We start from the raw sequence: 72089 nt of genomic DNA, 5'->3' as shown, positions 1-72089 counted from the left end.
TTGTTTTCAGTATATGAGAGGTATCCCCCTACATCTGATGTACTGACATCTACTAACAAGGAGTTTAGAAGAATCACAAAAACTTGACTTGCTAAAATGATATTATGTAGTTGCGTTGTTACCCCTAAGAGACACTTACAGAGGTATATTGCTTGAGGCAATCAGATCTACATCCAAATTGCAGCAGAACATCAGCACTGTTAATGTTCACAAATGCATTTATGCTATAGGTTTGCTGGAGGTGTGCCAAATAGCTGCCAAATGGGATAAACTGCCAGATTATGCAATTCCTCCTCAATGTACACTTGATGTACAGAATGATGTACACTTCAGCAAAAGTGCAAATGGGCCACTCTAGTCCTGGTCTTAAGATCTTGTTTCCAATTTGATTGCCATTTCATTTTCTATTCTGCAGCTATTTTTAGGCCAATGTTAAAATGACATCTGTATTCTGCTCTTTTTTCCTATTTCCCTCAGTGAAGTCAGCTCAATTGTTAAAATGTTTTTTTCTATCATAAGTAATATATCCACAACAGACTATATGACTCCTAATTAGGCTACTACATTTTGTGAAAAATCAAACTGCTCTAAAAGTGTGAAGCCAACTTCTTACTATTGTGAGTTGATTTGGATCAGTGGCAAAAAAACAAGAGGCCAGAGGAATTCAGCCTGTCAGGCAGCAACCCAACGGCATAAATATTGCATTTTCCAATGTAAGTTAACCTACTTCCCCTTCTGTTTCTCTCTCTTTCCTTCTGATTTACCCAGTTCCTCTCACATATACCCTTCTTTCAACAACTACCTGCCCCCAGCCTCTATAACCCTGCTTCTTTCTGCTCTGCCCTACAAACTCTATCTGCCCACACACACATTCCACTAAGCACCCCACCTCACTGCTCCATTTGCCCACTATACCTCCCTACTTCGTTCCTCTACATCTTCCTTTCCAATCAAATTCCATAATCTGCAGTGCTTTGATGCCTCCACCTAAAACCTGCCAGCCTTCATCACTCTTGCTACCATTCCCTCCCCTTCCCTCCCCAGTATGATGTCCTTTGCCAGTCATCCCTCCTCAACTGGACCACCAAGACTGATCACCTGTCTGTCTCAGCGCAGAGACAGAGACTGAGGACTACAGCACCAGTGGTGAGAATGGTGAAGGTGTGGTCAAGGGAGGCAAAAGAATGCTTACAAAACTGATTTGAATTGGTGAACTGTGGGATTCAATTTGAATTTGAGTGAATACAGCACAGTCATTAACAACTTCATCACAGACATGTGAAAATCAGTATGCGCCTTTGAGAACATACCAGAAATACCCAAACCAGATGAACCAGGAGATTTGCAATCTGCTCAGGGCTAGATCTATGTTGTTCAAGAGCAGCAGCTCAGAACCCTACATGAAGTCCAGGTATGACCTTAAAGGCCATCATGAAAGTGACAAGGCAATTCCAAGTGAAATAGCATAGACAATTGAATGTATGTCAATTGTGGCAAGATTGCATGACATTACTTCCTATAAGACAAAACCCAACAGCATAAATGGCTGTGATACATCACTCCTGATAAGCTCATCCTCTTTTATACACATTTTCAAAGGGAGAATGAAATTACACCTGTGTAAATCTCCATAGCATCTGTCTAAATATCTTTCAACAGGGTGAATCCTCGCAAGGCATCAGGCCCCAATAGTGTTCCTGGCAGGGTAATGAAAACATATGCTAACCTACTGGTTGGACATCTTCAAACTCTCACTGCTGCTGTCAGGCATTCCCACCTATTTCAAAAGGGCATCAATCATAGCGGTGCCCAAGAGGAGCAGGGTGAGCTGCCTCAATGGCCATTTCCCAATAGGTAATCATATCTACTCTGATGAAGTGCTCAGAGTGGACATGGCTATAATTTACTCCTGCCTGAGCAAAGTCTTGGATCTGCTCCAATTTATCTAACATCACAACAGGTCTAGAATATTCCCTATCTCATTGGCTCTCCTCTCTGATTTGGAGCATCAGGATAACAACAATACATACCTCAGGCTGCTGTTTATCCATTACAGCTTAATGTTGAACACCATCATCGCCTCAGTTTTAATCAACAAACTTCAAAACGTGAGCAAATTGGTAATAACATCCTCTCTTGGCTATCTACATAGGCACAGCTCGAGGATGTGTGCCCCCTTCTTTATTCTCTTTTCACTCTTGACAATGTGACCAGGCACAACTCAAGCACCATCTATAAATTTGCAGATGACACCACTGGTAGAATCCTGATGGCAATGAGGAGAAGTGCAGCAAGATAGATCAGCTGATTAAGTGGTGTCATGACAACAACCTTGCACTCAACATCACCAAGACCAAGGAATTGATTGTGGAGAACATGTACCTGTCCTCATTGAGGGATTAGCAATGGAATGGGTGAACAGTTTCAAATGTTGTAATGTGAGTATTATTAAAAGTAAGTTAATACTAATCGGGAAGCTGTTGGTAGCAAGAGGCAGGATCCGGGGTTGGCGGGGTCTTTACTTCTGCTCTTTTTACTCCCAGTATGCATTGTATGTAGTTCCTCCACCCAGGCCGCACGAGGTACCTGGAAGCCTCTGTATTGTAAATATCATTTGCCGTCCCCGATAAAGATGCTCTTTTGACCATCAAGTTGTCAAGTGGTCTTTTTGTAAAGTAGAAGTTACCACATATTTTTGGCGACGAGGTAAACTAGTTTTGTGGAAGGGTCAGCCCCGTTTTTGATCAGGAGCTGTGAGCAGGTGAGGAGCCTCGTGTTCGGATGGCTACGTTCGGCATGGTCGGTGTGTTCGATGAGCAAATCGAGGAGTGGCCGGAGTACGAGGAAAGGTTGGGCCACTTTTTCTGTGCTAATGGAATTACTGAGGAGGCTAAGAAGCGCTCTATTCTCCTGAGTGTGTGTGGGGGGGCAAAGACATACAAGCTGATACGGAACTTAGCTACACCGTGGAAACCGGGAGAAATTCCGTACGACGAACTGGTCAGGCTCGTGGGGAACCACCACAATCCGAAGCCTTCGGCGATAATTCAATGGTTCCTGTTTCACAGCCGTGTCCAGAAGCCAGGTCAGTCTGTGGGCGATTTTGTGGCCAAGCTTTGGCAGCTATCGGAGCATTGCAATTTCGGAGCCATGTTGAATGACATGCTCCGTAATAGATTAGTATGCTGCATTAATAATGACGTCGTACAACACCACTTGTTGGGGGAAACCCCACCGTTGACTTTCAAGACAGCCCTAGAGATTGCTCAAGGCACGGAGTTGGCTGCTAATAATGCCAAGAATATACAGAAAGGATATGGGGGGTCACAGTCGACGGTAGTGCTCCAAGTCAGGAGGGAGACTGGTAGACAGGAAAAGCAGGTGAAATGTTTTCGGTGTGGAGGAACGCACTATGCAAATGTCTGTAAATTCAAAGATACTGTCTGCCATGCTTGTGGCAAGAAGGGACATTTCGTTAAAAAGTGCAGGAGCATAAAGGGTAAGGTTAAGCCTGGGGAGGGGAAAGCTCAACAGACTCAGGCAGCCACACACCACCTAGGAGAAGCAGACGGAGAGGCAGCATGTGCCTACAACATGTTTGGGGTGGAAACGGATGAGGGACCACCTGAACCATATTATCATATTATGCTACAGTCACTGTCAAGGTAAAGGACAGTAACTTCGAGATTGACTCAGGGGCTACTGCATTGGTCATTAGTGAAGAGACCTACAGGAGGACATGGGGATCCAACTTGCCTCCCATCAGACCATCTAAGCTCCAACTCAGGACCTATACGGGGCCACCTATACCTCATATAGGGGTGTTATATGTGGATATTTTGGCCGGGGGCCAGAAGGCTGAAGCTAGGCTGGTGATAGCTAAGGGGCAGTGGGCCCAGTCTTTTGGCCACGATTGGCTTCGCAAAATCTGGCTCAACTGGCATGAATTTAAAAATGCACACATGACGGAAGAGCATGAGGTGCAGTGTGCAGATGAAGTCGCCGATGCCAATGTGAGTGACAGACATAGTCCGGACACATTTGAGAGTGAGCTCGCAGCGCAGCTTGTGGCTCCTCAGCCTATTATAGGAGCAATTGAAGTTACCCCCTCGGCACTGAAAGCCAGCACACCACTTCTAGTACGGCGAAGCAGTGACCCAGCTCTTGTACCACCTGCCCAGTCACAGCAAGGTGCATCTCAGCCTGATGATCCCGCTAACAGGAACCTGCATGTGAAGCCAATCATAACAGTAGCAAACGGGGCACCCGCAGACGATGTAAGAACAGAGCCTCCAGGACCAGACAAGCATTCAGAAAGCACTCTAATTGATTTGACAAAGAAAGTAGAATTTTCTAGAGGCGGTGGCCCCCTGGGAATCCATGTGGTGCCTTTTAACTCTACACTGAGTGGAAGATTCCTTGGCCTGAGTATTCGTGGTATTGAAGAGAACAGCCATTCAAGAAAAGAGAACCTGCTCTAGGAGAATGAATGTATCATCAAAATCAATGACTGTGATTTAACAGACAAGACCTTTGTTCAAGCACAAGAGGTTTTCAAAAACACATTGCGATTTCCTGCTGTTGAACTCCACATAGTTCCAAGTTATAACAAGGAACTCTATGAAAAATTTGCAACTGGGTCTATTCTGAGCCACGGTCAAAAACCAAAGTTCCTTCTTCAGTGCGTTCCAAGCTAAGTGGCAAACCTGCAGATGTCGTTTATCCCAATAATGCTGAGAATAGCTTGCCACCGATTTCAAAGAAGCTCAGTAGTCCAAAGCAGTTAAGGAGCAATGACCACTTAATGCATACCAGGAAAGCAGGCCCATCAGTGACTTTGCTAGAGGGAGAGACACTGGCAGAGGGGGCAGAATCCCCTGAAGAGGATGGACATTCTCACGCGGACACACGGACCCCTCTCGTGTCCCCAACACTAGATTCACCCAACACATCCTCACCAGCAGTGCCTGCTGGGTCACCAGGGGTAGTGCGTAGATCACAGCGCCCTCACAAACCTCCTGACAGACTGAATCTTTGATTGGATAGTTTCTTTTGTTGTTAGATTGAACGTTGAATTTGCCATTTTTTTTAGGTGCTTTTGTATTGGTAACCTGTTGCTAATGATACCACTGTTTTTATTTCCCAGTTCTTCTATATTTGGGGAATGTTGGATTTTAAAGAGGGTGAAGTGTTGTAATGTAAGTATTATTAAAAGTAAGTTAATACTAATTGGGAAGCTGTAAGTAGCAAGATGTGGGATCCGGGGTCGGCGGGGTCTTTACTTCTGCTCTTTTTACTCCCAGTATGCATTGTATATAGTTCCTCCACCCATGCAGCAAGAGGTACCTGGAAGCCTCTGTATTGTAAATATCATTTGCCGTCCCAGATGAGGATGCTCTTTTGGCCATCAAGTTGTCAAGTGGTCTTTTTGTAAAGTAGAAGTTACCACATCAACATCTCAGAGTATCTATCTAGTGCCCAACATATTGATGCAATCATGAAGAAGGCTTGCCAGTGGCTATGCTTGATTAGGAGTTTGAGGAGATTTGGTGTGTTACCAAAAACTCCTGCAAGTATCATGGAGCCAATTGTGACTGGTGGCATCACTGCCTTGTATGGAAGCTCAGATGAACAGAATCAAAAGAGGTTGTAGACTCAGCCTGTCCATTGCAGGCACAACCTCCCCCCACCCCCCCCCCAATCAAAGACATCTTCAGAAGATGGCATTTGAAGAAGGGCATCAGTTATTATTAAGGACTCTCACAATCTGGGACATACCATCTTATTACTATCATCAGGGAGAAGGAACAGGGGCCTGAAGACCCACATTCAATATTTAAGGAACAGCTTCTTGCCCCCTGTTGTCAGATTTCTGAATAGTCCATGAATACTACTTTTTGCTATTCTTTTTTTCATTGTAACTTATAGTATGTTTTTTATTGTCTTGTACTGTACTGCTGCCAGAAAACAACAGATTTCATGACATATGACAATGATATTAAACCTGGCTCTGATTCGGAATTGTGTCCACCTATTGCTTGCCAACTCTTGCCGTGCTCTCCCTCTCACCTCTTCACATTACTATCTCACTTCTGCACTTCTGGTCCATATGAAGGTCTTGACTCAAAATGTTGACTTTATACTTCCATCCACAGATGCTGCCTGACTTATCCAGTTTCTTCAGCTGTTCATATTCCACTCTAAATTCCAGCATTTGCGGTCTCTGGCACCTCACTGATTTGTTTCAGTCCAAACTGAAATAAAGGTATTGTAAAAGGCAACTGGGGAGATGAATGTCTACAATGTTAACACAAGGATTTCTGGATCATTGTGCCTCCAGCATAGTTCCAGATGTACACTCAGTGGCCACGTCTGCTTGTTCATGCAAATGTCTAATTGGCCAATTGTGTTTCAGCAACTTAATGCAGACATGGTCAGGAGATTCCATTGTTGTTCAGAACCAACATCATAATGGGGAAGAAATGTGATCTAAGTGATGTGGAATGATTGCTGGTGCCAGACAGAGGGGTTTGAATATCTCAGAGATTGGATAATATCCTGGAATTTTCACACACAACAGTCTCTAGAGATTACAGAGAATGGTTCAAATTTTTTTTATATATCTTGCAAGTGGCAGTTCTGTGGTCAAAAATGAGTGAGGTCAGGGAAGAATGGCCAGACTGGTTCAAGCTGACAGGAAAGTGACAGCAACTCAGATAACTACATGTCATAACAGTGGTGTCCATAATAGTATATCTGAATGTACAACAGGTTGAACCTTGAATGGTGAGATAACAGAAGAAGATGATAGAGGTGTATAAGATGATGAGAGGCATTGATCGTGTAGATAGTCAGAGGCTTTTTTCCAGGGCTGAAATGGTTGCCACAAGAGGACACAGGTTTAAGGTGCTGAGGAGTAGGTACAGAGGAGATGTCAGGTGGAATGGGCTGCCAGCAACGGTGGTGGAGGCAAATACGATAAGGTCTTTTAAGAGATTTTTAGATAGGTACATGGAGCTTAAAAAAATAGAGGGCTTTGGGTAGGCCTAGTAATTTCTAAGGTAGGGACATGTTCGGCACAACTTTGTGGGCTGAAGGACCTGTACTGTGCTGTAGGTTTTCTATGTTTCTAAGACCACAAACATACACTCGGTGACCACTTCATTAAGTACAGGAGGTGCCTAATAAAGTGGTCACAGAGGGGAGTTTTTGGGGTACTGGATTAGTGTGAGTGCATTTCAGTGTCAAACTTCACTGAATCCTTGTGCAAAGTGAAGAGTGTAAACCTGAGCAGACCGAAAGGAGAAAGGTTATGTATAGAGGTCCAAAAACCTGATAGAGTAAATCAACAATGGGGAATTTCAGGAAAGAATTGAATAATTTCCATGTGGGTAAAGGAAACTCACTAAAATAACAAACTTTGAGGGGTGTTACAACTGGCAGAGCTGCCAGTTCACCAGTCACATGACCTGGGCTTAGTTCTGACTAGCAGCACTGAACGTGTGGAGTCTTCATGTTGTTTTTGTAGCCTATGGGTGCTCTACCTTCTTCCCATGTGGATCTGTAGGTTAATTGGTCACAGTAAATTGCCCCCAGTGTGTGGTCAAGTGACAGAATTGCGGGGGAATTGATGGGAATATGAACAGAATTCAATGGGTCAGGGGTAACAAACAAGACAGTAAAATCTGGGAAGAGTTGATGGGAATGTGAAGAGAATAACGTTTGACATGATTCCATTATACTGTTCTTTGCTGGTGAAAATCAAGATTTCAGCATCTGCCATCTCTTGTATCTCCATTAATGTCTTTGGGTGCTTGATGGTCAGCACAGACTGAAAGGGATTGTTTCTGTACTGACTATCTCTGTAGGATTCTATCATTTCATTTGCTACAAAAATGAAGGAAAAAGACACAGGAGGATCTCGATGATTAGAGGTTGCAGATTATAACTGAATTTGAAAATAGGATTGAAAGACACTGAATGAAGAGAGTAGTAAGTAAAATAAAAGCGATCCATGAAGTCTTTTTATGAACATATAAAGTCAAAAAAGATAGTCATAAAAGCAGATGGGGTCAATTAAAAACAAAGAAGACCACCTTGTGGAGAAAAAGTGGAAGACTTAGATACTAAATTAACATGTTGCACCTATTCTTCGATGGTGAAGGTTGCAGCCAAATTCACAGTAAAGGATGAGGTATGAGAAATTGGCTAGAATATAAGCACTTTAAGAGCGTACTTAACAAATTGGAAGTACTCGAATTAGAAACATCATCTGTTCCAGATGGAATGCATCCCAGGTTGTAGCATGGAAATAAAATGAGGCTCTGGCCAATCTTTCTTACACATGCTCACCCAACCAAACTATGCATATGCACAATCATTTTATGGTCCTGAGTGTTCCAATTTATGCCAGGAAGTTTCAAGCAAGCATTGCATAGTAATTCATTTCATTATGTAAATCACATCCAGTAGTGCCCAATCTAATTCTGCAATTAATATGGGTTTGCCTGGTAATGATCACTGGCAGATTTGTCTAGACTGCAGGTTCCCATCAAGTTCAGGGAGTAGTAGACTGTACTCATGTGGCATATAGGAATCCAGTCATCAAGCTGGATCTCTGTCAATTGGAAGGGTTGTTACTTCATGTGCCTCCAGGCATGGTGTAACCACCGGCTGTACATTACTACAATTGGTGCATCTGGGAAATGTGCATAGCTCTTTGATCCTGAGGTGAGTTATTGTGCATGCCTTTCTATCCATGGATCCTCACCCCTGTCTGGCCTCCTGGACTATTATTGCCATAGCTGTAGGGTACGTTTCCAAGGCCTGGACCAATTAGGTGCTGCCCTGCATAGTTCTTCAGCAAAACTACAATGTTGTCTTAATCAGCTGCACACTCCATGATTTTGCCATATTATAGAAAACACACTTTGTCCAGAAGGAGGAGAAGGAAAGAGACAACCACAGACAGCAATGGAGAAAGAGAGAGTGAGAGAGAGAATAGCATGCATGGTAACAGACTGTTTGACCCATCTGCTCTACACTGAGCGGTGGGCACCCATTTATGTTATTGTGCCACTACGTCATCTGCGAGCACCTCACTAAGTAAGCACATGTTCCCAGGCTCCTGTGTTTTTCTTTTGATTTGTTTCTGGAGTTACAAAACAGAACAGTGGTCGCAAGGAAGTCTTAAATGCTGAGATGATGACCTACCTGTTGATGTGCAGCACCATTTTTCTTTACAACACTACATTTGAGTTTTTAAAAAGTGCAGCACGTTTCTTTACAAAGGGAGAGAGGCAGTCGAATGAAAAAAAATGCAGAAAATAGTCAAAATTCCCAGGTTCATAAACAGTGAGTACCAGGTGATAATTACAATCTTTTTTAAAAAAGCTGAAATGATTGGCTACATGAAAAGATAGACAAATTTGCTTGGACAACAGATAACTGGGTGATATATACTGAACGATTTGAGTGGTATTTTAAAGCAAATGGAATAGCCAATGCTGAATGCATTTGGTGGAAGAGCATACAGTTTGCTTAGAAGTTTGACTGCTCCAACCAAACCGGCCAAACAATGGATACAGTAGACTGAGATGCAATTGAGTTACAATCAGGAGTGAAAGTGAGTGTTAAACAAGTTTTCAGCATCTAAACAGGAACCTGCCTAGCCAAACAAATTGTGCTACCTTGTGGCCAGGGCTCACATTCACCAGACCAATGCAGATTTAAAGGCAAACCTTGCAGAAAATGCAGCAAAGTACAGCACGTACAAAGAGCATATTGGGCAGACAAAAATAATTAGATGGCACAAGGAAGAGAAAAAGATAAAAAGTCAAGTTGCAGTTTCAAAAAGAGCACTAATGTGTATGCTGTTGATGAAAAACCTGACAGTGATGAGTGACACAGGACTGAGTAGCCTTAAGATTTAAAGCATGAAAATTAACAAGAGACAAGCAAAGTTACTTACACCAGAAGTGAATGGTAAATTAATTAAAATGGAATTGGACACTAGCTTGGCTATTTCAGTCATTCCACAAAATGAGTTTGAACTGCATTTCAAAGATACTGAACTGAAGCCTGCAGATATCCAACTAAGAACTTAGATGGAAGAAGAGTCCAAAGTGCTTCTCTCTATAACCACTCACAAAGGGCTTTATCGTGATAATAGGTTTATTTTTGGAGTAGCATCTGCATCTGCACTCTGACAGAAGGCTGTGGAACTGCAAGACTGTCCGGGCACTCAGTGTTACCTGGATGACATCATTGTTCCCGGTTAGGATGACAAGGAACATCTCCAAAATCTTAAGACAGTGTTAGAAAGATAAGAAGATTATGGGCTCAGAGCAAGATGCAAAAGTACGAATTCTTTAAACAAGCATCTCTTACTGAGGTCGCACCATTGACGCACGAGGAATTGCACAAGTATGCTGAGGAAATTCAAGCAGTGATGAATCTCCCTAGGCCAAAGGATGTGTCACAGTTCTGGTCCTTTTAGGATTTTGGCAATTACTTTAACAAGTTCCTGCCAAACCTGGTTACAGCGCTCTACCACTTCAACTCATTTCTAAATCTAATGAACAATGCACTGTGAGGTGGTTTTCAAGAAGGTAAAGGAAGTAGTGATGTCAGTCACTGTACTCACACATTATCATCCACATCACCCAGTGAAGCTTGCCTGTGATGACTCACCTTATGATATAACCGGCACTCCAATCGTTAGTTGGAGAGCTACGAGACAGGAGGTGGTGTATAGGTCCGGGAGTGAAGTTCAAAAAGGGAAAGTTTCATGGGAACTTGGCTATAACCCGCACACCAATTGTGTGTTGGATAACAGGGAAGCTTCAGGCATAAAAGGGAGACACTGCATAACAGAGCGGTCATCAAAGGAACGGTTTGTCAGAGTGGCTCATTCGGGCTTCGGCGTGGTAAGTGAGTAGGTGGACTTCATTTTTCCCTTGCATTTTTTGAGGAATAGAGAGTACGTCTGAAACATTAGTGCTTTGCTCTGAGTGTCAGATGTGGGAGTCCGGGCAATCTTCCAGTCCCCCAGATGGCCACATCTGTAGCAGGTGCATTGAGATGCAGCTTCTGAGAGACCATGTTAGATATCTGGAGCTGTGGCTTGATGACCTACAACTTATTAGGGAAAGTGAGCAGGAGATACAGTAGAGAAGAGCTATGAGGAGTTAGTCACCCCAAGCCTGCAGGAGTTCGACAAGTGGGGCAAGGTCAGGGAAGGGAAGATAAGAGCTCAGATAGTAGAGAGCACCCCTGTGATCCCCTCAGTAATCGTTATCTTGTTTTGGATGCTGTTGGGGGGGAGTGACCTGGCAGTGGATGACCATGGCGATCGGGTCTCTGGCACTGAGTCTGGTTCCATGGTGTAGAAGGGAGAGAAGAAGATGAGGAATGCGGTAGTCAAAGGGGATTCCATAGTGAGGGGAACAGACAGGAGGTTCTGTCAGCCTGATAGAGATACCCGCATGGTGTGTTGCCTCCCAGGTGCCTGGGTACGGGATGTCTCAGATTGGGTGCAGAGTATTCTGAAGGGAGAGGGTAAACAGCCAAAAGTCTTGGTACACATAGGTACCAATGACATAGGTAGAAAAAGGAAGGAGATCCTGAAGAGAAAATTCAGGGAATTGGGTAGGAAGCTGAAAAGCGGAACCTCCAGGATTGTAATCTCAGGATTTCTGCCTGTGCCACGTTCTAATGAGTGCAAGAATAGCATGATCAGGCATATTAATGTGTGGCTGAGAGACTGGTGTAGGGGGCAGGGATTCAGGTTCCTGGTTCATTGGGGCCTCTTCTGGGGAGGTACGACCTGTACAAAAAGGATGGGTTACACTTGACCCAAAGGGGTCCAATATCCGAGCAGGTCGGTTTAATAAAGGTGTTAGGCAGGGTTTAAACTAATTCGGCAAGGGGATGGGAACCAGAGTGATAGGGCTGAGGATGGGGGAAACAGAAATAAATCAAAGGTAGTGTGCAACAGAGATGATAGAAAGGAAAGGCAGGAGATGAGGCATAATCACAGCCAGTGGGATGATTTATGGGGTAATACAGGCATAGTGCAGTTAAAACAGAAAGCAACAAATACTAGACTGAAAGTGCTATAGTTGAATCCATGCAGCATAAGAAGTAAAATGGACCATCTTGAAATTCTGCTACAGATTAGCAAGTATGATATTGTGCCCATCTCTGAAACTTGGCTAAAGGATGGCTGCCATTGGGAGCTGAACGTCCAAGGATAGATGGTATATCAGAAAGATAGATTCGTAGGCAGAGGGAGGGTGTGGCCCTGTGTATAAGAAATAATATTAAATCATTAGAAAGGGATGACATAGGATTGGAACTTGTATAGTCTCTATGGGCTGAGTTAAGAAATGGCAAGGGTAAATGGGATCCTATGGCAACTGTATACATGCCTCCAAACAACAGCTGGGATGTGGATTACAAATTACAGCAGGAGATAGAAAAAGTGTGTCAGAAGGACAATATCATGATAATCATTGGGGATTTTGGAAAACCAGGCCAGTACTGTACCTCAAGACAGAGAATTTGTAGAAGGTCTAAGGGATGGCTGTTTAGAACAGCTTGTTGTTGAGTCTACTAGGGGATTGGCTGTACTGGATTGGGTGTTGTGCAATGATCCGGAGGTGATAAGAGAGCTTAAGGTTAAGGAACCCTTAGGGAACAGTGATCACAATATGATTGAGTTCACTATGAAATTTGAGAAGGAGAAACTAAATTCCAATGCATCAGTATTTCAGGGGAATAAAGGAAATTCCAATGGCATGAGAGGGGAACTGGCCAAAGTTGACTGGAAAGGAACACTAACAGGAAGGACAGCAGAACAGCAATGGCTGGAGTTGCTGCGAAAAATGAGGAGAGGTCAATTCAGATATATTCCAAGAAGAAATTTTCAAATGCAAGAAGGACACTACCGTGGCTGATAAGTGGAGTCAGAGCCAAAGTAAAAGCAAAAGAGAGGGCATACAAGGAAGTCAAAGCTAGTTGGAAGATAGAGGATTGGAAAGCTTTTAAAAACTTGCAGAAGGAAACTAAGAAGGTCATTAGGAAGGAAAAGATGAATTATGAAAGGAAGATGGCGACTAATATCAAAGAAGAAACTAAAAGCTTTTTTAAGTATATAAAGGGTAAAAGAGCATTGAGGATAGATATAGGACCAATAGAAAATGATGCTGGAGATATTGTAATGAGAGATGCAGAGATGGCAAAGGTACTGAATGCATATTTTGCATCAGTCTTCATAGTGGAAGACATCTGCAGCATACCGGGCATGCAAGAGTATCAGGGAAGTGAAGTATGTGCAGTGAAAATTATGATTGAGAAGGTGCTCAAGAAGCTTAATGGTCTGAGGGTGGATAAATCTCCTGGACCTGATGGAATGCACCCTTGGATTCTGATGGAAGTTGTTGGAGAGATTGCAGAGACATTAACACTGATCTTTCAAGAATCGATAGATTCTGCCATTGTACCGGATGACTATAAAATTGCAAATGTTACTCTGGTATTTAAGGAGGATGGGAGGCAGCAGAAAGGAATCTATAGACTTGTTAACCTGACATTAGTGGTTGAGAAGCTGTTGGAATCAATTGTTAGGGATGAGATTACAGAGTACCTGGAGACACATGACAAGATAGGCCAAAGCAACACACACAAAATGCTGGTGGAACGCAGCAGGTCAGGCAGCACCTATAGGGAGAAGCGCTGTCGATGTTTCGGGCCGAGACCCTTCCGGCTTCCTGAAAGGAAAATCCTGCCTGACTAATATACTACAATTTTTTGAGGAAATTTACACGTAGGGTAGACAAAGGAGATGTAGTAGATATGGTGTACTTGGATTTTCAGTAGGCTGTTGACAAGGTTCAGTACATGAGGCTGCTTAGTAAGATAAGAGCCCTTGTGATTACAGGGGCGTTATTAACATGGGTGGAGCATTGGCTGATTGGCAGTAAACAGAATGGGAATAAAGGGATCCTATTCTGGCTGGCTGCCGGTTACTAGTGGAGTTTCACGGGGGTCGGTGTTGTGACCGTTGCTTTTTACGATGTATGCCAATGATTTGGACTATGGGATTAATGGATTTGTGGCTAAATTTGCCAATGATACAAAGATAGGTGAAGGAGTGGGTAGTGTTGAGGAAACAGAGAGCCTGCAGAGAGACTTAGATAGTTTAGGGGAATGGGCAAAGAAGTGGTAAATGAAATACAATGTTGGAAAGTGTATGGTCATGCACTTTGATGGAAGAAATAAATAGGCAGACTATTGTAACCCTCAGGTTCAGCCGACAATGTTAGTCTAGGGGATGACAGTCTCCAGCACCGCCAACCTTGTGAAATCGCATTTGTGTGGATGCTGCATGATGTGTTGCCCTGTTACAAACCCGTACCACAAAATATCAGACAGTACACCAAATGCAATTCAATGATTGAGCTTTATAATTCTTAATTTGACTATAGGGTTAGTAAGGAAATCAAAAGGAAAAAGGGCCCATTTTAATGAAACAGTTTGATGTGCACGTTGGTTGGAGCTCATGGTTTTCCATCCATTAGTTCCCCATCGATTTCCTCCAAGCGTCGTTGACTCCTGGACCCTCACTTCAAGTCCACTCCGCCCTGCGGTCCACCAGTTCTCTCCTCTCGTGTCTTCTCTCTTCATTTTTTGCTGACAAAAGACCGCAAATACCTCCTCTCAGACACACAAGGAAGAAACATCACTCCCATCATTTGATGGCGCACATTCCAAAGTCCCCGTCATCTCCAATCATAACCCAAACACTGCTGCTGTAGAGAAACCTTTACATCAGCACTCAAACCTTTCCCAGGATGTTACACTCTCCTCCTATCAAATTTAATCATGCCCTCATGACTTTGAGATAATTTGCCAACCCTTCCTGCAAAGCACAAAGTCCAACCCAGGTGTAAAAGGCAGTGACATAGCTCTCCACAATGCTAGGAGCCACACTCAGTTCCCCCGCTGCAACAAAGGCCAGCCTATTTGACGGTCTCCTAATTCTGAGACCTCCGTTCCCCCTTATCTACCTCTTCATGTTCCAACACTACAGGGGATACTTCTGGTCTACCTGGCGAGGCCTCCCCTGGCCTGCCATTCGTGCCCACCTGCAACTCTGACCCATCTGTCCCCAGCTAAGCTCCGCTTCATCCCTTGCAGGGTCCCGCTGAAACCCAGGCTGTCCACAGGCAGCCACCCCCTCCGATTTCACCTGACTCAGCGTGAGAAAGGTTGGGAGTCTCTTCCTCAATCAGTGGGAAGTTAGCAAAAGGCAGCATATAGTACACCTCCATGTCCTCATCCTCTGAATCAGTATTCTACTGAGGGGCAGAGCCTGGCAATATCTCTGGATGTTGGTCCTGCAGTCGCCCCGCATTTCCACAGAGTCCTCTGACTAGGTGTAGGCTCCAGGTCGAGCTCTGGGTCAACCTGCTCCTCTTGTCTCAGAGGCAGAAGTTGATTCCGATGGAGAATCTTGACAGGCCTATTCCTATCTTTTGGTTTCACCTGGAAACCTGGTAGGTTTGGTATCTGACTCCCCACAATATAGGGCGTAGCTGCCCAGCAGTTGGCCAACTTTTGCTTTGCAGGTAGCCCCAAATTCCTTATGAGGACTCGGTCTCTTGGCAGGAGTTGAGAAAACCTCATCTTTTGCTCATACCTCCTCTTATTTCCTTGATCCTGCTTGGCAGCCGCGATCCCAGCTAATTCATAAGCCTTTTCAGCTCCCTTCTCATGTCAGACACATACTTCAGATAAGTCTTTGCAGGTAGATTATCCTCGTCAGTCTCAAAACAAAGGTCAATGGGCAACCTCACCTCGCACCCAAACATCAGATAATGCGGCGAGTACCAGGTAGCTTCATTTTGGGTACAGTTGTTACTGTGGACCAGATGTCCAATATGTTGACTCCACCTGCTCTTCTTGCTGATCTCCAGGGTCCTGAGCTTGTCTAGCAAGGTCTGATTAAACATCTCTGGCTGGGGATCACCCTGTAAGTGATAGGGCATGGTCCTTGACTTCTCAGCTCCAAGCATGCCCAGTAACTCATAGATGAGCCTACTCTTGAAATCCCGTCACTGATCACTATGTATCTCCCTGGGGAGGTCATAATAAATGAAATACTTCTCCCATAAACTTTGGCCAGAATAGACACAGTCTGGTCCTTGGCATGGAAAGCCTGCACATATCGGGTATAGTGATCCGTGATGACTAAGACATTTGTCATGTTGCTGGCATCTGACTCTATTGACAGGAAATCCATACACAGCAGGTACAGGGGCCCTGCACTCTGTAAGTGGGACAAGGGAGCTGCCCGCATAGGCAGCGACTTCCACTGTATGCATCGAATGCACGACTTGCAGTATTCCTCGGTCTCTAGCTTCATTCGGGGCCAATAGAACTGGTCTCTGAGCAATCCATAGGTCTTTTCAACCCCCAAATGTCCAGAAACATCATGAAGTGACTTCAGCACAATCCTCTGATACCACTCAGGCAGAGCCAGCTGGGAACGCCGAGGTCGATCTGGAGGTGATGTGACCTGGTGTAGGATCTGGTTCCTCAACTCCAACCTGGTAATAGAGGCACTGCAGTGTGTTTTGTCTTCACCAACTGTACCATGTCTCCTTTTTCAACTGTTGACCAAATGGTACTGATGCCCGGGTCATCTCACGGAGCAACTGCCACTTCCCCAGAACTCAAAACCAGTAACCGGCTTGTCTTCAGAGCAGTCAGCTTACAGTAAACTTGTAGAATGGCATCATCAGAAGCCCCCAATTGATCTACCGCTCGATCCTGCCCTTGCTTTCCCTTTGCCTTCACAGTGATGGCAAACTGACACATGGCTTTCACTCCTGGGGCAACAACACCCTCCCACTCTTCGTCCCTGACCAGTCCCTCATGCGCCCGTTGGGACAAATCATCAGCATCAATGTTTCTGCTTCCCGGTCGGTACTTCAGGCTAAAATCATAGGCAAACAATGCCACCAACCACCAATGGCCTGTGGCATCCAATTCTGCCAAGGTCAGGATATAAATTAGGGGATTGTTGTCTGTCCTCACCTCAAACTTGGCCCCATAGAGGTTGTCACTCAGCTTATCCACCTCAGCCCATTTCAATGTGTGTGGGATAGTTTCTCCAGAGGGTGACAGACTCTGACTTACAAACACATAAGGTCTCAAACCGGTGCCACGAGCCTGGAACAGTACACCACCTAAACATTCTCTGCTGGCATCCATATGCAGTACATACGGCAATTGGGGGTCTGCAAAAGCCAGCACAGGCACCTGCGTCGGCATCTGCTTCAGTGACTGAAAGGCCTCTTCACATTCTGCATCCCACCTCGGTCTAAAAGGCTCTGAAGGGCTAAGGCACTCTTTACCCTCCTCTTCTTTCATCCCCCTCCATTTCTTCCCCAAGGGAGGGTAACCACACAGAAGATGATTCAACGGGTGACTCATTTTCATGTAGCCCTTCACAAACCTCCGATAGTAACCACAAAATCTGAGGAATGAGCGCAAAGCTTTGGCCATGTAGTCACTGCCTCTATCTTAAACAGATCTGTAGCTACTCCAACTGTGAGACTATGTGCCCAACATATCTGACAGATGTTTTGCAGAACTGGCACTTGTCCAGGGCAAGTTTTAACCCTTCAACTTTCAGGCGGCCCAGCACCTTCAGTATCCTCGCTTCATGTTCTTCCAAGGTGGACCCAAACACTATGAGGTCATCCAGATACACCAATACCTCAAGCAAGTTCATATCCCCCATGGTTTTCTCCATGACCCGCTGGAAGCTTGCAGGGGCTCCTGATACCCTGGGGCATCCTTTCAAACTGGAAGAATCCCAGTGGACATATAAATGCCATCTTCCCTTTGTCAGCCTGACTCATGGGGATCTGGTAATATACACTTATCAAGTCCAGTACACTGAACCACTTCACACCACTCATACAGGCCAGCATGTCTTCGATTCTTGGGACCATATACTGGTCGGGGATGGTACACCTGTTCAGAGTCCTATAGTCCACACACATCCATACCATCCTATTCTCTTTTCTGGCCACTACAATTAGGGATGCACAGGGGCTTCAGGACTCGGTGATGACCCAGTTTCTTTCAACTTACACAAATGCAGCCAAATGTGTTCTACCTCTGCAGGGGCCAGACACCACGACGTCTCTCTCTGAACAAGGTGTCCTCGGTCACCCAGACAGTGTGATGAGTGCTCTTGAAACAACCCACATCAAACTCATCAGTGGAAAAGACACCTTCCAGCTTCAAAATCGTCTCTAACAATCTCCTCTTCCAACCTGCAGGTACCGGGGGTCCCCGAAGTTGAATGACTCAGCAGTCAATTTGCTCCCTTTTACAGAGGGGTTCTCCTCGGATTGTCACACAGGGACGTGGGACATTACCGTCACCAGGAAGAGATGTGCCAGGGGCATCCCCCGCTTGAAGGTGACCTTCCTCTTCACAGTGTTCCTTACAATCACTGCCATCCTGCCCGCCTGTACAACTGAGGGCTTCTGCAATTCCCCAGCAGGAAATCCCGCTTCCAGAGCGTCCACTAAGAGGACTTCTCCCTCAGGCATTCCGAGAAATTTGGGGGTCCCCATCACTCTCGCTACTTCCCCTGGCTGTACCACCAGTGGCTTTAACTGGGTGAACCACATAGTCCATTGTTTAAATTCGGTATCCGGCCCAATGCAGCCATGCACTTCCTCAAAAGCACCTCGAAACAACAAGTGCACAGACAATGTTCCCAGAAAGCTCTCACCAGCCTTTTCCTTGCATGCCCCCATGAGCCTCCTCACAAGAGGAGTGTTGGTCCCCACCAGAATTGAAACACTGCCCTTCTCAATGGGGCGTGGACAAACCAGCGCTAATGTGTCAAGGTCCTCAGCCACTCTCACATCGGCCTCTGAAAACTCCAGCTTCACTGACTAATAGCCATCGTATGGACAATCACCAGCACTAAGACCCCAGATCTCCAGTGCGTTGAATGGTGTCAGTGGTACCAGTTGTAAAATGAATGGTACAGCAATGTGACCTGTGACCCGGTGTTGAGTATGGCTTTGGTATAGATACTCTATATCCGTAGCAGTACACTGGAGCATGGCCCCACCAAGCCTTCAGGAATAAGGTCTTTCACTTTCCTTGGTAAATTGCTGGGAATGTGATCCCCCAGAGACACCAGGCTGTTCCCTCACTGGGTCTCCTCTAAGTTTCCCACCATCTCTCCTTGCTTAGGTACCCGGGGGCTTACCCTCCAAGGGGCTTCCCGCTGCTCACACTCGCGCCTGGTGTCCCTCTTCATCACAGCTATAACAGACAATACCAGCTGCCCCTCTTCTCATGGAACCCTGGCCACTAGCAGCCTTCTGCAAAGTCTGTCCCCTTAGAGAGTCTGCCTCTCTATCAGTCCCATCGTATGGGGGGGGTGTTACACCTGAGGTTAACAACCAGGACATCTCAGTTCTCAATTCTGCCACATCTCCTTTACCACTCCCTGGGCTGGGCCAGCTGTGGTCACTTCATCACAAGGGGCTTCTACCGAAGACTGTACCCCCCTGATGGAGGCCTCCTGTGCCTCTGACACGTTCTCCTCCTCCTGTACCTCTCTGATCAGCTCAACAAAAGAGGGAAGGTGGTGCGTCTTACGAGATAGTCAGAGAGCCCAAACGATCAGGTCCTGGGACTGGGCACCCTTTGCTATCTGGTCCATTCTTAACTGATCCACATCAGCTGCCTGAATGGCCCCTCTGCGCCATAAGCTATTTAGCTGCCTCTAGCCAAAAGATGTAGGCAGGAAGCTTCTCCCCCTTCTCCTGACATGTTCTGAAACCCTGTCATGAGCTCCATTGGGCTCCCCGTCATGCCAAATGCATTTTCCAGTGCTCCCATGTAATCGGCAGCATTGGCTAGGGGGTACCGGGACTTCACGGCTCTCACCCCGTCAGCAGCCCGCCCCCTCAAACTCTCAACCACTCTCAGTCGCTTTACATCATCAGAGCACTGCCACTCATCTAACAACTGAGAGGTCTGCTCCACCCAAGTCTCATTCTCCTCTTTCCCCTTTGGGGGGGGGGGCTGGGTGTTATTCCAGAGAATATTCATAGTTTCCAGTGTGGACCCTCTGTCTGTGTACTGGGTCACTTGTTCTTCGGAGAGGTAAGGGCTAATGCCAGCTCAGAACTCTCATTCTTCACAGGAGAATGGGGACTAATTAGACATTCAAACTCTGACCACTTCTTCCCCTCCACAGAAACGATAGAACCCTGTTTTCAAAGTCTCCGCTCCCAGCTATGGGAAACTCAACTTGTGATTGGGCCCACTCTGCTACACTCTCCTCCTCCCTGACAGTATGGACAGTCCATGGCCCCGCCTCACCTGGGGCACCAATAGTACCGGGCAGCTCCACTGCAGTTACATCAGTGCTAGTCTGCAGTAAAACGAGGTCTGTGCCCACCATTTTATCAAACCTCCGCTCAGCAATCATAACTTTGCTGACAACTTTAACTATACTTAACAGGTGAATTACCAAGTCATCCAAAGTACAAATATCTACGCCATGCAAAGCACACATATTAGTTACCAGTAACCCCATGGAGTCACACCACCACTCCACCCTGGCAGCATCTGTACCAGCACAGACTTAAACACACAACCCCCGGTTCAATGCTCAGGGCAGTCACACAGTATCCAATGAATTCAATCCCAGATGAGCCCCCACAATTGTAACCCTCAGGTTCGGCTGGCAGTGTTAGTCTAGGGGAAGACAGTCTCCGGCACCGCCAAACTTGTGAAATCACATTTGTGTGGATGCTATGTGATGTATTGCCCTGTTACAAACCCATACCACAAAATATCAGACAGTACACCACATGCAATTAAACGATTGAGCTTTATAATTCTTAATTTGACTATAGGATTAGTAAAGAAAACAAAAATGAGAAGGGCCCATTTTAATGAAACAGTATGTTGGAGCTCACAATTTTCCGTCCATTAGTTCCCCATCGATTTCCTCCGAGCATCGTCGACTCCCAGACTCTCACTTCAAGTCCACTGCGTCCTGCGGTCTACCAGCTCTCTCCTGTTGCATCTTCTCTCTTCATCTCTCACTGACAAAAGACCGCAAATACCTCCTCTCAGACACTCAAGAAAAAAACAAAACTGCCCTCATTGGATGGCACACATTCCAAAGCCCCCATTCTCTCTAATCATAACCCAAACACTGCTTCTACAGAGAAACCATTACATTGTCAGCGAAACCTTTCCCAGGGTGTTACACTATTACTTAGGTGGGGAGAGAATTCAAAATGCAGAGATGCAAAGCGATTTGGGAGTCCTTGTGCAGGATTCCCTAATGATTAACCTTCGGGTTGAGTTGGTGCTGCAGAAGGCGATTGCAATGTTGACATTCATTTCTAGAGGTGTAGAATATAAGAGCAGGGATGTGATGTTGAGGCTCTATCAGCACTCTGAGGCCACACTTGGAGTATTGTGTGCTGGTTTGGGCTCCATATTTTAGAAAGGATATACTGACATTGGAGAGAGTTCAGAGAAGATTCACAAGAATGATTCCAGGAATGAAAGGGTTGCCATATGAGGAACATCCGGCAGCTCTTGGTCTGTATTCCTGGAGTTCAGGAGAATGAGGGGGGATCTCATAGAAACATTCCGAATGTTAAAAGGTCTGAACAGATTAGATATGGCAAAGTTATTTCCCATGGTAGGGAAGTCTAGGCCAAGAGGGCGTGACTTCAGGATTGAAGGACGTCCATTTAGAAGAGAGATGCGGAAAAAATACTTTAATCAGAGGGTGGAAAATCTGTGGAATTTGTTGCCATGAGTGGCTGTGAAGGCCAAGTCATTGGGTGCATTTAAGGCAGAGATAGATATATTCTTAATTAGTTGGAGCATCAAAGGGTATGGGGAGAAGGCAGGGGAGTGGGGATGACTGGAAGAATTAGATCAGCCCGTGGTTGAATGGCAGAGCAGACTCGATGGGCTGAATGGCCTAGCTCTACTCCTATATCTTATGGTCTTATCTTATAGATATGGTCATGCCACAAGTTATAGCTTTGGCATCATGTTCCCTTACCAATTACCACTTACATACTTAGGCATGGATTGACAGAGAGGCCTTGAGTCTGGTTTGGGATGTAAAGCATTTCAACCAGTATTTGTATGGAAATGAGTGTGCCCTCATTACAGATCGTCAAATGCTAGTATTAATTTTCATTCCAAAGAAGTTGTGTTCCTGTGATGAGAGTCTTTGACAAGGATGGTTTGAACCCAGTTGCTGGAGTATCTAAATGAAGGATCGAGATGTGGTATCAAAGTTGATCGAGAACTGAGCACAAAACAGATGCTAGATGAAATCACTAGTAGGCTTACAATTGGTGCCCAGGCTGCAGAACTGATCCCTGTCTCCTCTTGTGGTTAGCCTTCTGGGTAGAAGCTAGCAAAATCTCCCTTGCCCCAGTCCATCTCTCCTTGCAGCATCATGCAAGATCTTCGGTCGCAGGAACCGCAACTTCGGCCTCCTGCTCAGGGAGAAGTGGCAGAGAATACCCAAATTAGCTTTTAAAAGGGGAAATCCCACACGCTTAATGCTGTAAAGTATTGTGGTCAACCTCTGCCCACATCATATAGTTTCTCCACTCATCTGGTCTTTCAGAGGCTAGGCTTCTTAGGGTACATTCCATACCTTGCTTCACCCGCTCCATCTGGCCATTGGACTGTGGGTAAAATCCCGAGGCAAGACTTATTGTTGCCCCAATCAGCTTGCAAAATGCCCTCCAGAAACATGATGCGAATTGTGGTCCACAATCCGACACAATGTCCATTGGAAAACAATGGATCCTGAAGATTTGCTGCAGGATAATTTCAGCCATATCCACCGAAGATTGGGGTCAATCCAAGGTGATGAATTTACAAGCCTTTGATAAATGATCCACAATTACCATGACAACAGTCTTTCCCTTGGTTGGAGGAAGACCCGTGACAATGCCCATGGAGATGTGTGCCCCTGGTCTATCTGGAACAGGTAGCGGGTGGGGAAGTCCTTGAGATCAGGTACAGAGCTTCTTGCTCTGGGCACACACCACACATGCCTGCACATACTGCTGAACTTCCTTCATCATTCTGGGCCACCAATACCTCCTCTTGATAAACTCGAGGGTCCTAGCAATCCCTAGGTGAGGGGTCATTCTCGATGTCTGTCCCCATTTGGAGTACCTGGGACCCGACAGAACTTGGAACGAACATCTGACCTGGAGGACCACAAGAATCTCCTCTTGTGCTTGGGCCCTGCAAACAAGGGCGTCGATTCCCCAGCGAATTAATGCTACCACCTTGGCTTGGGGAAAAATGGTGGTAGGTTGCTCTTCTTGTTCCGGTTTTTCAACATGACAGGACAAGGCATCTGGCTTCTTTTTCATTAACCCCAGTCAATAGGTCAAGATGCAATTAAAGTAGTTAAAGAATAAAGACCAGCTGGCCTGCTTGGAATTCAGCCTCTTGGCCTCCTGGATGTAAGGCAGGTTCTTGTGGTATGTCCAAATGATAAAAAGGTTCTTGGCCCCTGTAGCTGGTGCTGCAATTTCTCCAAAGCCAACTCATCTGCAAGAAGCTCCCAATTTCCGATGTCATAGTTCACTCTGCTGGGGATAAACACCTGTAAAAGAATGCACACAGGTACAGTTTATCATCTGAAGGTGTCTGTGAAAAAACACGGCACCCACTCCAAAGTCTGAGGTGTCCACCTCCATGGTGAAGGTCCAGGCTAGGTAAAATCAAAATGGGAGCTATCGTGAACTACTGTTTGAGCTCTGTGAAAGCAGCCTCCACTTCAGAAGTCCTAACAAAAGAACCCGTGGATCTCTTGGTTAGTGTTATCTCCAGAGCCACCACTGAGCTGAAGTTTCTGATGAACTTTCAGTTAAAGTTGGAAAATCCCAGGAATCTTTGGACTTCTTTCACATTGGATGGTTGTGGCCAATCTCTGAGCTCCTGCATCTTACTAGTGTCCATCCTGTGATCACCATTAGAGATGATGAAGCCCAAAAATGAAATGATGATTACATGAAATTCAGACTTCTTCAGCTTGACGTAAAGTCCATGATCAAGAAACGTCCTCAGGATATCTCTGACATGAGCGATGTACTCTTCCATGGACTTGGAGAAAATTAGGATGAAATCCAAGTAGATAAAGGCATACTGTACTTATTGAAAGCATCCCCAGAGCATGTCGCTTATAAAGGCCTGGGGAACTGCTGGTGTGTTCACAAGGCCAAAGGTAATGGCCAAATACTTACAGTGCCCTGTTGATGTGTTGAATGCCATCTTCCTCTCATCACCCTCCTTTATGTGAACCAGCTTGTCTGCATTCTGTAAGTCTAGGTTTGAGAATACTCTTACCCCTTGGAAAATCTTGAAGGCAGTGTTTAAGGGTGGAAGAGGGTTATGTGATTCAGCCCTCTATAATCAATGCACGGCTGCAGACTTCCATCCGTCTTCTGTACAAAGAAAAAGCCAGCACCGGCTGGAGAGGTGGAGGGCCGATTAAATCCCAGGGTGAGCCTCCTTTATATACTCCCCCATAGCTCTTCTCCCTGGGCCTGAGACCCTCCCCCCCACCACCAAGGGTGACCGTGGACCAGGGGTATGTGAGGAGACTTAATGATATAGAAACTAATGCCTTCCACATGATCCTCTATTCTCATCTACAAGACCAATGTCTGCTGCCAGACCTACCCAGAAGCAAGCGAGCGGCTGACCTAGTCAGTCGCAGGCATGGGCTGACTCAACATCTGCAGTGATATGTTGAGCCAATGGGCGGTCCCCAAGTCCAGCAAATTTTTTGCTGCTCCAGATTCAAAAAACAATTCACATTCACATCTTGTCAGTTCATACTGCAGAATATCTCTGCATCCTGCACGACACCAAACTCTGAGGGGCTGGGAGAGCGGTGGCTGCTACCGTCACAGTCCTCCCGAGATCGGACGGTCAGCACTTCTCCCAAAAGCTGCAGTTTCGGACTTTCGGCCTGCAGGTGACCTGCTTTCCTGCAATCATGGGAGCAACCTCGGCTTTGGGTTGGTCAGCAGATTGAGCAGCTCACTGTTCGGGATGCCAGCACGTCCAAAAGATGCCAAAAGCAGCGCCCCTTCGTACCTGGGAATGGCCATTTTGCTGGACCATTCATGGGCACAAATTTGTTGACGGTACTGGCTGCAGCTACAAAGTTTCCAGTAGTGTACCCAATAGCCCCCACTACAGCCTCACACACTGTCGATGTGTTGAGAAGCCTTTTCTCAAGGGCTGGTGTTAGTCATTGACAATGGCCCACGGTTTGTTGCGGAACAGTTTCAGTCAGTCCTGAAAATAAAAGGAGTAAGACTTATTATTACACCTGCACTGTACCACCCAGCTACAAATTGCTTGGAGGAAAGATTTGTTCAAAGGCTAAAGAACATACTGCAAGCAATATCAGCAGAACACACTGCACTAACAATGAAACAGAAGTTCACCAATTTCCCCTTTGTATGTTGCAATGCAGCACACTCCACAACCCAGAACTCACAAGCTAAGTTGTTCATGAGATCTCCTCAAACCCAGTCTCGGAGGAGCATGCTGAATGAACAGCTGAGACAAATTGGAGGTTCTTCAAACAAGCAGGTTCGATATTTCACTCCTGGATATGAAGTCCTGCTGAAGGATTACAGAGGTGATCAAAAGTGGGTACTTGGAAAGATTAAAGACAGAACTGGAGCTCTCTCCTACACAGTGGAGATTGTGTCTGATGTCAACTGAGAAGACACATCGATCAGCTGAGGAGAGAATCAATTGCTAGAGAAGAAAAGTTACCAACGTGTCGGAACCACTTCCTGTAATAGCAGTATCAACTTCTACAACCATTTCAGAGAAGATCCTAGAACCTTAGATTGTTTCACAGCCACTAATTTCTCCTGGCAAGCAGAATAACAGCCCCAGCCCAATCAGGAAATATGTTATCCTGAAAGAATAAAGAATCCTCCACAGTGATTAAATCTTTAGGCCAGCTGGGATAATTTAATATACATACCGGTACTACTCTGGATGTCTATAGAGTAGTTATATTAGATAGTATACTGTAATATAGTAATATATATAAAACTAATATTGCGCAAGTATTTCACGATAATGTTACAGGGCACCCAGAAATTGGCAACCTGCACCTGATTGCAAAAAGAGCTCACCACCATAGATGTGAGATGACAGGTGACAAATTATTAGGCTGGATCATGCCTACATTTCTCCTCTGCATGATCCTGATGAGCATGCAAACCTTATTCAGCCCCACACGATCTATTGCGGCACTGAGTGTAGGAGAGAGGGTATCATGCTACAGTACAAAAAAAAATTGTTTATGGCACAATTGTAGAATAGTGTGCAGTTCTGGTTGCAGAACCGATTGATTAGTTGTGATTAAGGTAGAGATGGTGCAGAGAAGAGTCATGCTGCCTAGATTGAAGGTGAAAGATTGTTTTCTTTGCAAGTTGGGAGCTTGTAGATGGCCATTAGGTGTATTAGTCATGGTTTAGTCTACCAAGTATCATTTACACCTCAAACAGGAAAGTTTGAAACATTGCATGTCTTCTCCAAACCTATTATCCATTATTGCAGGAAATCAGTGAACTGACATTTATTACTTTAGTTAAAAGTGTAATCATGAAGAGTACCATTAGATTTCCATCATTATAGCTTAAAATCCTGACCAAGAGATTGAAACAGATTGTATATATTAGTCAATTGTATACTTAGGATTATTTCAAAACTTAATTACACTTGAAACTGAAAACAGGAACTTTCAACAGATAAAAGAAGACTATTGTAGTTCCAGAAATAATATTAGAGAAGGACCAAAGTAAGAAATCATACCTGAACTAATTATTGTTTGAAAAGACTGAGGCATGAGAAATGAAAACAGTGTCTAGAGTGTTTTATTATTAATAGTCAGAAACCCAGAAATCAATGTCACACAAGCAAGAGGATCGAATTAAGTAATAAATGTAGCAGGTGTGAAATATGCTGATTGTTTGTTGGGAGGGCTAAGACTAGAGTGAAGAATTGGAAATGACAAATTTCTCCAAAGCAGAACTGGCAAAATGATGCAATTGAACATGTAACAATTGCCACTGGAGCAGATTCAAAATAAACATCTTCCATGCCCCCCATAAACCAGAGAGGAACAGAAATGTACTGTACTAAGAAACTTAAAAGGTTAATTACAAAGGTTTAAAATTACTAAGGAAAGATAATTAACATAAATTTATGCATGCAGAAAATGGAACTGCTCTCAAATGTTGTTAAATACAAGGTTCAAGATTGTTTAAGACCAAAAGATATAACAGCAGAATTAAGCCATTTGAGCCATCAGCTTTGCTCCGCCATTTCATCATGGCTGATCCATTTTCCCTCTCAGCCACAATCTCCTGCTTTCTCCTGATATCCCTTCATGCCCTGACTAATCAAGAATCTATCAACATCTGTCTTAAATTTACCCAATGACTTGGCCTGCACATGTGCCTGTGACAACAAATTCCACAGATTCATCACTCGCTGGCGAGAGAAATTCCTCCTCATCTCCATTCTAAATGGACATCCCTCCATTCCGAGGCTGTGTCCACTGGTCTTAAGCTTCCTCACCATAGGAAACATCCTCTCGCCATTCACTCTATCAAAGCCTTTCAACACTTGAAAGGTTTCAATGAAGTCAGCCATCAATCTCTTAATATCATTTCCAATACACAAGAGTAAAGGAGAATGAAATAATTGTTATTCTGGATCCGATGCAGCCCAAAAAAATGAAAGATGAAGAGCACCGGAATAATAATAATAATTATAAAAAGCACAATAAATATAAATACACAAGATATCTTATATAAATAGATTGATTGTATGTCCATAAAGTGATGTTAGGCTGAACATCAGGTTACAGACAGGAAATAATAAGGTAGTGGTGGAGCTAGTGGGTGGAGGGGTTGATCAGCCTTACTGCTTGGGGAAAGTAATTGTTTCTGAGTCTGGTGGTCCTGGTGTGGATGCTACATAGCCTCCTCCCTGATGGGAGTGGAACAAACAGTCCATGAGCAGTGAGGATGTGATCCTTCATGACTGGCTCTTTCCAACACCTTTCTATATTTATGCTCTTGATGATGAGTAGGTTGGTGCCGGTGATGCATTAAGCAGTTTTGACTACCCGCGGCAGAGCCTTCCTGTCTGTCACAGTGCTGTTTCCGTACCAAGCACTGATGCAGCTTGTCAGGATGCTCTCTTCTGCATACCTGTGGAATGAAGCAGGTATGGATGTACAAAGTCCGGCTCTCTTCAGCTTTCTCAGAAAGTAGAGGCGTTATGAGATTTCTTGACTGTGTAGGATGTGCTCTGCCACAATGAGAAGTTGAAAAATTAATGAAACAAAAATGGATAATTAATCATTCTTTGTGAATAGGTACGGTGGACAAAATATTAAAGAGTAAGTAAAAAGATGGAAAAAATATGGCTGAAAATCTAAAATGGTACTTTTATAATAGCATTTATTCTCAGCCACAGGAGGATCTGAGCTGCTTCCAGGGTGGTGGAAAAACAGAGATCACTAATGGAATCATTTTGAAAAAACAGTGTTTGAATATTTATAAGGCACTGAAAACACATGGAATGCATCCAAAAACACTTGGAGAAATTAGGTTAGAAGGAGGGGGTACAATAGTAGACATTTTTCACAGCTCATTGACCATGTGGATGGTATGAGGATATTGAAAAATAGCTTGTGTTATTCCAATCTTTTGGAAAGGTCAGTGGCATGATCCTTGGAATTGGTATGCTATGATCCAGGGTCTCCAGGTGTTTAGCTTTGTTCTTTAAGGGTCTTAGACAAGGCTTCAACTGTAAACTGAATCCATGTTACTTTTGATTGCTGCTGGTAATTTGCAGATTTCCCCAGCCGCTTGTTTCATTCTCATTTATAATATAATTGTCTCAGCATGCCAGATGTTACAACTGGTAAAACTTATCATGCTTAATTTTTTTAATAACTCTGTATTACATGAACTCTTAATGCCTGATGCTAAGGATACATTTATTTTACCCACCCTGGATCTCACTACTTTCAACTTAATATTCCTCTTTTCTATTCAAACCTCACCTCCTCTGAACACACTGCCCTCCACTCTCGCTAAAGCAATACCAACCTCGCCATCAAACCCACTGATAAAGGAGCTGCTGTTGTGGTCAGATGGATTAACCTCTACCTTGCTGAGGCCAGGCAACAGCTCTCAAACACCTCCTCTTACTTATCCCTTGACTAGGACCCCATAAGGAGCATCAGGACATCATCTCAGAAAGTTAATTTACAGGTTGAGTCTGTGGTAAACAAAACAAATGCAATGTTGGCACTTATTTCAAAGGGAATAGAATATAAAAATGAGGAGATAATGCTGAAGCTTTATAAGACACTAGTCAACCCGCACTTAGAATATTATCAGCAGTGTTGAGCCCCGTATCTCAGAAACAATGTATTGTCATTGGAGAGAATCCAAAGGAAGTTCACGGGGATGACTCCAGGAATGAAGGGGTTAACACATGAGGAGCATTTGGCAGTCTTGGGCCTGTACTCATTGGAATTTAGAAGAATGCAATGGGATCTGATTGAAACCTACTGAATGTTGAACACTAGATAAGGTGGATGTGGAGAGGATGTTTCTTTTGGTGGGGATGTCTAGAACTAAAGGGCACATCCTTAAAATTGAGGGCTGACCTTTTAGAACAGAAGTAAGGAGGATTTTTTTAGCCAACGAGTGGTGAATCTGTGGAATTCTGCCACAGACTGTGGTGGAAGCCAAATCCATACGTTTATTCAAAGCTAAAATTGATAAATTCCTGGTTGGTCGGGCATCAAGGGGTATGGGGAGAGGGCAGGTGTATGGAGTTGAATGGGATCCAGGATCGGCCATGATGAAATGACAGAGCAAACTAATTCTGCTCCTATGTCTTATGATCTCACCTCCTGCACAATCACCCCTCTCATCATCTTTGAAAATCTCCCATCCACTTCTAGCAGCCTCACTGTTCCTATTCCCTGCATTGCTCATTTCTATCTCCTATGCAAAATCTACAAATGAAACCACTCCAGCTGGCCTATTGCTTTTGCTTGCTCCTGCCCCTTTGAATTCATGTCCACATACCTCTACTCCTTTTTGACCCCCTTAGTTCAGTCTCTTCCGACCTATATCCATGACACTTCACATGCTCTCCATCACTTCAATCACTTTCAGTTCCCTGGTTAAAGACCAAGACCAAGTTAGACCAAGTTGGCTGCAACATCTCAAGCTCCATCACACTGAGCACTGGTGCCACTCAGGGTGTGTGCTCAGCCCATTGCTGACTCAAAGCTACACAGCCAGATCCAACTCAAACCACATCATCAGGCTGGCTGATGACACAGCAGTGGCTGGTGTCATCAACAACAATGATGAGTCAACAGAGGAAGTAGATAGGCTTGGCAAATGCTGTGAGAACAATAGCCTGTGTTTCAACTTGGACAAAACAAAAGAGATTATTGTGGGCTTCAGAAAGGCTCAGGTCAGCCACTCATCATTGCACTTCAATGGCTCCACCACAGTGAGGGTGACGAGCACAGAGCTCCTTAGTGTTGAGATATTGGACTATCTAAGTTGGACCCACAATACATCCTCATTATTCAAGAAAGCACAGCAGTGTCTACACTTTTATGTTGAGATTGAGGCATGCTAGGATCCCCATCCCATTGTAACAACTTCTTACAGGAGCATCATCGAGCGAGTCCTATCTGGCACATCATTGTGTGGTATGGAAGCTGCATGGCAACGGACTGCAGAACCCTACAGAGGACGGTAAAGCTTCCCTAAAGGACCACTGTGATCTCCCTCTGCACCACCCCCCATTTATGACATTTACTAGGAGCATTATATGTGAAAGGCTCGAAGCAATGTTAAGGATCCCTACCACCCATCCCACAATCTCTTTAACCTGCATAGTCAGAAGGAGATACAAGAGCATCAGGACTAGGACCGCCAGACTGGATAACAATTTCTTCCCTCAGACTGAGAGATGAACGAATACCCTGCCACCACCAAGGTCTCATCATTTGGACAGCAAGCTGTTTACAGTTTACCTGTGCTGTGCACTGCATGCACTTACTTGTGGTAGTATATACATGTTTTGTGGGTGACCATAGTCCGGAGGAATATGGTTTCCTTTAGATATATATCCAGACCTATAAGCAGGTACTGGCATAACCAGACATATTGGACAAGGAACAGCAGGAAGCAATAGTAACAGATGCAGCAATCCCGAATGACAGTAACAACAGGAAGAAAGAATATGGGAAGTTAAAGAAATACCAGGGCTTGAAAGACCAAATGGAAAGGATGTGGAAGGATAAAGCCAGAGTAATCCCGGTGATGATAGGAGCACTCAGAGCTGTGACACCTGGGCTGGGAGAGTGGCTCCAACAAATCCTGGGACAACATCTGAAACCTTGGTCCAGAAGAGCGCGCTACTAGGAACAGCGAGATACCACACCGAACCCTCAAGCTGCCAGACCTCTGGTAGAGGACCAAAGACTGAGGGAAAAATACACATGCACACAAACCATAAGGGGTGAGAAAAATATATATGAGAGACAGAGAGCTGAGAATAAACTTGACCTTTAATTTCAGTGCGTAAACAAGAATTGCACTTGCACACATTCAACAATCATTCAGATTCCTAGCATCTAGTATTTTAATTATGTAGTATTGAATTATTTTGAAACAATGCTTTCTCCTTGTGTAGATTGTAGAGAAAACAACATTCAGGATATAACTAAATATACTTATGCCTTTCCTTGGTTAATTTTGGTCAGTTATTTAATCAAGATTCCTATTCTACAAAAATGTCCTTTAAGTAGCAGCTGGGAGACTCTCTTTGTCACGGATTTATCTGATGTAGTTCCAAAATTATTGTATTGCTTATGGAGTCTTTAACTCAATGTGCCAAGATGAGAGAGATTTACCTTAAGCACCATCAAGTCTACAAGATGATGAGAGGCATTGATTGTGTGGATAGTCAGAGGCTTTTTCCCAGGGCTGAAATGGTTGAAACAAGAGGGCATAGTTTTAAGGTGCTTGGAAGTAGGTATAGAGGAGATGTTGGGGTAAGTTTTTATACGCAGAGAGGCAGAGAGTGGTAAGTGCGTGGAACGGGCTGCCGGCAATGGTGGTGGAGGCAGATACAATAGGGTCTTTTAAGAGACTTTTGGATAGGTACATGGAGCTTAGAAAAATAGAGTGTTATGGGGAAGTCTAGTAAATTCTAAGGTAGGGACATGTTCGGCACAACTTTATGGGCCGAAGGGCCTGTATTGTGCTGTAGGTTTTCTAAGTTTCTATGTTTCTACAATCCTTGGTAGCATTATCATCATTAAATTTTAAAGTTAATCAATTCTACAACATAGAGGATATTGTTTTAAAATCTTTCTGTAAAGTCTGTACTATATGTGCCAGTGAGGAACTTATTCCTATTAGGAATATGGAAAATCATACTAAATATTAAATATTTCTTTGTCAGTAACAGTGGTACTTAGAATAACTGGTGGCACATCAATATAAGAAATATTTGACTCACATTTCTGCATTAAAAAAGAAATATTGCCTGTCACAGGGAATTCAAAAAGAAGAGAAATTATTTTTCATAATATAAAAAATTGCAACATTTTTGTTTCCCGAGGAAGTAAGAAGTGCTTTTATTGCTAAATACTGACACAAAAGCAAATTCCAGTGTTGACAGAAAATTTTCTACATGCTGGACAGGTAAGAGTAGCATTTTGTGAACCTTGTCCTGAAAGAATATCCATTTCTCTGGGATCAAAGTAGTGGAGGCTAGGGGTTCTGCACCCTGGATAGTGCTCAGGGATGTCTGGGAAAGAAGTGATAGGCAAGGTGAGGGTTTAGCCTGGAACTAAGCATTCAGGTTAGACAGAACATTTATTAAGCTGATGTTTATTCCTAGCCTCCCAGCCCTTTGTGCTATTGAATCTACATCATTTCAACATCCCAGAACATACTGCAAAAGTTTACAAGGCAATAATGCTCTCAGAGAAAAAGAACAAACCTAAGAAATAGAGGAACACACAGAACACTGGAGGAACTCAGCAAATCAGGCAACATCTATGGAAATGAATAAACTGTCGATGTTTTGGGCCAAGACCCTTCTTCAGGACTGGAACAGAAGACAGCAATATGAAAAGGTAGGGGAAGGGAAAGGAGGTCTTGCAAGAAGGTGATAGGTGAAGCCACATGGATGAGAAAGGTAAAAGACTTGAGAAAAGGAATTTGATAGGAGATGATAGTGGACCATGAGAGAAAGGGAAGGTAAGGCACAATGGGGAGGTGACAGGCAGATGAGGAGAAGAGATAAGAAGCCTGAGTGGAGAATAGAAGAGGGAAGATGGAGATAAAAAGTAAATAAAAGATAAAAAAATACATATTACCAGAAGGAGAATTCAATGTTCATGCCATCGGGTTGAAGCTACATAGACAGATTACACGGTGTAGCAGAAGAGGAAGCCATGGACTGAAATGTCAGGGTAGGAATAATGAAAGAAATTAAAATGGTTGGCCACCAGGAAATTCTACTTTTGGAAGATGGAGTGGAGGTGCTCAACAAAGCAGTCCACCAATTTATGATGTGTCTCACCAGTGTAGAGGAGGCCACATCAGGAGCACCGGTTACAATAGACAACCCCAACAGATTTGCAGATGAAGTGATGCCTCACCATATTGGCTGTCAGGCCCCTGCATTGGGTGTCATGTGAACCAAAGAAATAGAATGGAGTAGGAATCAGAGAGGTAGACCAATTGAATCCAGCATAATAACTACTGATGCATAGAAATGCTTCTGTCAAACACAGACACATTCCCAAGTTCAATATTTTTTGTCATGTTCTGCTTAATTGGATTTTGAACAAGCTATTGTTAAGTCTGGAAAATAAGAAAAATAACCCTAGATGTATTGAAAATGAATATTTAAAATACAATTATAAAGTAAGGTAATTACAAGCCTGTCTTGTGTCTCAATTCTGACATTCAGCCTAAGTGGAATCACATAGCCAGCATATAATTATAAAGTCTCCAATGTATATATGTAGAAACATGAACTTTTAATAAGGCAACAGATCTAAAATTGCTCCTAGCATTGAATATGAATAATATTGGGTGTGGTATAATCATCCATTTCCTACCCATTGCAAAATGATTGCTCGAAGTTTCACTGTATTTAATTGAGAAGACAGGTACAGTTGCCATACTATTACATTGGTCATGGAATCTGCCCAAATAAAGTCCCCTCAGAGAGCTTGCAGTGTGATATCTATAATCTTCATTTATTGACAAGCTGCTGATGCTGTTTTAATGTATATTCTAATTCTATGAAGAGTACTGAGAGAACACTGGATATTTTAACAGATGTTAATCATCAAGAGTAGGAATGGGTGCTCATGATGTCAGTTGGCACCCAATGTACGTTGAGATAACGTGAATCCCCAGAACAAATTGGCTTTGTTGGATTAGAGAACATTAATGATAATTAGATACAACTAAGGAGACAGAGTATTATCAGGAAGCAACAAGTAGCATTTCCTTCTTCAGAAAGATAACTACACCATGTGATATCTGTTTGACACCATCAATAATGATCATTCTTGCTCCTCTGTCATATACATACCACTGGAAAATACCCTGCAGTGTTTGTTAAAGGAGTCACATAAGTTATTTTGTTATTCTGCGCTGCACCTGATTAGCAGTAGCAGCAACATGAGAAAGGAAGCCTTAGAACAAAAGAGATTTCTTTCCCTCTCTCCAGGAAATTACTGACTGCAACCACAGTGTCGGTCAGGCCCCTGCATTGAGCATCATATGTACCAAAAATGTCACGCCTCCTTGCACAACTGAACTGGTGTGACCATTAAGGCAGAAGCAGGAAATTAAAAATCTCAGTTCCTGGGATCTTTTGCACATTAATGCTCTACAACAAATGACAGCTCAATGCTCTCTCAGGAGAGCACAACAAAGTCATGTAAAGATCTAGGCAGAAGATGCGAGGGTAATCCTAAGGCATTCTTATCAATTAACTCCTCACTTTAATTTCACGTGGTGCTTGTTGTTGGCCACCTTTGTCATTGCGGCTCAGAACCTTCTAGAATGTACAAACATTGTTCATATGAAGGCACCTCAAGGAATAGTTCTTGGTCAAATCGAAGCAGTAATTTTCTAGCAAACTTATGAGGGAATTTTGTCCAGTGCAATACCTACTCTCCAGTTCTGCACTAACTGGTAGATGCTCTTGATATGTTTTTTTTCCCTCACTGTTCCCCTCATCCACTTAATGCCCAAGACTGACCCATGTAGCCATCTATACATGCAGATAAACTGTTTAGGATTTAACTGAAGGATCCCTTTCAGAGTGTAAAATACACTGAATTCTATCAAGAGGTTGATGAACAATCTGAAATGATAGATTAGTAACTAATCTGTGAAACTCTATATAATGTTTGTAACTATTTTTGGTTGGGTGTTAAATTACAGTGTAGGGAAGTGTATGGTCATACAGTTTAATAGAAGGAATAAAGGCATAGACTGTTTTTTAAACAGAGAATTAATTCAGAAATCGAAAGTGCAAAGGAATTTGGGAATCCTGATGCAGGATTCTCTAAAGGTTGGAGAATCAGTGATAGGGAAGACAAATGCAATGTTAGCATTCATTTCAAGAGATCTAGAATATTAAAGCAAGGATGTAATGCTGAGGCCTTATAAGGAATTGATCAGACCACATTTGGAATATTTTAAGCAGCTTTGGACCACATATCTAAGAAAGGATGTCCTGGCATTGGAGACAGTCCAGAGGAGGTTTATGAGAAAGATCCCAAAAATGAATGGGTTAATGTATGAGGAGCTCTGGGCCAGTACTCACAGGAGATCAGAAGGATTAGGGGTGGTGGGGGGGATATCATTGAAACTTCCTGAATATTCAAAGGCCTAGATAGAGTGGATGTGGAGGAGATGGTTCCAGTAGCAGGAGAGTCTCGGACCTGAAGGAACTGCTTCAGAACACTTGGATGTCCCTTAAGAACAGAGATGAGGAGGAATTTCTTTAGCCAGAAGGTGGTGAATCTGTGGACCTTTGCAGAATTGTTCTGGACATTCATGACACCAATGCCATATCTCTGTCTCATAACGAGTGCAGCATATGCTTAACAATAGGTGCAACAGCTACTTGGATAGTTGAAAAACTGGCGATACACAATTAAACTTTTAGCTTCAAATATCTGCTTGTACCAATCCAGGAGCAGTTTGCATAGAGGGTTATCTTCAATGTATTGCTTAGTTTTCCAAATACCATTTCCTTCCATTAAACTGATTTTTAATAAAAAGCAGTGACTAATTGAATTGTGTTCTGTGCTTTAAATTCTTTACATTATTGTGTATTGCACAATTGGCATCTCAAAAAATTAGCATCTATAAACACCGAGTCTAGTCTGCTCTCTCTGTCTCCATGGCATTGTTTCAAGAGAAGTGGTGTCTCTTGACTTGGATCCATAATTTACATCAATAAAATTAATTATATTGTCACAGAATTTAAATCGGCTGCCAAGCATCGTACATCACTGACACTAGTTCAAAAGTACTACAGTCCTCATTGGATATCATGAGGTTGTTGAAGGCATTGTGTATGTATTTTTTTTGGTTCTTTTTCTTTGCTTCAGATGTCCATTGCTTAACTTACTGTTTCCAAGAGACTTCCAGCAAAATGAAGTCAGTGAATATACTGGATGATCATAATATTTTATTAAAGTAGCTGAGTGTGTTTTCCCTCTAACCTAGAAAGCCTATGCAATATCAGTGAACTAATCCATGATACACAAATCTATTGTGGGCTATTTTATGTTTTCAGGTGATCTAACACTTGGTATTTTACTTCTTCCTTTTTTCACCATCCATTGACCAAGGCAGACTTTCTAAATGAAGCACCAACTCGCCCGCAATTCCTACAATTTAGTGTATTGAATTTGGTGATCACAATTTGGCCTCCATTAAGTGGAATGCCCAAAGGCAGCTTGGGTGGTGAATGCAAAAAAACCACTGTACAAAATTCAAGGATGAAGCAGCATTTCTTATCACTTTCCTGCTCTGACATTTCTGTCTTTATTCTTCAACGTTTGACAGGAGTTCAGTGATGGCCCAAGTGCGGAGAGAGAGAGTTCCAGTCGGCCCTCCTTATCCGCAGGTTCCGTGTGCGTGGATTCAACCAACCGCGGATCGGGAAAACCTGGAGGTTCATTCTTCAGCACTTGTTGTTCGAGCATGTACAGACCCTTTTTTCTTGTTATTATTCCCTAAACAATTCTGTATAATAACTATTTACATAGCATTTACATTGTATTAGGTATTATAAGTAATCTAGAGATGATTTAAAGTATACGGGTATTATTTAGCGTCAGTCAAACATTTGTCTTAGTATATAGTATATATTTTACTTTTCTATACATATAAAACACTTAAGAAATGTATGTATTTCAATAATTAAACCACTGCATTGCTTAGTAATAATTGTAGTTTTCATCGGGTTAGAGCCTTTCTCACTTTATCCTTTAAAATTGCTCCGATCGCTGACCGACTGTAGCCTAACGCTTTTCCAATGACTGATGGCATGTCACCTCGTTCCGATAACTTTATTATTTCCACTTTATTTTCAATCGTCATCATGATTATTTTCATGAACAGAAACACTGTGGATTCAGAGCTCCATTGGGTCCTAAAGCCCACCGCAGTGATACATGTTAAATAAGGGACTTGAGCATCTGCGTTTTTTGGTATCCACGGGGGGTCCTGGAACCAATCCCTCGCGGATAAGGAGGGCCGACTGTACATACATGGAATGAACAGTTTACTGAGCTTCATTAAGAACAGTACAGAACTAAAGAAAATAATAAATGCTAGGCCAACAGGGCCACTAACTAAAGACTCTCAAACTGAAAACTAACACCACCAGTGCAGCTTGAAAGCATCAATCTTGAACTAAATTAATACCGCTCTTTTAGCATTGCCTATCTAAATCACTAAGCTTATTTCATGGAACGTAGACTAAAGTAAGCAAGGAGTGTTCTTGTCGCTGTCGCTCAATCAAGATTTGACAAGACTGAAACAAAAGGAAGAGAGTTAAATACAATTACAAAGAAACCCAAATTGGCTGAAATGTGTGCATTCTCATGTGTCTGATTACTTTCTTCTTTCAGGTGCCCACCTGCAAGAGCGCCAAGACTTCACAGTTGCAACGGGGCCTCCCTCTCTAGGTGCAGCTATTGAGGTTCCAGAGGTCTGTGCCACTTGAAGTCCCGGATGAGAGACTTCTTCAGGATGTGTCAAGCTGGAATGCAAAGATGTTCTTCTGGGCCATTACCTTCTCAATCAACAAGGTACTGGACACAGTGCCTCACCCATAAAGACGCTACTATGCACCATACTGAATAGACCAGGGCCCTAACCACCAAATGGGAAGGAGTGGGTGGGGGGGGTGGCTAGAGAAAAGGGGGTAGAGGTCACTGGCTTCAGCTAAGAAACATGGAACACTGGATGAATCTTTCTGAATAATGGTAGTTACAGCCTATAAGACGCTCTTTTGATAGATTTCCCCCACAACAAATACTCTCAGATAGCATGGGGCTGACCTGCGCTCTCCACTCTTAGTGGAAGATCTCTAGACACCAACCTAGCCTGAGAGGCCTAAGTCTCACCCATCATCAGACCCAATCAGCCTACTGGACTTATTGTTTCTGATGCATAGTAGAGAAGCCCTGGCCCATCTTCATGTGCACTTGTAGGGTTGGACTAACTGGTCATTTCAGGGACTCCCACATCCATTTTTTGGTCAGGGAGAAATGTTAATTGGAATCCCCTTTGGCATTCAAAGGGGAATATGCTAGTGGAGGATGACAGGAAGTAACCGAGGGCAATCTCTGCCCAAAGCAATTGGGAGCTCCAGACAGTGGGATTGGAAGAGGCAAGGTAGCACAGCATTATCTCCAATCTATGATTTACTCTCAGTCTGGCTGTAGATTAGGTGTGGAAACCTGATGGGAGCCTGGTTGTGGCCCTCAAAAAGGGAACAGAAAGCCTTCTAAAAATGGGAGATGGACTGTGGTCCTCGGTCAGACACCATGTCCTGAGGGAAGCCTGGACCTGGACCTCGATCTGACGATTGGGTAACCTTCCTCTCTGATTTTGTTGTTTAAATCACCAGAACAGCTATGCACGGGCAGGGAAGGAAGGATTCTGGATTGGCCTTGTCCTCAGGAGAGAGTATCGGCCTTGGTATTCTTGCTGCCAGAATGGTGGGGAGAGGTTTGCGTGGGCGAAGAAGAGAGCTTGATCGGAGTTGAGTCTCAAATGTGTCTGGGTTTTATGAATGTAGGGAACATTTTTGTAATCCGTTCATACCAGAAAGGGATACTCTGTTTCCTCCAGCCAGTGTCACCAAGCCTCCAGGACCTCTTTGACAGTCAAAAGTGCTCAGATCCCCTCTTCATAGGTACACATTGTAGGAACCAAGCAAAAGGAAGGAAAAGCACATGTGTGCAGCCCATTATCTACTGAAGAACACTGTGAGATTACAGCTCCAATGCTGCCATCAACCATGGTAATGAATGGATGTGATGGGTTCAGCTGTTCCAGCACTGGGGCAGTGATAAAGCATTGCTTTAGCTCTGAGAAAGCTTCCTTGGCCTCACTTGTCCAGTCAAATCCTGGTGAGTACGTTTATGGGAGCCACAATGAAAACAAAGTTTCTGATGAACCAGCGATAAGAGTTTGCAAATCCCATGAAGCACCTTACTTGTTTGACTTTAGGTTGTTTAACGTTAGGTACATTTATTATCAAAGCACGTGTACAGTCTACAACCCTGAAATTCATCTTCCCACAGGCAGCCACACAACAAAGAAACGCCATTTAAAGAAAACATCAAACACCCAACATGTGATAAAGGAACAAATTGCACAAACAGCAAAAACCAAAATGGTCCAGGAGTGACAGCTACTGAGTATCTTCATTTTAGCACTGCATCAATGTCTGCTGGCCTCAGCTGCAGAGCCAGATCCACGCTGAAGTGCCTCAATCAATTCACATAAATAGCAAAAAGTGTAACCAGAAGCAAATGGAACATAAACCACAGAGTCCTCCAACAATGAGTTCACAGCTGTAGAGTGCATTCAGAGCTGAGGATATTAAATATCAAACCACAAAGTCCCCCGATAAAAAGTCCCACAGTCATGAGCCACACGGCCGAGGAGATCAAATCTGCATCTTCCTCTGGCAACAGTGAGAGGGAGACCAGTCAAACACGGGCAGAAGGCGCCTGCTCTCCTTCCACCCCCTTCCTCATTGGTCATTGGTTTCACTCTTGCCTGACGCTTTAATCAGCAAGGACTAATGCAGCTGACCGTGGATTTATGCTCTACCACCAAGAAGCGAAAGCCACACATTCTGCTCACAACCTCACCGAATTCCCCAGGGGACTGCAAAAGTACCAGATCACTCAGTTGGCCCAAAAATAAACCATCAAAATGGAAATTACAGGTTCTGGATAAGAAGCACATCAAAAAAAAAAGTAGAGGTAGTTTTGTGAGCTGTCTGCTGAATGTCTCTGGCATCATCTTGTACATAAACTTGGGCCACTCCATGACCGCTAAACTTTACATGGGTATATTTGAACTCTGGAGGGGCTTGGGATGTAGCCCAAGATTGGCACTTGCTCTTTGTGGAACTCATATTTCTCTGGTTTAGCATAAAGGTTGTTCTCAAGGCTGTCGGAGAACCTTCAGGACATGCGGGACATGTTCCTGGTGAGAGAGGGAATAGATAAGAAAGTCATCTAGGTACACAAAAACAAACAGTTTTAAGATGTCTTGAACCAGGGTTTCAAAAACAGCAGGGCCATTGGCCAGACCAAATAGCATCCTAAGGTACTCATAGTGGCCATGGGTGGTGTTGAATGCTGTCTTCCACTCATTTCTTTCTCAGATGTGAACAAAGTTGTAAGCATTGTGCAGATCTATGTTAGAGAATGTGGTTGCTCCCTGGAGATGCTCAAATGTAGAACTAAGCATGGAAAGAGGGAAGCGGTTCTTCACCGGGGTATTGTTGAGGGACCAATATCAATGCAGGGATGGAGCTTGCCATCATTTTTAAGCAGTAAGTTTATCGACGGGAGTCATTGATTGGAGTACTGTGCAGATGCAATAGGAGCATCCCTGCACAGGTCTGACAAAGAGCCTGAAAAAGCAACAAGTGTTTCGAAGATAATCATTGATTGGAGTATTGCACAGACGCAACAGGAGCATTCCCATGCAGGTCCCACAAAGATTTTCAGTGGGAAACCCATTCTCTATAAAAGAGAGGTGCTGCTTAACGAACAGATCATTGTGGGAGCAGTCATCTTTGGAGTAGTCTGAGACAGAGTTGTAAGGGTTTGGTTCAACAAAGCTTTGGAGAGAACAGGCGGAGTCTAGGTAAGTTCATTCCTTATTTCTTATTTAACTCTAGAGAGAATGGGTTTATGTCTACAGAGCTAGTGTTCTGCTCTGGATGTCAGATGTGGGATTTTCAGGCAACTACCAGCCTCCCCAATGGCCGCATTTGCACCAGGCATATTGAGCTGCATCTCCTTAAGAGACCGTGTTAGGGAAACGGAGCTGCAGCTCGATGACCTTGGCTTGTTAGGGAAACCGAAGCAGTAATAAATGGAAGCTACAGGGAGTTAATCACCCCAAAGCAACAGGGGACATATAAATGAGTGACTGTCAGGAGAGGAAAGGGAGAACGTCAGATAGTGGAAAGCACCCCTGTGGCTATCCCCTCAAAAATAAGTTCTCCATTTTGAGCACTGTTGGTGGGGGGACATCCTACCTGGGGGAAGTAACAGTGGCCGTGCCTCTGGCACTGAGTCTGGCCCTGTAGCTCAGAAGGTAGAGAACTGAAAAGGATGGCAGCAGTAATAGGGGACTTTATATTAGGGGACAGATAGCCGATTCGGTGGATGCGAAAAGGAAACACGGATGTAAGTTTGCCTCCCAGATGCCAGGGTCCAAGATGTTTCTCGATGCGTCCACAGTATCCTGAAAAGGGAGGGTGAGCAGACAGAAGGCACGGTTCATATTAGAGCCAATGACATAGGAAGCAAAAGGGTGGAGGTCCTGAAAAGAGAATACAGGAAGTTAGCAAGGAGGCTGAGAAGTAGAACCTCAAGGATAGTAATCTCGGCATTGCTATCTGTGCCACACCACACTGAGGATAGGAATAGAATAAGATGGCAGATAAATGTGTGGTTGAGAAATTGGAGCAGGGGGCAGGTATGGTCTGCTGTACATTGGTGAGACCCAACGTAGATTGGAAGACCACTTTGCTGAGCATCTACGCTCCCTCTGGCAGAACAAGCCAGTGGCCACCCATTTTAGTTCCACTTCCCGTTCCCATTCCGATATGTCCATCCATGGCCTCCTTTTGTCTTGGGATAAGGCCACATGCGGGTTGGAGGAACAACACCTTATATTCCGTTTGGGTAGCCTCCAACCTGTTGGCATAAATATTGAATTCTTAAACTTCCAGTAATGCCTCCACCAGCCCCCGTTACCATGTCCCATTTGCTTATCTCTCTTTCATGTTATCAACTTGCCCACCTAGCACCTATTGCCTGGTGTTTCTCTCTCCCCTCCCTCCACCTTTTAAATCTACTCCTCAGCATTTTTTCTCCAGTCCTGCCGAAGGGTCTCGGCCTGAAACGCAGCCTGTACTCTTTTCCATAGATGCGGCTTGACCTGCTGAGTTCCTCCAGCATTTTGTGAGTGTTGCTGAAATTTCCAGCATCTGCAGGCTTTCTCTTGTTTGGAATTAGGGCACTAATGGCTGAATGCTATAGACAAGGCTGGGGGAGGTAACAGTGTTGAAAATGGGGCTCACCTGGCATAGAGTTGTTGAATAATGCCAGTGAGAGCAGGAATGGCTGTAAACTAACTGTCTGTCTGTTGTGAGTTGCTGAAATATCATTGCAGGTGCTGACACCTATTCTTCCAGCATGGACTGGGCTTACTGTTCTAAGAGTAGTTGTCACACTGTGAGAGCCATTTCTGCCAACTCATCCTCACTGACTTTAACTTCTCCACCTGACCAATGAAATTCAGCTCCAATTTCAGCAATGTTGCTCTATTGATGACCAACATATGCTTGAGGAGCAACACTTATTTCCATTATCTCCATCTTTAACTCCCCACTCCACAAGCCTTTGCCTTGGGCATCCCCTTACGCTGATCCTGGTAGATGCTCTTGTGCTTTCAACTACATACAGTATGTCCAATGCTCTGGTATTCCCTTCCTAAATCCTACCCTGACTCATCTACCTATTTTGCTTTAAGGACTATTGTAAGTCAAATATTTTCTTCTTTGAATTAATGTCCATTTCTATCTAATTAAAAGTCTATAAAAAGTGCATTGGAAGTTTATTTTCTATTTTTAAGTGTGCATTCAGCAAACATATCTGTTGTATGGACAAAATGTTCGCCACACTACTTTCCTGCTTGCATCAATAGGCTCTATTTATTGCTATATAAAAAGTCCAACATAACTGGTGTTTTAACCTGGTATTTATGATGCTTTTTTAATTAACTGTGTTACCAAACAGCACAGCTGAAGACACTAAACCATCGCACCTGGGCTGAAAATGATTGCAAGTATTATTCTGCAAAAGTACACATTATAATGCCTGCTTCAATACACACATTCGGACTTAAAATTAAATAATGAAAATAACCTTTGAACAGAGATTTATGACTCATTCTGTGGTGATTATGGTGCTGAATTTCCTCAGACAATTTGCCTCTGTTTTGCATTAACTTACCGTATGTTGGACAGAAATCACTTTGCAAAATGTCAAGAGGTGCATAGCCTGTGTCTGATGAACTTACAATACTGCAGAATCAGAAAGACTCTGGGATAATGGAAAGGTTTAAATATCCCTTTTTTAAGAGAGAAGGAGATTATTTGGTCTATTAAGTTCACCAAAATCCCATTGATTCCCTGCAACTTTTTCTTTTTTTTTAAAAAAAAGCATGCCATCCCAATTCTCTTATCATTGATCAATCCTAGGGGTACTTTGCAGAAACTAATTATCCTATTAATCAACATATCAATGGATGTGCGAGGAAACCAAAGCACCTGGTCTAAAGCCACAGGGAGAACATGTAGATTCCACCAGAAGTTGGGAATGAGTCCAGGACTCTGGAGTTGTGAGGCACCAGCACTTCCTGCTGTGCCTATGAGAAATATTAAATCAGTGATGTGATAAGAACTGGCGTACACCTGAAAATCACTGCTGGAGATCCAGTAAGTGAGTGTGCTTTCTGCAGACTAGAAACTATGGACCGGAAGGTATCAGCGGCAAGCCAGCGGTTTGTACATCGAAGCATTGTGGGATTTTGTGCTGCTGCAGGCACTAGAGGTGTAATACAAAATACCTTTGTACACCCAGACTGCTCCTGGATTCGACAGTGACAGGAAGGGCCGTAAGTCATTGGCACCTGTCAGCTCAGCCTTACACCGGATAGCTTGCGTACAACCTTTCGAGCTGAGTCACTAATTTTCGTGGTTGGTTCCTTTATTTAAGCAGTTTTTTTACATCAATTTTTTTTTTGAATTTTATGTAACTCAAACCTGTTAAATGTTTAGCTGTATTCTTTACGTTTCTAAATGTTTGTGAATCAGAAGACAGTGGAAAAGGTCTTCTGGCAAAACAAACTGTCAGGAATATATTAGGCAGTTCCTGAGGTCAGCTTGCTGACCACTCACTGACAGACCTACCTCACAAGATGGTGAAACATGGAGATCCTAATATCCTGTGTGGTACTTCCTAGAATCTTTGAGAGAGTTGATCCAATCCCTTTTATAACCACAGTAGTTGACCAAGAGACCAAGTGGAGAAAATGTCATAATTACATCTAAAATTTCTTATTATCAAATATGTATCCCTCTGTATCTTACTCCATTTACCATTAGGCTGGACCCCAGTCTGACATCAGATCTGTGAGATAAACATAGAACATGAAACAGTGCAGCACACGAAAAGGTTGTTCAGCCCACAATATTGTACCAGTCCAATTAAATTAGTAATCAAATGCCCAGTCTAACAAATCCCCTCTGCCTACATGATGTCCATATCTTTCCATGTTCCTCACATTCATGTGCTTATCCAAACATCTCTTAAAAATCTCTAATGTATCTGCCTCTACCACCAGCCCAGGTACCCAACACTCTCTGTGTAAAAAACCTGTCCCTCACATCTCCTTTGAAATTATCCTCTCACCTTAAATGCATGTCCTCTAGTGTTAGACATTTCAATCCTATGAAAAAATACTGCTTGTCGACTGTACCTATGCCTCTCATATTCTTATAAACCTCTATCAGATCTCTCTTCAGCTCCTGCCATTCCAGAGAAAACAATGCAAGTTTGTCCAACGTCTTGTCATAGCACATACCCTATAATGTATGCAACATCCTGATAAACCTCTTCACCTCTTCTGTATCCTCTCCAAAAATGAAATTCCATCTTGATAATTCACTATGGATGCCATGTATCTTTATCTTCCAGATGAGCCTCTGATGAGGGACCTTGTCAAACACCTTACTAAAATCCATGTAAACAACACACACAGCTTTACTTTCAGCACCTCGTCAAAAAAACGCAATCAAATTAGTCTGATACAACCTGCCCTACACAAGGTCATGTTAGATCTCCCTAGTTAGGCCATGGCTCTCCAAATGCTTATAAATCCTGCCCTTAAGAACTCTCTCTAGTATTTTCCCTACTACTGACATGAGATTCACCGGTCTATAGTTTCATGGATTATCCCTGTTTCCTTTCTTGAATAATGGAACAACATTAGCTACTCGCCAGTCTTCCAGACTTTCCCTGTTGCTAAAGAGGGCACAAAGATATTGATCAAGGCCCCAGCAATCTCTTCTCTTGTCTCTATTAGTAATCTGGGGTATATTCCATCAGGCCCTGGGGACCTTTCCACCTTAATGCACCTTAAGAGACGCAATACAGCCTCTTCCTTTACTTTGAAATGCCCTGACATTTTAACAATCTCAGCACTGATCTCCCTATCCTCCACATCCTCTCCTTGGTAAATACTGATGTCAAGTACTCACTAAGGACCTCACTTACATCTTCCATATTCAAGAAAATGTTCCCCCCTTTATCCTTGAATGGTCCTACCCTTTCGCTAGTTATCCTCTTGCTCCTGATGTATGTATGTATAGAATGCCTTGGGATTCTCTTTAATCCTACTTGCCAAAGACTTTTCATGGCCCCTTCTGGCTTTCCTAATTCCCTTCCTGATTTCTTTTCTGGCTGATTTATAATTCTCTTTGATTCTAGCTTCTGACGCTTTACATCCTTTTCCTTTCTCTTTTTGATTAAATTACTCAGCCCATTCAACATTCAAAGTTCTCTTACCTTGCCATTCTTGTGCTTCCTTCTGACTGGAACATACCTGTCCTGTAATCTGTGCAGTTGGTCTTTAAACACCCTCCATATGTTGGACGTGGACTTACCCAAAAACAGCTGTTTCCACTTAACTCTTCCTGCATAATATTCTTGTAACTGGTTGTGATCCAATTTAATATTCTTCTGCAGGCCAGGTCTATACTTATCTTTATCCATAGCTATCTTAAAGCTTAAGGAGTTGCAGTCACTGTTCGGTGATCTCACTGAAAGGTCGGTCAGCTGGCCTGGCTCATTACACAACACCAAGTTCAGTACAGCCCTTCCTTTTGTTGGATTAGCTGCATATTGAATTAAGAAACTCTCCTGAAAGCACCTAACAAATTCTGCTCCATCCAAACCTTTTACACTAAGAAGGTCCAAATTTATCTTAGGGAAGTTGAAATCTTCCATGATGATAACCCTATTGTTTTTATACCTTTCCTGCATATCTGTTCCTCAATGTCCCAGTGGCTGCTGGGAGAGGGTGGTGGTCTATAGTACAATTCCAGCAAAGTGATTGCACCCGTCCTGTTTTTGAGTTCTGCCCATATAGACTCAAACCCTCCAATTTGAACCCGCTGAGTGCAGCTGTGATATTGTCCCTGATTAGTAGGTCTATTCCACCCCCCCCCCCTTTACTGTATGTCCTTCTCTATTTTTTCTAAAAAATATACACCCTAGGACAGTAGATAGATAGATAGATACTTTATTCATCCCCATGGGGTCGATCAAGTCTCTGTAATGGTCACAACATCATGTACTGATCCATCTTTAACTTCATTATGTTTCCCTTAATACCTCTGGCATTAAAATACAAATACTTCAAACTATCTATCCTATCATATCTATTACTTTGTTTCTGCTTGTTTTTATTGGCCACTCGTTCATGTGTACTATCATTCTATCAGGTAGATTGAAAAATCAGGTTGGTAATGGATCCCAAGAAAGTGAATTTGTTGAATGCCTATGAAAGCAGTTTGTCATTGAGTCTACTAGGGGATCAGCTCTACTAGATAGGGTGTTATGTAATGAACCGGAGGTGATTTAGGGAGCTTAAGGTAAAGGAACCCTTAGGACAGAGTGATCACAATATGATTGAGTTCAACTTGAAAATTAATAGGGAAAGAATACATCGGAGACAGTAGTATTTCAGTAGAGTAAAGGAAATTACAGTGATATGAGAGAGAAGCTGGCCAAAGTAAATTGAAAGGATTTGCTGGCAGGGATGACAGCAGAGCAGAAATGATTTGAGTTTCTGGGAAAAATAAGGAAGGTACCAAAATCAGTGGTTGATATATATCAATGTCTTCAAATTAGTTGCACATAATATCATGACATCATTTGCAGGTGACAGAAAACTTGGAAGAGTGATAAATGACAAGAAAGATTTGGATAAAATTTGAAGTTATTGGCGGGTGACCTAATGGCTAGACAGAAGACAGATGAAATGCAATAGAGAATGTAAATGGCACGTTTTGGTAGGAGGAAGGAAGAAAGGCAGGTAGAAGGCAGAAGATATACCATAATTCTAAAGTGCTGTTAACAACTGAAAGATCAGGGTTCACGTGCCTTTATTTTTTGAATAAGGTTGAGAAAGCAATTAAAGAACATATGGAAGTGCTATAAATAGAGCCATAGAATAAATAAAGTAAAAAATGTATGCCAAAACACTATAAAGTACAGGCTCAGCATCAATAAGAATATTGCATTCAATTCCATTCATTGCTTCATATGAAGGATATACACAAAATGTCAGAGTTCAGGAGTGATGGTTACATGAATAGACTGCAAGAAATGGAATTGTTCAAAACAGTGAAGTCTAAGAAGAAATTTAACAAAGGTGTTCAAAACCCTCTGGAGGTGCAGTGAAGTTAAGATGGTGCTAAACAACAACTCCTTTGCTTGCATCTTCAGAAACAGCTCTACTTCCATTTTTAATATCTTTATTTTTCTCTTTCAGGGTTCTTTTGAAGACCCTGACCTGGAGTTACATGCTGACTTCAGCTCTCTATGAGAATGGGACCACTTTCAGAATTCCATGACTGGCCATTGTTCGGCACGACAAGTGTTTGGCCTAAGAATCTGGCTTGAATTCTGCAGCCTAAGATCTTGGGGCTCTAGAGATGGGCAGATCGAAGGTCAGTGTCATGGCAGCTTCTTACATTTATCAGTTGTTCATTCTTTAGGGCATTTCTCTGTTTTTGTGGATGTTTGTAAAGAAAAAAACATTTCAGGATTATATCATATACATTTATCTGACATTAAATTGGACCATTGAACTATTGAGCCTTTGAAAATCATAGAGTGTCATACAGGGGGCATTGAGACTGGACCCCAATGCAGGGCACAGACACTGAAGTACTAGGGACAGGATGGGACAGGTCACAGACAGGGCTGGGGAAGCAGGACCGGGACGAGGAACTGGGAACAAGGAGCCTGCGGGGACTCCGAGCTCGAGACTGGACATGGATCCAGAGCCTGGGCCTTAACTCTGGGCTCAGACCCCCAAACCAGGCAAAGGCATGACAAGGCCTGGGTTTAAGGAGTTGGAGACTTGGGTTCAAGGAGTTCTCAGAGACCTGGGAGTTAGCCTCCTGGGCAGGATGTAGGACACAACCAGACAGAGGCAAGGGACAAGAAGGGACAGAACCAACCACAGGGTAACAGCAATCAGCCTGGCTTGCCCAACAGAGGCAAGGGACAGGAAGGGAGCTCAGTCTGGGGTGGCTCCAAGACTCAAGGCAGCAGGTAAATTCAGCGGGCTACAGAAGAGCCAAATCCATAACTCACTGAATGAGCTAGCCTTCCACCAGTGGGTTACTCCAAACAGCAACTGACAAAACAATCCCCCCAACTATACTCAATCCAGAGCCACTTATATTCCCAGACAACAAGATGAGCGTTAGGTGCAAATGCTTGAGTCCAACTGAAAACAAGGGACAGTCAGAGGACCCGGAGTCCAGAGTCCATGGACCAGAATGTGAACCAGAACACGGACTTCGGACCAGACCATAACATAGAGGCAGTGAGAAAAAAGAAAAATCTTTCTCATAGAAGTAGGGTCTAAGTCCAAAGAATATCGATTTTATATGATCATCAAAAACATCAGGGAAAATCTCTTCCTTCAGTGGGTAATCTTGATCTTGCCTCCAATGTCTGTTAAGTGGGGACGGTGGGGTGTAGATAATAGAGAAGCAAAAAAAAAAACAGGTTAGCTGGAGAATGGGGCAGGTTAGAGTGCCTTCGTGGAGAACAGGTGGGACAGACTGAATGGGTTGATTTGTGTAATTCTATATCTATAGGAATCAGAGTTACAAATACTCCGGTCTATTCATCGTAACTCCAGCTCTCAGAGGTATCAGGAGTGGGCCAGACAGAGATAGCTTGTCACCATATTTGCCCAGAAAATGGTAGAAGTGGTTGGCAATGGTTGCATTTGTTCCATTGCAAAACTTTAGTTCACCATATATCACCAAGAGAGAGCAAAAGTGACCGTCAAATATTGTTCCCCAATAAACTCAACACCAGTAATGTTTTAATTGTTCCTGATTATTTCTCTGCGTAAGAAAGAATGTGTGTGCTTTAAAATCAGTAATTTGGTCACAGTTTGAATGTAGGTTCCTAAAAAACTGGATTAAGTTGAATGTAAAAGTAGCAAGAATGTTAATAATATTCTTATAACAGTTGCTTGGGATTTGTTTCAAGGATTAAAATAGAATATTGCATAAGGTAAAAAGGGAGCTGTAGAATGGTTCTTTTATACTGTCCTGGTACATGTCACAGGAGGGTTGTCAAACTGTCAGACTGTTGATATCTTGCAGACTTGCATTAACATTTTAAATGCACCCCTCGATTTTCCACTACTGATACAGTATAGATTTAACAGAATAGCAATAGTTTTAGACAGATTGAAATGCGAGTGAACTTTGAAACACATAGCAGGTAATTTTAACCCCTAAGGACTGGAGGGTTTGGGTGGTGAATGCAACCTTAACTTGTAATCTAGCTTTAACGTGATTTTAATGGAGATGAGTGACCTAATTCACCCAATGGAGGGTGGTCAAACAAGGAAATCTTTAAATGAGGTCATGTGCATCTATTTTAAAAACCATTTTAGTTCTAAAACATTAAGGTAAAGTAGGTGAGGGTATTTGTAGCAAGAAGGCTGCGGGTGAACGGCTAAGGATTTCTGGAGCAAAGGCAGTTTTACCACTCAGGGTAAAAGAGAGGCAAGACTGCGCAGGCGCGTGACGTCAGCCAGTAGAGCGGGAAAAGTTTAAAAAGGAGACCGCCATTTCCAGCAGTAGTGGAGTCAGAGGCAGCTGAGTGATAGGGCTTTGGATCAACAGGCTTAGGCAGTAACGAGGCGAGGTAGGTCTTCGTGTGTTAATTGCGGAAAGGAAGTACCGGTAGTATGTGTGTGAGGCCGGTGTTCTGTGCTCGGTGTCAGATGTGAGAGGTCCTGGAGTCTCCCAGCCACACGGACGGACACATCTGCACCCGGTGCACCGAGCTGCAGCTCCTAAGGGACCGAGTTAGGGAACTGGAGATGCAGCTCAATGACCTTGTGCTGGTCAGGGAGAGCGAGGAGGCACACCGGGGCCATGGGAGACAGACAAGTGGGTAACAGTCAGCTGAGGGAAGGGGAAGAGTCAGGTGCTAGAGAGTACTCCTGTGGCTGTATCCCTTGACAATAAGTACTCCTGTTTGAGTACTTTTGGGGAGGATGGCCTACCTGGTGGAAGCAACAGTGGTCGTGCCTCTGGCACAGAGTCCGGCCCTGTGGATCAGAAGGGTAGGGAAAGGAAGGGGAAGGCAGTAGTGATAGGGGACTCTGTAGTTAGGGGGTCAGACAGGCGATTCTGTGTACACAGGAAAGAAACTCGGATGGTAGTTTGCCTCCCAGGTGCCAGGGTCCGGAATGTTTCAGATCGCGTCCATGATATCCTGCGGTGGGAGGGAGAACAGCCAGAGGTCATGGTACATATTGGTAACAATGATATAGGTAGGAAAAGGGAAGAGGTCCTGAAAAAAGACTACAGGGAGTTAGGAAGGAAGTTGAGAAGCAGGACCACAAAGGTACTAATCTCAGGATTACTGCCTGTTCCACGTGACAGTGAGTATTAGAATAGAATGAGGTGGAGGATAAATGTGTGGCTGAAGGACTAGAGCAGGGGGCAGGGATTCAGATTTCTGGATCATTGGGACCTCTTTTGGGGAAGGTGTGACCTGTACAAAAAGGACGGGCTGCACCTGAATCCCTGGGGACCAATATCCTGGTGGGGAGGTTTGCTAAGGCTACTGGGGAGAGTTTAACCTAGAATTGTTGGGGGGTGGGAACCAAACTGAAGAGACTGGGGAAGAGGAGGTTGGCTCACAAATAAAGGAAGCTTGGAGACAGTGAGAGAGGGTGGATAGGCAGGTGTTAGAGAAGGGACGCGCTCAGATGAATGGTTTGAGATGTGTCTAATTTAACGCAAGGAGTGTTGTGAACAAAGCAGGTGAGCTTAGAGTGTGGATCAATACTTGGAGCTATGATGTGATGGCCATTACAGAAAATTGGATGGCTCAGGGACAGGAATGGTTACTTCAAGTGCCGGGTGTTAGATGTTTCAGAAAGGACAGGGAGGGAGGCAAAAGAGGTGGGGGCATGACACTGTTGATCACAGATAGTGTCACGGATGCAGAAAAGGTGGACATCATGGAGGGATTGTCTACGGAGTCTCTGTGGGTGGAGGTTAGGAACAGAAAGGAGGTCAATAACTCTACTGGGTGATTTTTTATAGGCCACCCAATAGTAACAGGGATATCAAGGAGCAGATAGGGAAACAGATCCTGGAAAGGTGTAATAATAAGAGTTGTTGTGATGGGAGATTTTAATTTCCCAAGTATCGATTGGCATCTCCCTAGAGCAAGGGGTTTAGATGGGGTGGAGTTTGGTAGGTGTGTTCAGGAAGGTTTCTTGACACAATATGTAGATAAGCCTACAAGAGGAGAGGCTGTACTTGATTTGGTATTGGGAAATGAACCTGGTCAGGTGTCAGATCTCTCAGTGGGAGAGCATTTTGGAGATAGTGATCATAATTCTATCTCCTTTACAATAGCATTGGAGAGAGATAGGAACAGACAAGTTAGAAAAGCTTTTAATTGGAGTAAGGGGAATTATGAGGCTATCAGGCAGGAAATTGGAAACTTAAATTGTGAACTGATGATCTCAGGGAAAAGTACGGAAGAAAAGTTGCAAATATTCAGGGGATATTTGTGCAGAGTTCTGCACAGGTATGTTCTAATGAGACAGGGAAGTTATGGTAGGGTACAGGAACTGTGGTGTACAAAGGCTGTAGTAAATCTAGTCAAGAAGAAAAGAAAAGCTTACAAAAGGTTCAGAGAGTTAGGTAATGTTAGGGATCCAGAAAAGTATAAGGCTAACAGGAAAGAGCAAAAAAGGAAATTAGGAGAGCCATGAGAAGGCCTTGGTGGGCAGGATTACGGAAACCCCCCAAAAAAAAGGATGAGGAGTCTGAGTAAGAAGGTGGGGGCAGGGGAAAAATAAACACAAGGTGACTGGTGAAACTGGGAGGAGAAGGGGTGAAGTGAAGAGCTGGGAAGTTGATTGGTGAAAGAGATACAGGGCTGGAGAAGGGGGAATCTGATAGGAGAGGACAGAAGACCAAGCAAGAAAGAAAAGGGGGAGGAGCACCAAAAGGAGGTGATGGGCAGGTGAGGAGATAAGGTAAGAGAGCGAAATGGAAATGGGGAATGATGAAGTGGGGTGCGCATTACCAGAAGTTCAAGAAATTGATGTTCATGCCATCAGGTCCCAAATGGAATATAAGGTGTTGTTCCTCCAACCTGAGTGTGGCCTCGTTGCCGCAGTAGAGGAGGCCATGGACTGACATGTCAGAATGGGAATAGGAAGTGAAATTAAATTGGTGGCCACTGGGAGATCCTTCTTTTTCTGGCAGGTGGATGAGGGGGCTGGTGGGGTAGTAGGTGAAGACAAGAGGAACCCTATCTCTGGTAGGGTGAGGGCAGATATGGGCAAAATGGAAGAGAAGCGGTTGTGTAGAGCATTGATGCGGAGGAAGGGAAGCCCCTTCCTTGGATCTGGAATGAAAAGCTTCTTCTTGAGAACAGATGCGGCAGAGGCAGAGGAATTGAGAGAAGGGGATGGCATTTTTACAAGTAACAGGGTGGGAAGACGTATAGTCCAGGTAGCTGTGAGAGTCAGTGGATTTGTATTAAAGATCAGTAGATAAGCTGTCTCCAGAGATAGAGACAGAGAGATCAAGAAAAGGGAGGGAGATGTCAAAAATGGACCAGGTAAATTTGCACCCCACATCTGCCTTGTATAAACTTGTACATTTTTTTCTTAAGACATTTTGAACTGTTTATATGTAATCAATCAGTTAAAAAAATAGAGAAAGCTGAAGAGTTGTGATTGAAATGTTTTGAATTGGGAGAAGGATGATGTGAGTTGGATGAGTGAAGTACTTGGGGCAGAGTGTGTGTGAGTGTTCAGTTCGATATAAAGCTCCATAATCTAACTTCAAATGGAGAAGAACACAACCCAGTCACTAAAGTGCACACTAATAAAATTGTAGTCATTCCCCAGTTAATTTGGGATTTGTGTTTGAAGTTCTAGTTGTTCAAGCTCCGGCAGAGGTGACACAGATGTTGCTGAAAGTTAGAGGCAAAGTTGATGAAGTCGACAAGCTCCACATGGGTGGAGGAAGCCATGTCAAAGCAGTCGTTGATGTAGTTGGAACCAGGCATAGCTGCAACCCCTGCAAGTTCCCACGGCTACACCTTTTGCTTGAATGAAGTGGGAGGAGCCGAAGGAGAAATTATTGAGAGTAAGGACCATTTCCATCTGATGGAGGAGATGGTAGCAGAGGGGAACTTGTTGGGTCTGTCTTTTTTCTGGACACCACATCCAGGTTGGAGGAGCAGCACCTTATATCCCGTCTGGGTGGCCTCCTACCTGATGGCATGAACATCAATTTCTTGAGCTTCCGGTAATGCCCCCCTTTCACCATTCCCCATCCCCTTTTCCCTTTCTCACCTTATCTCCTTACCTGTCCAACACCTCCCTCTGGTGCTTCTCCCCCTTTTCTTTATTCCATGGACTTCTGTCCTCTCCTATCAGATTCCCCCTTCTCCAGCTCTGTATCACTTTCACCAATCAACCTCTTAGCTCTTTACTTCACCCCTCTACCCACCCCCTCCCAATTTCACCTATCACCTTGTGTTTCATCCTCCTCTCCCCCCACCTTCTTACGCTGAATCCTCATCTTTTTTTCTCCAGTCCTGATGAAAGGCTTCGACCCAAAACATCAACTGTATGACTTTCCATACAAAACATCAACTGTATGACTTCCTGGCTTGCTGAGTTCCTCCAGCATCTTGTGTTGGGAATATTTCATAATGGACTTTGACATTTTATGACAAAACCTTCAATTCAAGTCATTCAAGATGGGCAATAGATGTGAGCTGGGCAACAACACCAACTTTCAGTCAATGAATACCATCTTTCCTCTTCTAAATTTCATTCAGGTGTCCTCTCATTCCAATGTTCCCCTTATTCCCAGGTCTGTTCATGGCCCCAAGTAATCAAGGAAAATGTATTCAACTTAGAATGCAAATGGGGGAAAAAACAATGGTAATAATAATGGGAGCAAAATTGTTTTTTGGCTATAATCCCACCCAACTATTGTAATTTTTCAGTTCTCCAAATATCCTTGTGCATTGATGCTTAAACCAGAATGTATTCCTACAACATGAAGCTGCTGCAAATCTCACAACAGCAAGTTTTAATTCATACATATCCCCCTCCTTGAAGAGGTGGGGCATATCTTATCATATTTTAATACAGCCATTTTTAATATTAGAGATGAAACCCTCTGAGGCTGGTCATTATTCTTGCTTAATCTAAATGGTTATGAATCCTGGAGTTAACATGATAACGTAGTGGCAGTGTCAAAAACCCACTTACAAATATTGTTTTCTGCAATTATTTTAAAATTCTCATGAATTAGTGTTGAATCGATACTAACCTAAAACATTATTTTTCTCTCTCCAGAATGCTGTCTGAACTGTTGAGTTTCTAGAGCTTTCAGTTTTATTTAGGAATCGTAGCACCTGCAGTATTTTGCTTTGCAGTAATGACTGTAATGTTCTCAATGACTTGTATTTCAACTCCTGTGTTATTCATGAAATTCAACAATTTGTACATTAATATCCTCTAATTATGGTAATGTTAGCTGCTTAAAAGATATTCAAGCATCAGAAATGAAGCTGTTCCACTAAGATTAATAACTGTCAAATTAATAGAGGCTTAAGTAAATTACAAATTCTGGATTTATTTATTTAAGATTGCTCTACCTTACTGAAGCTGATGTATCAAGGTGCTAAGCAATTTCTCCAAGTGTTTTAATCTGGATGTAAACCTTGCCTGATAACCAGTTCAATAACCTTTGGAAATCAATGTGACAGAGTTCTGTCAAGGTTGCCTCCGCTATGGCTATTCCCTTTTGTCTTTCCCTCTTCTAGGAGAAAACACAGGAATTTGAAACACGCCACCCTGGCCATTCCCTTTTCTCTTTTCTGCATTCCAGGAGAACATACAGGAACTTGGATGTCCAGATGACAGAATTCAAAATCAGATTTTTCCTACTACTATCAGACTTCTGAACCAATAATCGCTTTCATATCACCTTCCCACATTCTCGTACCCTTAATTCTAACCATTCATTGTCATTAATTTAGCATTTCTTTTTGGATTTCTTCAATTTGCTACTTCACTCCATTCTGTAGTTTTGTACTTGTTGCTGTATTTATAGTTCTGTTTACTATTACCATGGATACTGCGAGCTTCACTCAAGAAAAAAATTTCATAGCACCCTGGAAAATAGTCAGTGGGTGTTCTCAAGCCTTGTAATCATTATATCCTACCAATGCTATAATAATAATAGTAGAGATCACCCATGTTGAGTATGATGTTCTCCTAAGGGGTTGTCTGTTGATGTGTCATCAGATAGTTGTAGAAGCTGATCTGGGATCCACATATTCCAGTGCAATGTGGGTAAGAGTCATTGTGGTTAGTGGCTGGGTCTTCTGCTTGTTCATTCTCTCCTTTCGCAACTGCCACTTATTCTTTGTGGTAAAGCAGAGGTCATTCTCAAGCAGCTCAACTCCCTCTTGAACAGATTTCCTCCAGATGTATCTATTAAGTACAGTATCTCCCCAGTTTTTAGATGTAATGTTGAATATCTTCAGGCTGATCATGACTATGAGTCCTGAAGATGGGTCTCGGCCTGAAACATCAAATGTTTATTCATTTCCATAGATGCTTCCTGACCCGCTGAGTTCCTCCAGCATTTTGTATATGATGCTTTGGATTTCCATCATCTACAGACTTCCTTGTGTTTATGATTATGATATTATCTTTGAAGCATTTCCTTTGTCACGTGGGGCTCACTGACGTTCAACTGGGAGTAAAGGATCTGTTTTGCGAGATGTGAGTTAGGCATCCGAAGGACATGACCTTTCCTTCGGAGCTGGTGTTGCTTTATTGTGGTGGAGATGCTCTTCATGTTGCCTTCCTACAGTACTCTGGTGTTAGTGCATCTGTCCTTCCAGCTGAACCTCAAAATCTTTTGTAAGGATCTTTGGTGGTATTGTTCCAGGGCTTTCGGGTGTCTGCAGTGGGCAGTCCATGATTCAGCTCCAGACAGTAATGTAGGAAGGATGATAAGGATTGTTTAGACCTGTAGGTTGCAATCTTCAAACATTCTTTGAAGGCTACAGTAATAGATAAATTCTTGGCAGCTAAGGTAGACAAAAGCTCTGGGGCCTTGTACCACAACCACACCAAGAAGCTGACTGATTGGGCTCATTACTGGTTTCCTGGCCTACCAAATGTTACTCTCAGTTGAAGTCAATAAAACATAAAAATGAGTGGAGTATAAAACCAACATTCCACTGGATCCAAGGGTTTCTTACCTAGCTAGCTGTGTTAAAATTTCTCTTCTTTCTCTGTGAAATGCACATTTAAAGGAGCATTCTTTAGATGTTCCTTTTAATATTGTAAAATTTTGAATGCTCCCTGAAACAATGACTGTAATTTTGATCCTGAACATTCCAGGATTTTCACACAGTCCCAGAGTGAAATTCTTAATTGGTATTTATTTAAAGATTGTTGTGCACTCCTTTAATGATGCAGATTAAGTAAATAATCTTTCAGTTATCAATAGCAATGATGTTTCTGTCTGTATTGTGCTTGGATTGTCAAATGTCACAAAACAATAAGATTTTATAGCTAATGTGAAAGATAATTATATGACAATGTTACAGGAATATTCAGTTTTAGCACAATCTGTTAAATTTTCTTGTTAGATTACTGAGGTAAACATGTGAGTAACTGACCTCTGCCATCACAGACCTGACACCAACAATGGTTTCAAACTTCATAGAAAACCAAATGAGAAGACTCTGGGCTTCTATGTTCTCTGCAAAGGACACTTGTTATGATTTTAGAAGATAAAATTGTTCTTCTAAAGCAAGCTCTGCTAAAGTGTTCAGTGAAGCATAAAGGATCACGTCCTGTGTTTACTTTGATACTCAGATTGCATCACAGCTTTTAAGGTTTTCAAAAGTAACCTTGCTTCAGGTATTCTTAGTACAAGCTGAGCATCACTTATCCGAAATTCCAAAATCTGAAAATCTTCAAAATCTGATTTTTTGAGTGCTGCAATAATGTCACAATATTTCACAAGGTGCTGAGAAGGTTCCCAGGCATTGCGCAGATCTCTGTGCACCACAGACATTTCTGAGAAGTGACCTCACATATGTAATGGACGGAAGTTAATGAAAAATAGAACATCACTTCATAAACCATAAATAAAGATCTCGAACGTGTATTGAAAGAGTGGATTTGTCAGTGTTGGAGTGAGACATATACGATTTAAAGGTCTGCTGATCATGAAACAAGCAAAGATCTATCATGACAAACTGAAAATTGAATATAACTGAGAATATTCAACAGACTGGTTGCCAACATTTTTAAGATTCAAAGTACATTCACCAGGGAAAAGGACCTTGACAATTGTGAGGATGACTTACAGCGGTCTGAAATGCTTAAGCATATAGACATTAAGAAAGAGAATGTGCTGAAACTTTTGAAAATCATTAAGTTATATAACTCACCAGGACTGGATGAGATATAGTGCAGGCTATTGTGGGAAGTGAGGGAGGGATTGCTGATCCTCCAGCAACGATCTTTGCATCTTCAATAGGGACAGGAGAAGTACCCCAGAGGATTGAAGAGTTGCAAATCTTGTTCCCTTGTTCAAGAAAGGGAGTAGGGATAACCCCAGAATTATAAACCAGTGAGTCTTACCTTAATGGGGGGCAGGTTGTTGGAGAAGACCCTGAGAGGCAGGATTTATGAGCATTTGGAGAGACATAATCTGATTAGGGATAGTCAGCATGGCTTTGTCAAGGGCAGGTTGTGCGTTACAAGCCTGATTGAGTTCTTTGAGGATGTAACAAAATACATTGATGAAGATAGAGCAGTGGAGGTAGCGTATATGGATTTCAGGTAGGCATTTGATAAGGTTCCCCATGCAAGGAATTGAATGGAATGAATTGAATTGACATTATTACTTACATCCTTTATACACATGAGGAGTAAAAATCTTTACGTTACGTCTCCGTCTAAATGTGCAATGTGCAATTTATAATAATTTATAATAAATATTATGTACAGCAGGATAGTCAATATAACATAGAAAAACAGTTGCTTCAGCATGAATTTAGTCTGAAGGCCTGGTGGAAGAAGCTGTCCAGGAGCCTGTTGGCCCTGTCTTTTATGCTGCGGTACTGTTTCCCAGATGGTTACAACCTCTCCCTCAATACAGCTATCAAGCTCAGTTCAGTGCCGAGCAATTTGTGAAAAAAAATGCATTCATTGGGCTCAGCTGAATCATGGAAAAAAGACATTAAATTAAATATGTTGCTAATATTCAGACTTAATGTAATGACCATGGCTGGATCAGCGATAGTCTTTTTTGAGATGGGACATTAAAGATTTCTGTAAACTTCGAGTACATAATAAAGAGATGTCAAGCTGGAAATCAGCTGGTGACTTCCTGATCTTCCAACTCAAGAGGAACAGCTAATGAGTAGTTTGAGACATCCATGCAACCTCTTAGGCTACCCACCAAAATATTGAAAGAAGATCAGTTGTATTTCTGTGGAATTTCTAGCTTATGATTTATCTAAAAAATTTTGGTGAACACTTTGTTTGAAAATAAATCAAAATATGAGATGAGGTAGATTTTTATGCTCAGAAACTGGGCGGTAATCTAGCAGGGTAGATTTCATAAAATCAAATTTCAATGAATTCATTAAATGGTGTGCAATCCAGTCACCGTATTATAAACCAGGTGGGGAAATTGAATACTCACTGTTAAAAGTCCTTTTATTGACAGTAAGAAAGCTTGTTGTTGAAATCATGATACACTTCAATGCAAATGTTACTTCTCTGTTCATTCTTTCTCAGCGTATATGATGAATAAACCTTTCTCGGGCTTCCAGCCGAATACAGGTATCGATTATAACTGAATTATATTCAATTGAAAACAAGGTGGGAGAGCAGAAACCTGATTGGATGAGGACTAACTAATCAGGAGGAACAGTCTATGGGAGTATAAGAACCACTGGACTAGACATGCCCAGGCATCATCCATGATGAAGATGACAGTTTGTCATCGAAATGTCAGTTATAATCGATACCTGTACTTGGCTGGAAGCCTGAGAAGAGTTTATCCATCAAAATTAAGGAAGTTAATCAGAAGTTTTTCAACAAGATTTTCAATGCAGTTTCCAAGAAAACAATGTTTTCTGAGTAACAGTTCTTACTCAGAATTGTTCTTTATAGATTTTACGCATAACTGTCAAGAAAAAAAAGCTACAAAGCTGAGGCCAGATGGAGTAAGTATTACTTAATCTAAGGGGCAATATCTAAAGTTTATAATTTAGGATAAAACTAATGCTCACAAAAACACACGGTAATTTTGTAAGATGAATTTATGGATGACTCAATAGCAAAGGTCTTAGTGGGGATTCGTGTCAGTGTGAATGCCAGAATGTACCTATACAAAAATTAAGGTTCCCTTTGGTACTCTGTGTTAGTTTCCAATAATTACATAAACATTGAAATGACATCCAACAACAGTTTGATACTTCAAGCATCTTCTCCTTAGGTGGTACCAACATTGCTTTAATCACCACTATTTAGCTTCCAGCTAGTGCTAGCTCCCCCTGAAATCACTCATTTTGTACTTAAGGAATAAACAGCCTAGGTGGTACTGGCTGGATGCCTCAACTATAATGAAGCAGGACAACAAATACTGTGTACATCTTACACAGGGTCAAATAGATACCAATGAATTGTGCATTGTCATTTTCCTATCCTATCCAATTTCTCAATTTCTTTCGATGCACTTTTCTTCATTCCCAAATGGAATTACATGGAAAAATATCAAAGTGGCATGAGGAATAGGATAAAGTTGATCCCATTTTCTGAGATCTAGATATGCTTGTTGTTCTTCCTTATTGTATTCTTTGATATTCCATGATCCAACAGAAGTAAATATTGTGTTGGGAATTCCAAGGATGTAGAGCTTCAAATCATTATAATATCAATGGGAAGTCTAGATTATAGTGGAAGTGATAGCCAACTTGTCCACATAGATGTTTGCTTGCCAATGAAATGATGGGAGTTTGCAAATTTGAAATGTGCATTCCCATGAGAGCTTGTGAATAGAAGCCAATCACAACCGACATGAAATAATGATCATAACAGGTAACAAGTAGCTTAACTAGTATCTAAAATAAAAAATAAAATCATGCATTTAACTTGTGCATTTTTGAGAAAGTAGTTGAAAAACAGGCTTTAAAATAATTAAGGAAGAATCGGGAACAAGAGAAAATCTGCAGATGCAAGCAACACACAGAATGCTGGAGCGACTCAGCAGGAATCGGGTATTTATATATATATAACAAAAACTGAATACACTATCAGCCACTAAAACTTAGGTGGAGATATAGAAGTATTTGTTGATCTGCATAGAAACAGGATGGTGAAGCAAGAATACTGTAAGTAATTTGGTGCTTGCTCAATATTTTATTGGAGGACCCACTGTAAATAGGCACACAGTATCTACAGACCCCTGGTGCACTCCCTTCTAAAAGTTACTCACAGTTATCCAAAGTAATACTCTGTTATTGCACAAGAGAAATAAAGTGCTTGTAAGTACTATTCTCAGCTAAGAACAGAGAGAAAGCTGAAGGCTTTGCAAATTCACCAGAGGCCACAGATTAAAATTCAGTGCTGTAAAGTAGCAACACAGGAGGCATGAAGTGAGGTAATGGACTTACAACAATATATATTAGACTGACATCAGGAAATAGTAACACTAGTGCAGCAAGGAAGTATTAATTATGTAAATGGTATTATATTTACCATAATGGGTAAGCCATGGATCACAGGAAAAGGACATCCATTTTTCAAATCACCCTTTTAAATCTTGTTAACAAGCTGATGCAAAGTAACAATATACAGCCTAAAAGAAGTGATGAATACCATCACATGGAATAACATATTCCATATAAAGAACTGGCATCAGTTTCTTCAGGTTGGAGAATCTGCAGAGTCATAGATCTTCAGGTTTCAGATATGTGCAGAACTACCAGCATATATGAACAAATCATATGTTCTATGATTTGCATGATATGCTATGTCAGTTCACGTCACCTTGCCTTCTGGCATTGGAAACAGTAGGAGAGAATTCAAAAGGAAACATAATACTTTGACCCCGCCCCATTACAAGTCTTCTGTATCACCTTCATGTAGCCAAGAGTCACTCTGAATCAAAGCGTAAGCACTTGACATAACAAGCAGCAAGAAAAGTTAGCCACCCAGCAGACGGTGCATTGCCAGAATGCACACTATTATTTCCTTTGTCTGAGTACATTTCATTTCTGATGACAATTAATTAACTGGTTAGATCAAGAACACAAAGTAGTCATCCTTAATGAATTCATGATTGCAACAGCTCTTATATCTCTTAAGAAAATCTACTCACTCTAGCTAGGCTGTAGAACTGGAACTTTGTGGCATTTCTGATTTATCTATAAATTCAACATGAGACTTTTAATAATATGTAAGAAGTACAACATTTATATTGTACACAATATGCACTATTATATGACTTGGAAATTCCACCAGATTTTTTAACTTTGGCAGACACCCAGCAGTGCCCGTGGGGAGATGGTATAAATGACTGAAAGCAGTCAGTTATGTGGTCTCTCTGGGGGTTCTGGGTTTCACCAATCCCCCACGATGGAAAGATCAGGCAAAGCCATGAAGTTTCCAGGTCAAGCACAAGTAGAGCATCATTTATCAGGTTCACTTCCTCAAAGGTTGAATGCAAACATTTATCTCACTGTGTAGCAGTTAACCAGTTAGATCAAGAAGATCTCTGGTTTGATCCTCTTATGTAGGAACATCAGTGCCCATTAATACCCAGAAATTGCGTTTGTTCAGTACCTGAAATGTAATGAAATTTCTTTAGGGACTGTATTTCTGCCCAGATGTTTCATAAGTCATTACTCCTAGCCCAGGAACATATGAAAATTGGTTCTAGTTATTAATTTTCTCATCCAGATTGTCAAAGTATGTGCCATAATTACATTCTTGGTATTAGAATTTTCATTTGGTCCTCTTAAATTTTCATAAATCTTCTCTGATGTTTTACATAATCACTCGGTTGCACTTTAATAGTTGCTGGCAATTTTCACATCACTTATCTAAGTGTAGGAAGTTAATTTTTCAGTAAGGTAACGAGGTAATGCTGTCTCATCAGAGATGCTGTGCTTTAAATTAGACATTAATTTCTTTTTCACACACTTTTATTCTGTAACTATTTGAAAACACAATAAAAAAAATAAAATAAAAAATTAAAAATAAAAAAAATAAAGAGGCTGCCTATGAAAATAGGAAAAATTAAGTTACTTGCTGAGTATTTTGGCAAATACTTAATTTTCAGTTACTGGGGTGAATGATATTGCAATTATCATATTGTGAGGAAGGGTCTTGGGACTTTTTCTATTCCACATTCTGGTTACCCTCTCACTCTTTTTCTCTTCTGCGTACCTGCCCATCATCTACTTCTGGTTCCTTCCTCCTCCCTTTTATTCCATGGTCCACTGTCCTCTCCTATTAGATTTATTTTCTTCAGCCCTTTACCTCTTCTTGCTATCACCTCCTAGCTTCTTACTTCATTCACCTCCCCCCACTGACCCACCTTCTCAGTCTTGCTTGTACTCCTCCCCCCACCTCCACCTTCTTATTCTGGCTTCTACCCCCTTCCTTTGCAGTTCTGATGAATGATCTCTGCCCAAAATGTTGACTGCTTATTCTCCTCCACAGATGCTCTCTAACTTGCTCAGTCCCTCCAACATTTTATGTGACTTGGCTGTCTGTCTTTCCACATTGCAGCAGCTGTCACTGGTGCACCATTTCCATCAGCAGGAGAAAGGTATATGGAAAAAGAGACCCTTTTTGAACTCATTAAAAAACACAACATAATAACAATACTTACATTCCTTCTATCCGATTGTAGAGGCCTCAAATACTGTTCTAATTTTGTCCGAATTCACACATGCACACCAGTAACAGTCGGAAGCACAGAGTTGAACAAAGAGCGTGCCTTTTAGCAGATAAGCATTTAAAGACACCATGGTAGCCTAATGATTACAACTTGGAGCATTTCAGAGTTCAGTTCCAATACTGTCTGTAAGGAGTTTGTACTTACTCCCCATGAACATGTAAGTTTCCTCTGGGTGCTCCGGTTTCCTCCCACACTCCAAAGACGTACCGGTTAGTAGGTTGTCGTAAATTGTCCTGTGATAAGGCTGTTGTTAAATAGATGGGTTACTGGGAGGTGCAGCTCATTAGACAGGAAGGGCCTGTATCTCTAAATAAAAATAAAATCTATAAATAATATTCCAACATCCTGTGAGACTGGTTCTTAAATGAATAAGGACCAGGTTTTCGAGGAATGCTTGAAGTGCTCACACTTTCAAGGAAGCAAATGAGGCAGAACCTGATTAAATTAAACATGAATCTTAATGTATTAGTGCCTGACTAACAACTGAACGTTTGAAGGTGGGTTGATGGGGGTGGTGTATTTGATATGGTATACGTAGATTTAAATAAGGCACTGAACATGAAAGTAAAAATGTATACTGTAAGACCATAAGATATACGAGCTGAATTAGGTCACTTGGCTCATCGAGTGCTCCGCCATTTCATCATGGTTAATCCATTAACCTCTCAGCCCCAGTCTCCTGCCTTCTCCATGTTATCCCTTCATTACCTGACTAATCAATAATCTAGCAACCTCTGCCTTAAATGTACTTAATGACTTGGTCTCCACAGCCACCTGTGGCAAAGTATTCCACAGATTCACCACTCTTTGGTTAAAGAAAGTCCTCCTCACCTCTGTTCCATAAGGACACCCCTCTATTCTGAGGCTGTGTCCTCTGGCCTTAGACTCTGCCTTAGAAACATCACCTCCACATCCACTCTATCAAGGTCTTTCAATATTCAACAGGTTTCAGTTAGGTCACACCTTATTCTCCTGAATTCCAGTGAATAGAGGTCCAAGGGGAACCAAGGGGAACTGGCAAGTTGGATTAAAAAATAGGCTCAGTGAAATAAAGCAAAGGATAATATTCAACGGGAGTGTTACTGACTTGAGGCTGCACGCAGTAAGATTGCAACCTGTCTTGAATCCAGTATGATCAATGCACTTACCAACTTAGGAGTGGTAACACCTGTAAATGGGATATTTATAATTTGAAGTTTTACTGTAAAATGTGTCAAAAGCCAAAGGAAGGCTTTCCACACCTATGCAAGTATCCTGTACTAATCAGTGATGTTTTATCATCACTGTCTGAAGTGGGATGAAAGGCCACAGCAAGCAGTTAGCAGTTCCATAGGTAATATGAATGCTTGAAGTGGCCAATAGCTGGAATGAGTGAAAACTCTTTAAAATTACTGGTTTATATTTCAATTAATGTTAGCAGTTTTCCCTGCTTATAATACATTGCACTATATAACTAGGAACTCATTATTTCTTTGGAGATTGAAACACTTTATCTGCTTTTGAGAAAATATTTTACTGAGCATATTTTTTTCTCGACCTAACCTTTCAACTGCTAACCTATAATCATGATTGTCACAGAACACAGTGAAAACAAATCACAGCATGTTTTGTAATAAACCTTGGCCTAACTGGAGTGCTACAAATCTGGATTATTTTTATGCTCAGTACAATCTCCAATGGGTTAACCATGCTGTATGCACAAGGAATGTCAGTCACTCCACTGGGAGACAAGCTATACAACTGCAGAAGTGGCTGACTATTGACCTTCACTGTAATTTTACCTTGAAATCTGTTTGAGATCACTGTCCAAGAGATACTGTCTACATTTGTTTCCCCATTCATGCAATCTTTTGTTAAGGACCAAAAAGCTGATAGAATCTCTCAGAACAATGAATTGACTAAATCCAAACACCATATAGCATGTTTGAGGGCTCCTGCGGTGCTCTAAAATGGCAAGCCTTTCAGTTCTCATTCGATTCCAAGAATAATACACATGGTATGTTTTTCTAATCACCATTATATTTATACAAAACAGACCTTAAAACAGAAAATGATTCTAACAAGGCCTAGAAAATGCAGTTTATTTTTGCCATTTCTGATACAAATTACCATCAATGGATAATACTTTGGTTTTCGGGCCTACATGAATATTGTACAGGGTTCTAGGTAATAATCGTACAGCTTACTTTTCAAATATAGGAACATTTTGAATTTATTTTTGCTGGTCCCCAATGTATTGATTTTGAAAAGCACTTTAGTGTGATTCAGTTACAACATTTCAGTTTGCATTGACTTGGAAAAAGAAAAAATCAGATTTGCTTCCTGGCACACACATTCCACAATTCTGCTGGGATGTGCACTGACACAGTACAAATCATTTTCATTTATTACAGTACAATCTTATACTATATAGTTCACCTCACCTTCAATTAACTGACTACAAATGTAACTAAGAACAATTTACAGTTCACTATTATGCCAGAGCTAAAAAGCAGATCCTGAACTTTAAATATTGATTGCGGATATTTTCACTAAAAGAGGAGGGAGAATAACATATAAATTTCTGACTGGCAGTACTGAAGAAAACAAACACAATAAATCTACAGCACAGTAATATTTATTGTGCAGTATCACTGGCAGTAGAGTAATAGAAAATAGTAGGAGATACCAAAATAAGGAAGAAATATCAAAGATGAAAACACCATCAGGAAAGATATAACAATGCAGCAGCATTACTGAGCAGTATAAAATACTATTAACACAGTAATGCTACAAATGGAGTAAAAACTGCTGGAGGAAGTCAGCAGGTTAAAATGATAACTTTCCCTTTGTCTCCATAGATTCTGTTCAACCTATTGAGTTCTTTTAGCAGATACTTTATTATTCCAGGTTCCAGCACCTGCATTTATACATGTCTCCACTACCACCACTGAGTTGTTCCCTGTCTCTTTGGATTTTATCTTGGTTCTACTCAGGGAAACTAGTGCCAAGGAATGCCTGTCAGTACTCGTAGAAGGAGGGATAACATTATACATTTCTGGCTGTCAGTACTGAAAAAAAAACAAACACAATAAATCTAGTAGGAGGAATGCATCTTCTGACACAACATTAAACAAAGCTCCTGCTGTTGGGGCTGCTTTGTGAATTGTTATCACTCGGCTCCAAATGTTCATGTCTTCATTTCCAGCTGCAAATCATTCAGTCCTTGTGCATCTAGCACCTGATTTTCTCTAATCCCCAGTCTAGGCTTCTATCTTTTTGTTTCTCATTTTCACAATCCATTTTTTCCATCCCAACATATCATATCCTTTCTCCTTCCTCCTCAAGTTGTCAGAAATTCCACTACACTATGCTAGCTCCATTATAAAGGCAATCCTTGGGTCTTATGATTCAGGCATTAGGATTTAACTGTAAGTCTACAGTGTCCCATCAGCTGGAGTAGTAAAAGCACAATGTATAATTGTTTCTCATGTTGCTTGCTAGTGTTGAAATATTTTAGTTCTAGAAACTGAAATATTATATAGTTAACATGTTGAGGATATCAAATTTAAACCAGTGTAAGCATTTATGATGACAATCACTGTTCTCTATCAACTCTCTTGTTCCTGAGTGACAGGAGTCTGTGCACTTTCATCTCAATGATCTTTTGGTGCTGAGACAGGAAAGAATCCTGGAATCTGCCTTATAAAATTCCTTACCTCTATTTTCTTTACAAAACAATGATAGATCTATTATCATTCTGCTTTTAGTGATGAGCCTCCTGTCCCACATATTGATTGTGTAATATTGCCTGTACTCAGCTGTTCGTGGTTTGTGAGAGAAGTGTCAAGGTTTTGATGATATTGACATTTATTGTGTTATTGTATAAATTTTCAGATAATTTACAGCATAAACACTGTGCAAACAGCAAGGCAAGGAGGGTACCAAAATGTCTACTGCACAACCTCTCTTTGCAGTACTTCTTCTGGTCATGGGAAATCCCCAAACCACCTTATGCCTTACATCCAAGGTGAATATTGATAGAGAGAAAAGATTCTTCTGCAAACTCTCTGCACATCTGGGCTTAATTACTAGATTCCAACTTACCATTCTTTATCGTTAACCTTCCTGCCTTTCTCTGTTTATTTAATACTAGTGTCATCAGTATTTGACTGATTTTCAGATATATCATCTTCCATGTATTCCCTATGAGGTGAGTGAAGAAATACCAGTGAGGGAAGCAAGTTAAATCTGAAAACTCCGCTACAACAGTGATCATTGTTGGATACTCCACGTGGCTATAATTTTAAATCAATTGACCTCTTTGTGATAAATGATGGTCTGGCCATTAAATTCACATTGTGCTGTACAAATTTCTGGAAGTACTCAGCAGGTTAAAGAGTTTCTGGTGAGAGAGCAGACTGTTTTAATGATGGGTCAATGTTCTCTATCCAGATGCTGCCTGACTTATGAAGAGTTTTCAAAATCTTTTATTTCCTACTTCAAGTTTCTAGATTTTCATTATTTTATTTTCTAGTTTGTCTCAACGTGCTTAAATACTCAGATTGCTGATCTGGTTTAGCCAAAGAAATGATAGAAGAAAACTAATTGGAATGATAGTTTCCTGGGGGAAGGATTCCATTTATCTGAGGCTGTTACATGCTGGCTGAATACAGGTTCCAACACTGATCTCTGTGGCAGTCCCTTCATTACTGATTGCTAAACAGAAGAAGACCCATTTATTTATTTATTAATCTCACTCTATTTTCCATTAGTTATCCAATTAACTCCCTGCATCAAAATACCATCTCCAACTCTATAAGCTCTTTCCTTGTAAAGTTACATCTTATGTGACACCTTATTGAAGGCCTTCTGGAAATCAAGATGCACTGCCGCTACTTATTATTATTTATTCACCCTGTTTGTGATATACTCAAGAGCTTTGGTATATGTGTCAAACATGATCTCCCATTGACTCTACTTGATTGTCTTATGAAGTTCTAAATTTTTGCTGTTACCTCTTTGATAATGGATTTGCGCATCTGCTCAATGCCAGCTTTCTCTTCCACTCCTTCATGAGCAGTGACTCTAGATCTCCAATCGTCTAGACTAGGAAAAATTCATGGATTGCATCTAGTACATCCACTATCTCTGCAGCCAGTTCTTTTAACACAAAGCATAGAACAGTCAACATTAGAACACAATACAGGCTTTTTGTTCCACAAATTCGTGACTAACTTTTAACCAACTCTAAGATCAATCTTACTCTTCCATCCTACGTAGCCCTCTATTTTCCTATCACTCATACATATCTAAGATCTTCTTAAATTCTCTAAAGTATTTGCCCATACCACCACCCTAGGCAGCATGTTCCAAGCACTTACCACTCTGTGTATTAAAAAAAATTACCTCTGATATTGCCCTTATACTTTCATCCAATCACATTAAAAGTATGCCACCTAGAATTAGCCATTTCTGCCCTGGGAAAAAGTCTATTGATTAATGAAGTACCATTTCTTATAAGTCCTCAGTATCTCTTGATTCATGCTCTGTCCTATAGTATAATTACTTGCTCTCCCCGGCACTGTCTTCTGCTTGCTATTTCTTATCTTCACTCAAATTTAATCTACATTGTAGTGGCAAAATCTAATCCAAAATCAAAGCTAGCCTGAAACAATCACAGGGTTGTTATACTTGCATGACACACCCTCAGTTTCAATGCACTGTTGGCGATATGATGGAGGCGGATAAAATAGGGTCTTCTAGGAGACTCTTAGATAGGTACACGGAGCTTAAAAAATAGAGGGTTATGCAGTGGGGTACTTCTAGGCTGTTTCTATAGCAGGTTACATGGTTGGCACAACATTGTGGGCCAAAGGGCCTATAATGTGCTGTAGATTTCTGTGTTCTATGTTCTTTATAAATGGAGCTATCTCAACTCCTTTTCTGCTTATCATTCTGAAATTTCAAGTGTCTCCCATTATTCAGCTCACAACTTAGGTAATCTTGGAATACCAGAATGTTTCTCTGAATATAAAGACGTCTTTTTAGAACTGAGATGATGAGGAATTCCCTTAGCCAGAGGGTGGAGAATATGTGGAATTAATTTCCACAGACAGCAGTGGAGGCCAAGTTATTGATTATATTTAAAGCAGAGGTTGATAGGTTCTTGATTAGGAAGGGTGTCAAATGTTACAGGTAGAAGGCGCAGAAATGCGGTTGAGAAGGATAATAAGTCAGCCATGATGGAATGGTGGAGCAGATGGGCCTATGGCCTAATTCTGCTCCTATGCCTTTTGATCTCACCATCTTATGGTCTAATATTTTGCACTGTTCTCACTAATCTGCCATAGGAAGGAAGTGGTTGTGCTGGAGAGAGTACAGAAGAGATTCAACAAGATGTTATAACAACAAGATGTTATGTTATAGCTTAGGCATAGGAAAAAAATTGAATAAATGTGTTTACTTTTCCACGAGTAAAGAAAGCTAAGAGACAACTTGAAAGAATGCCACCATGGCATCACCATAACAGATAATAAGAATCTTTTTCCCATGATAGGCATATCAGAAACAAGAGGGCGTAGATTTCCAGTGAGAGGAAGGAAGTTTAAAGGAGAAAGTTTGTTTACCCAGAAAGTGTTTGAAGTCTGGAACTCATTGCCACTTTCCAAGACATTTAGGTGAGGTAGTGAAATCAGGTACAATTATTATGTGTTAGATTATATTTAGAGAAGTACTTGAATACGTTAAGGTCAAAGTGGAGTTTATTGTCATATGCACATAAGTGCAATGAAAATCTTATTCACACCAGCATCACAGTCACTTAGCATCATATAAGCAGAATCCATAAGAAAAACATAAATTTAACATAAGCTAAACCCAATTTTTACAAGAAAGAACAAAATTAGAACAAAAAAGTCTATTTTAGTTAAAACTGATTAAAGTAAAGGCATAGAAGAATATGGATCTAATGTGGGAAAATATTATTTGTACAGATGGGTCAAAATGTCAGCCTGGACATGGGTAGACCAATATGTTCCTTTCTGCATTGCACAACTCTTTGACTCTATAATGGCTAATAGATCGTATCTATTAAGGATCCCCACCACCCAGGATATGCCCCCTTCTCATTGTTACCATTGTGAAGGAGGTACAGAAGCCTGAAGGCAGATACTCAGCAATTCAGAAACAGTTTCTTCCCCTCTGCCATTTGATTTTTAATGCACCCATGAACACTACCTGAATACTTTATTATTTCTGTTGTGTTTTGCACTACTTTTTAACTTAACTATTTAATAGACATATAAGTACTTACTGTAATTCAGTTTTTCCTATATATTTGTCATGTACTTCATCCTACTGCTGCTGTAAAGTTAACAAATTTCACAACATATGCGAGTGATATTAAATCTGATTCTGATTGCCATTGTGCTCTCAATCCATTCATCTTGGTACTAGTATTCTTACTAGTTATCATTCATTTAATGATTTAATGTCAAGATTTCCTCATATAGACATGAAGTGGGCTGGGATTCTCTTGGAAGAACAAAGTTTCATGAAAAAATCCCAGTGAGAAATGTTGATTTGATGCTGTTCTGGTGGATTTTTTAGAGAAGACAGGCAATGCTCTGCAATTTAGCAGCAGCTATGTAGGAAAATTGGTCCACTAAATTGCT

At 42.2% G+C, this 72089-nt stretch overlaps 1 long non-coding RNA gene across 3 annotated transcripts; it reads right to left on the bottom strand.

Moving 5' to 3' along the window:
- Positions 1–14445: 14445 nt before the first annotated feature.
- On the bottom strand, positions 14446–64446 carry LOC140725924 (uncharacterized). 3 transcript variants are annotated; one of them, XR_012098522.1, is made up of 5 exons: positions 64366–64397; positions 30276–30369; positions 28292–28476; positions 21036–21164; positions 14446–14694 (listed from the first exon to the last, which is right to left on the bottom strand). It is a non-coding gene; the product is annotated as an uncharacterized lncRNA (long non-coding RNA). The 3 variants fall into 3 exon arrangements; XR_012098521.1 differs by having other exon boundaries at positions 28377–28476; XR_012098520.1 differs by lacking the exons at positions 28292–28476; positions 30276–30369 and having other exon boundaries at positions 64366–64446.
- Between the last annotated feature and the right edge of the window lie 7643 nt (positions 64447–72089).

This window comes from Hemitrygon akajei, chromosome 4 (genome assembly GCF_048418815.1).
Source record: "Hemitrygon akajei chromosome 4, sHemAka1.3, whole genome shotgun sequence".
Taxonomy (NCBI): domain Eukaryota; kingdom Metazoa; phylum Chordata; class Chondrichthyes; order Myliobatiformes; family Dasyatidae; genus Hemitrygon; species Hemitrygon akajei.
The sequence above is the reverse complement of the archived record's forward strand: the minus strand, read 5'-3'. Positions and strand labels throughout refer to the sequence as shown.